The following is a 72,089-nucleotide window of genomic DNA, read 5'->3' as shown; positions in this document are numbered from 1 at the left end:
AGAAACTCCCCTATTAATTGGTTTGTGTTTCTGTTAAATGGTTTTTTTCCTTGTCTGCGAATTAGGCTGAGAAAAAGACTGGGCATTGTGAAGATCATGAGATACGTTAGAACCAAAAGAGAAATACTGCAGATGTTACACTGGGCAGATGATTTTTAAAATGCATTCCATTGTTTGGTTTTCTCTATATTTCCTTACAGCTGGCATTTCTGCTTTGAAGCTTGTATAAAAAATAAGTTTGAGCATAAATGTACCAGCAACATAGAAAACAGGGCTCAGATTTTGGGAACTAACACGGCACAAATGCGTCCACATTGAGTTTAAATAGGCAATTGGTGACATTATACATGCTAGAACAGTAACTTGTGTGATCAAATTGCGTATTTATATATTATAGTGTTCTCGTGCACAGATAATTTTAAAAATACGGCTTCAGAGATTGTTTACAAGGAAAGAGACTCGGCTTTCAGAGCACAGCGACATTTAACATTGTAGGTAACTTCTAATTTCTGTGTTTAGATAGTGTATCTGTGTTACAAATACACTTCTCTCTGCGAAGGAACTGTTCCCTTCTATTTTATTCTAGGAAAACTACTACTACGCCACAAAGGCTATCAGGAATTTCACACTAACCATTAAGGACAAACTGTATTTTCATGCATTCTTCATCACTGGCTGTGGCAGTTTGAAGGTTCACTATGTTTCATTTGTAATTCACTTTGTAATGCAAAGAAACTATACGAGCTGTTCCTTCTAGCTCACTGAAGACAACATTTCCAGGCAGCAGAATTCACTCTTTGTCATAAGTTTTTTTCTTTATAGTGATGCTCTTCTCCATTGTCATGACACAAATTCTTGTTAATTCTGGGCGTTTGACCCAAATTTGTCAGGCCTTCCTATCATGTCAGCAAAGTGACAAAAACTCCACCTTACAGAAAGCACCTGGCTTCATTTGAACACTTTTCACCTCTTGGTTTTTACAATTCTACTGAAATGGTAAAACATCTTAGATTACCTGTTTCCTTTGAACACACCAACAGGAGATGTATTGAATAAATAGACAGCAGCGTGACTGAAATCAAAAGCAGCCTACGAAAGAATGGAAAATAAAGCTTACCATAAGAGATGAAGTCTAACATTTCAATATTTCATGTCAGGTCATATTCCTATTGACTCCAAGACAATTTTTTTATTCTTCTGACCATGCAAAAAGCCCTAAAATACATGTGATTCACATGCTGTTTGCAGTTCCACCATGGAGGTAGAAGACCCCACATGTAGAGGGATTCAACCAAATAAAACTTAGCGGAGCCACAGAGTGCAGCTGAGTTACACCTCCCCATACTGAAAAAAGCAAGAGTAAAGATCTCTTATCAGACAGAAATGAAGATTTAATCAGAGCACAAGTGAGTCAGGTATGTCGTTCAACATGCACTCTAAACTTTTTTATTTTGGAAGCAGAGTAAAAATTGAGGAAAGACCCATATTTAAGGACTCCCATAACAAATGGAAACATCTTTTCCCAGGACACATTTCATATGTTACCTCCAAAGGGTAACATGCACAAATTGTTTTTTATGTGCCTCACAGTGCCCAAGGAGAGGGAAGTTAAGGCTTGACTGCCCTCCCTTGGGAATAAAGGCAGCAACCAAAGGCTTTACTTTGTCCAGGTGGGGGCTATTGTTCCCTCACTGATGTCAGTCCTGGTCTGACATGATCCATAATTTAACTTCACATAGAAGAATTGCAGGAAGTAGTGACCAAACTGTTTGTGTAGGGAACTTGCTGCCACAAATGATAATTAGTCAGTGCTGGGGGCTAAGTGCATAAAAGCACATTTTCTCATTGCTCAATGTCTTTAAGTCAAACACCATGTGTGCCTTCCCCTCCAACACTGACACACAAAGACCTGATGATGTTTTCATGATGTGTGTGAAAAGCATTCTGACAATCTGCTGGCAATTCCTCTCTTTATTATGACAACTACCCTCCGGACACTGAGGAAAACAAGACTAAAATTTAACAGAAAACAAGCTGCTGCCATAGATAGGCAGCAACAGATCTTTTTCATATGAATATATAGAAAGAACAGGATGAGAAGCCTCCTCCCGTCACTTTTTTATTAGTTTAGACTGGAAATACTTTAGTGCCAAATAATGACCCACAAGTTCCTTGGGGCCAGAGGAGCAGGGAGAAACATAAAGAGGTGATAGAAGGAACTGCTCTTTTGCCAAGAAAGAATGATGGTTGACAATAACAACGCATTCTTTGTACAGCCCCAAGGCTGTTTCTCCTTGAGAAGGTGGAGAAGGGAAGGGAGATTGTACTGGTTGAGATCACTCTGCTCCATTTTTTACAGATTTGCTAAGCCCTCCTCCTGCCTGGGTTCCCTGCTGAGCTGTTCCGCCCCTGTCTGCCTGCAGACACTGCGCTCAGCCCCTGTGCTCAGCTGCTGGGGCTGACTCAATCCCAGCCTCAAATGGCTCCAGCTCTGCATGCCAGCATCCAGTCTGTCTTAATATTAAAAGCTCCTGTTTTTCAAGCACTGAGTTCACAGAGCCTTTGCAGCGGAAAAAATAACACTCCCAAGCAGCCAGGTATTTATCTGATCTGTTGTCCTTAGCTCCCCATAGGGTTCTTACAGACACTTGGCATTTTCATTAGCACTGTATGAAAAACTTGTTTGTGTTAGGACTGTGGTATGGACAGGAATATTTGTGCCAGAACCACCCCTTGGAAAGGAATGAAAATGTCCATGCCACTCACTCTGCACAAATTCAAAACAGAAACAGGGAACTTGCACTACAGTCCCAAAAGCACTCCCCTACTCTTTGTTTTGCCTGCTTTTAAAGAAGTGCTGGTAGCTGTGCAAGCAAACGGCAGATGCAAAAATCACTTCCCTGCAAAAGAATAAACAGTTTAGGCCAGAGGATTGATACAGTGTTGGGAAGAACAAACCGTTCCTGTGATGCCACTGCTGTTTTCTCCCAGATACCACATTTACCAGGTCAGCTGAATTCTACGCTGCCTCCAGCCTGCTGTGAAGTCCCAGGTTTTGGGGCTAGAAAAGCTGTGAGGCTCATGAAGTCACCTGAATTATTTCACAGAGCAGTTCTGAACCCTCATAAGGTACTGGGTGCAGAGGAAAAAAGAGCATGGGGTTTGCTACCCTACAGCCTCCTAGAGGGCTGGTCTGCCAGCTGCCCTAAACTTCTGGAGGAGTTAGGCTGCAGCTTCATGAGTCCTTTCAGCCAAAACTAGCAGAATCGGCTGCAGGAAGCAGTGTGAAACTTCAGCTGTAGTCTCAATCTATACCTCTTCTAACAAGCTCCTCTGCCTCAGCAGGGTTTTTCCGATCATATGCAGTGCTGGACTAAATGCAGGCTGAAGGCACCTTGTGCATGGCTGGCCTACATGTCTCAGCAACATGATCCATCACTCTTGGACCTGGCTCTCCAGGATGAAACCACAAGCAGCAACAACTGCTCTTGCAATTCCTAGGTGGCCTGGCTCATCTCTAATTTCTGAAACTTTTTGTGCCATCTTTTGGCAGCAAAGTTTTCTCTTCTTTGGCATACAGGAAATTATGTTCTCTTTTGGTCTAGGCTGTAGTAATCACCAATGCTGGGATTAAGCTCCTCTGAGTTCCTACCTCAGTAGTTTTGCCTAGACACTATGATGCTTTGTTATGGCACTAAGTTCTGCAAACAGGACATAAACATTGCCATGTTTATTTTGCATGTCTTATGCTAAGGATATAAGATATGAAGTGATCCAGGTGTTCATGGCAGTGTGCACTTCATACTGCGAGAGCCCAAAAGCTGTGAGAATGGAAATCAGGGTGGGTCTGCTTTGTCAGTGCTGAAAATTCTCCCTTAATTTTTCTGCCTCTGCTTTCTACTTTTCAGGGATGGTGCATGCCAATATGGGATAGACTTTCCAGAACTGTGCTACTCAAACGCAGTGAATTTAAGTGCTTTCTCATGTGCAAAAAGCAGTGAAAGCAGAAATGATCTACCTGTGACAGCAACAGCAGAACTATACACTTATAGGAAAAATGTATGGGATGAGAGTGTAAGAAAAAATCTAACACTAATAGACTAGGTTTAACTCTAAGATTATTGTAAGATAAAAGAACATTTAAAGCAGTTCAACTTTCAAGCATAACTACAGACACCATGTTAGGATCCTGCATCTTCAGGCTTCAAAGGGGAAAGCTCTGCTAGCCTGCTCAGTTGGGTCCTGCTAGCTTCCTTACCTGTGATCTCAGTTGGCTGCTATATCTCAAAGTCAACAGATCTAAAGGCATTATAAAGCTAACAAAAACAACTATCCACTTTTGAACACACACAGTTAATTCCACAGAGAGTAATGCTGTTATTTACTCTATGAAATCTCTACATTCAGTTTGGCAGTTTTTTGCACAGTGTGTTGGTACAGATCTACATACTCACTACTCGGGTCGAGCTCAGTCACCATCACACATTGTTAGAAGTTTCTCTGGTGTTCACATCACTGGTCTGATCTACTTCACTTAAAAGAAACTGCCTTTTTACATCCTTTAGAACAACACATTTCACTTTACTCTCATGAAAAACTGCTGAAAGAATGAGAAGAAGATGAGCTTATAGAAAACTAAAGCAGTAAGGAGAAATTGAGACTGCTCCTTGGCTGAGACACTATTATCACAGAAGAGGTAACAAGGCTGAAAAGACATAACTTTTCTTTTCTCTCCTTACAGCAGTTTTTGCAACCACCAGTTTGTACCCACAGAGATGTGCTTATCAGAGCATGGGTGGACTATCACATATGGATTGGAGTACTGGGTAAAAAATGCAGCAAAAATAAAATAAACTGAGTCACTCTGCTAAAGAAAGATGTAAATTACAATCCAGATATTTTACAGCCTAGCTTAGTGACAACACAATTATGAGACTTCATACATTCTTAATGTAAATGGATTAACTCCTTGGATTATTTCTAGATTTTACCCAACCACAGCAAATTGTAAGCTAGCATCATGGATCTAAGCTATTCTGGCACAAAATCCCAGAGCAGATGGCAATACATACCACTTTGGCTATCTACACTACTTTCTACAGGGCTCACATTATATACTAAGAAATGACAAAAGTTCTATATTTTTAGATTCGACATTCAAGAAATGACACCTCTTTAGAGCAATCTGTAAACTCAGTAACCCTGTTGAATAGTTCTCAAATATTGTAAATTATTGTATTTCTTCCCTCATTGAACATTTATCATTGAAATCTGCACACAATTCCCAACTGATTTCTTAACAATCACTTTTCACAATGAAACGTCTCATACTGAGATCCAAAATAAGTGTCTTAGCCATTCAAGGCACTGTTTCATTTTTAAACTATTTAATTCTCCTTTATAAAAAGCCTTTTTTTTTTGCCAGTTAAGTATTCTGCCTCAACTCTTTTCTATACCAAAATCTTGGCTATATTTATGTTGGCTCTCAAGTACTCACCTAAAAAAAATGAAGAAACTGTGTGAGTGAGATGAAAATACTGTATGTAACTTATAAAGGAATATAAATATTCTTGTTTTTTAAAAGAGTGTTTATTGCACCGCACTCTGAAGAAAGCTCTGGAGATCGTGTGACATAAGTAAGAACAAGGTACTAACCCACTGCAGCTATTACTACTGAATATTTCTGATGTATGCATAGCTTGCGGAGCACAGGAAAAATCCCCATCTAGGTCTGTAGTAAATAATATGGAGTTAATTTTCCCTAGCATTACAAGTAATGGCTTTTTCCTCAAAAATATTTGACTGAAAAAAAAATGTCTGAAACTTGTAGCTAATATTTTCAGGTTTGAATGCTGTACTTCATTACAGATGGACTATAAATCCCTCCGCTTGCTGACAGTGCACACATTCTTTAAACACAGTGAAACTCCACAGAGATCAGCTATTCATCACGTGAATACTTACAGAAAAAGGACAATTCCCGTATTGGCCAAGGCAAAAGCAAGACCCAAAATCCCACTGCCCATAATTGCATTGCTAAGGTTGAAGACAGACATCCCCAGTGAAGTAGTTCCTGGGATCTGGAGAAGTAAAGACAGATGTGTCAGCAACAGCTTGGAACAGAGCAGGGAAATGCACCTCTGCTTCAAACTCCATGTTTTGTGATGTATCAGATGTAAGTAACAACTCCTATGGAAACTACTTAATAAAAATTGGTTTGAAAGAGGAAAAAGCATTGCTGAACCCTGTCAGAGCTACATTCTCATTGCTGCCCAATAGATTTTGTAAACTGACGTAAATGCTATAGGCAATACACAACTCATACACAATTTCAGTTTTAAACTCCATCTTTCACTATGCCTGTGAAACATTTTAGGCACATAATTTATATACGGTAAAGCCATAAGGAACCACCACAACTTCCTGTCCAACACAGGCCAGAGGGATTCCCTTGCCTCAACCCAACCAAAATGCTTGGGGGTTTGTTTTGGGGTTTTATTTAAGTGCTGCTCCCAGGCACTGAAACTTGAATACAGTTACAATTGTGTGTGCCCAGCACTTTTGAAGATGATATCTAAAGGCCCTTCATATACACAACACGCAGTTCCTTTTGACAGGGAACAGAACAGTGAGAGAGACTTACATATTCATCACATTTCTTCTTCTCCAGGTGGCTGTTTGTGAGACTTCTTCTGCTTTCTCGATCTGAAATAAACTTGCTGAAAGAAGTCAGAGGATTTATTTCCAGCAAGTGCTTAGAAAATGTGAACACATTAATTCCATGAGCAGCATGTGATTACAAAATAAGCAATGTATAAAAACTGTGTGAAAAGAGGTCAAACTCATAACAGATTATGCCCCACTAATACAGTGTACATTGGACATCAGTAAAGGTAACACCAGCACAAGATCAGAATAAATGTATATATATATTCTGTATATATATATATATATATATACAGAAGGGTCTTTTAGGCAATTTTGTAAAGTAGCAGCAACAATTTTGTGGATGGGAAAGCAATTTGTTTGCACAGATGCTAAGAGGAAATGCTTCTCCAGGTATCCTGCAGAGATGCTTATGAGGAGCACCCACTGCTCCCAGCCCTGTTCATGGGGTTAGCATAACTAACACTACTCTGTAAGGCAAGCAGCCATTCTCTGTGACCAAACATGTCATGTATTCATTCCTTTCTCCCATTATCACACCCTGAAGGTCCTGTGAAGCAAGCAGACAAACCAATCAGATTTCTTCTTCCCCTCCCTATCGACCTCAAGACGCCTGGGCGCCAACTCGATTACTTCCTTCCTTGCCAGCCTGGCAGGTCCCAGGCACCGAGCCCACCAGGAAGTGGTGATGACCCCTTCACAGAAGAGGGGAAGCACATCACCCCTAGCTGACTCTAAAATCAAGCAGTTACAGGGCCTAAGTGGGGAACTTGAGACTGCAGCTGCCGCTGGCCAGGAACACCCCTCTGTCCTCTGCATCCTCCAAGGAATAAGGGAGTGACTTATATTCTTCTATATGATTTTTATGCCTAGATTATGATTGTACATTGATAAAACAAATCATGTATTAAGATTTGCCCCATCTGCTGAGGGTCCAGGTGATTATAAATCTTAAGTTATACTATAAATTCTGTATTATAATACTTATAAATTGCACTACATTGATTCAGTTTGTTGAAGTCCTGTGCCATTCAAATATTAAATTCTGTGCTACACTAATCATAATACCCCGCTAAAAAAAAAAAAAGTTTTAATTGTAACTATAATTTACTGCTATCATCATTCTGCCAAGGACCCCTCAAAGACTCCTCCTGTCCCCTCACTGTCCGGTGACACTGTAAAACCCTACATTGCCACTGAAACCCTAAATTGCCACATAGTGTTGGTACGTCTGAAGTTAAGAACAGGAGGATGTGCCACACATAGTCAGCACTGCCTAGACCATCCTGAACCAGGCAACCTGCACTGTTCTGGGCTACTAGATTTTCAACTGAGTGTCTTTCAAAACTCATTACTGAATTCATCATACTGCAAAATTCAACACTTCTGTGCAGGGAAACATGGAACAAACGGCTTTTCTTTCTCTTTACCCTTTACTTGTTTTGTGTCCTTGATGTATCCACATTTAGGAACTTACTGTCCTCCTGTGGTTGTGGTGGCATCCTTGGGATTTACAACACTTTTGATTTAGATGAGCTGTTATTTTCTCGCAGATCTTCTCTTCAGCAAACTTTTTAGTTTGTATAAAGCATTCTTTCAGCTTTTCATCTTTTGAAGGTTTATGCACCATTAAGTCCCTGGCATCTTTGTTAATCCACAGATGGTTCTTAGTCTGCACTGGCTAATGCATCAGCCATTGTACATGTCACATACCTAACTAGGGGCTGTCACCAAGTGTCAGAGGCTGTTTTAGCTGAAGGAACATTAAGCTGACTCTTCTTAGATTAAAACAGACAAACAACACCGGACACAAACAGCAGCACTGCTGGTCCTTTCCCACAGCTGGGAACATCTACTGGCTGGGGATGTATAATTCAAACTGTGACTTGAGACTGCACATCCTCTGAGTACATCCAGTGGTATTCAGGTGAACTCGTAAAGACAGAGCTCTATCAAACTTCCCTACTACCTCAGCTGTGGCCTAATTACTACTGATATATGCTAGCACAGCTATGGCAAAATCATGCAGTTATAATGCTGCTGACTTGGTTTCCACACCTGACACACTTGGACTTAGCGTCTTTAACATTTTGTGTTTATCCCTTAAATCCGGGCATAGCTGGCAAAATGTATGTAGTATTTTTTCCTGGATTTGTTGCAATTTTGACTCCTACTCACTGGTCTGCTTTGATTTCCTTTATGTCAATAAAAAACAACTATAGGCTTCTCCTGTATTTTTTGAATACTAACTTCAGCAACTAATTTGCTGCAAAATATAGACATCATGTCAGATTTACCAGTGCTAACACAGTTGGAATAGATGGTTGAACCCCCCCCCACTGTTTTAAGAAGTGAAAAGCAACCTCTTCTAAAATAAACTGATCAAAATTAACTTTCCAAAGCTCACCTTGTAGGTATTTCATCCTCATGGAATAAAATCTCAACTTGATTCAGAGCATGTGCTTTTCTTTTTCATGTCTGTTTAAAGCTCATCTCTTGAACGCAGGCAGCAGAGTGTGAACGGTTTGAAAAAGACATTCCAGCTCTCTCTTGAAACACCCTGCAGGCAATTTGTACAGGCAGGAGCACAGAGAAGAGCTTTATCTCTTTTGGATTTGTAACTGCTGCTGGGAACATCTGTGGACTTTGCCTTCTTCTGTCATTTATGGAGATCATGTGTCATTTTAGATTTTGTCAAGAGTTATGACAGAAGTCATTAGTCTGATCTCCCCACTTCTGCTCATCCCCCTGCAGCCAATCCCCCCTTAATAATTACAAAAATAACAAATTTGTAGATACTGTTATTATTGCTGTCTGGTATTAGAGTTCCATGAAAATTATTGTTAAAAAACTAATACACGATAAAGACAACACTTGAGAAATATTGCTTGAATATAAAAACTACCGTGGGACTTTCCATTAGAATATTTCTGACAAAGTAAACAGCTTCTGCAAAACCGTCTTCTGTGGCCAACAAACATGTTATTTCCTTCCGGATGGGACTTTGAGAAAACTAGCCTGATTTGATAAATTGATCCAAAGTACTTTCTTTTGAGTTAGCTCTACATTAGAAATGGAGCGGGCTTGTTGTCCAGCCTCTCATCTCCTATTACAAGCTGGGCTCCTCATCCACCCCATGTTTACCAAATCACACTGCACATTTTGCTCCACTTATACTGTGTGATGTGTACAGGAGGGCAAATTCAGACGTGGAAATGTGGCTACTGTGCTCCCAAACCATGAACTACACAGCACTGAGCCCAGCTTCTTTATGGGGTGCTTCCTAGGCCATCTTCCAGCCCCAGGATTGCTTTCCCAGAAAGTTCATCAGTGATGTAGTGTGTGGGGATGTGGGGTCTGCCTGTGCTGCATTTGCTGTTGCAGGCAATTTAACCTGCAAGTCCAGACAAGAAGATTGCTTTGGCACAATGTTTGGCACAATGCTTGGGAGGTGGTACAGCCATACCATATAACAGACAAATTTTCCATAAAAGGAAAGTATTACTGATCTTAAATTAAATAAAAATAAAATTTAAAAAAAAAAGTGTAAGGGGGAAGGTATTTTAATGAATTCAACAGAAACAAATTTTCCCAAGATACTGCTTTCTGTAAACATTTTTTTTTCATTTCAGGGTGGTTTTTTTCCCCTATAGCATATGAAAGGAAACATATGTTGAAATACTGGAATTTCTAGTTAAACTGTGCCATGCATCTGCTCTGCTTAATAGATGTGCTTAGACAACAAGCCATTCATTGTCACAGAATGTTGTATATTTGACCTTTAAAAATATGACACAAATTAAGTGAAACGCCTGTTTATGCCAGCCTCTCCCAGCCCTCTCAAGGACCAAAGGCCACTGTGAGAGGTGCTGTGGCAATGAGCTGCAGGACCGCCTGTGCCATCAAAGCCTGACAAGCATGAAATCCATTTGTGCTGTTTGTTGTCTTCATTTCAAATGCTTTACTCATCATTAAAAGACATAACCTGTTCTTAAATGTTTCTGCTTTCCTGTTGTGTTTCCTGTATCACAGCTGAGTATGAACAGATTATACAAAACTTTTCAGGTACATAAATGAAATATCCTGGCCAAGATATAATGAGCTCATCCTTGCAATGCATGAAGCCTCACAGTTGGTTTGGAAAGAATATCTTAATCTAATTATTTTCCTGGATTGATTTAGTGCAAAGCAGAAACTTAATATTATTGATAAAGTGATTTTAAAAGGATGATCTTAAACTATGGTTTCCAAATTTAATTTATTAAAGGACTTCAATGAAAAATGTTTGGTTAAGGTGATATCTCCAACCTAATCATTTTGGCTAAGCAGAGTTAGCCAGAAACCATTTAGCTATCTTGGATATGTTTAAACATAATTAAATTAAAATGATATTTGATGATACCTTAAACATTTGTTAGGAAAAGCTAGTTCTGCTAAGATGATAGAACTTTATCCTTAGGCAGCTTCTTAAACTGCATGCTAACTTGAGCAGTGGCAAAGATCTCCAGGGCAGGCCGGAACAAGAAATGCAGAAGAAAGCTTGGTCTGACTTACACTATGAAACTTGGACCAGATCTTGGTATACCTACTAACAACCTTGTTAACAAAACAAGGGGTGCTGATGACTTACTAGTAGCTGTAAACCAAGACAGGCATTCAGATATCCGCTTCCTGAAAGTATTGTATTGTCATAGTTATAGATAAGAAATAAGTCATCTAAATACCGATTTACAGTTATGTGAAGAGATGGCAAAGTTTTATAGCCAGGAGACATGGTTAAAAATCACCAAATCCATGTCTGAATTTGATGCAAATCTCTAGACTGGCATTTCCATTCAACATCTGCATACAAAAAAACCACCCTCTCGGTAAAGCCTCTTCAAAACAATATCCCCTCCCTACATACAACAGTATATTTAGGCCTGGAAAAGGCTGGAAATCCAAAAGAAACTAGAGAATTCTTTTCCAAGATCAAGAACTATTTGGAGTTTACAATCAGACTTGGAATCAGCTTCTGCCTGGTATACCTTCTCCAAAAGACCCTTAAAACTCTGTTCTATATTTAGCTTGAACAATTATGCAGTGGGAGAAAAAATGTTCAAAATGAAATACAGTATGCAAAATCAAACAGGTTGAAACAACAAAAAAAGCAAGCTAGTTGAAAATTACAGATCTAATCTAAAGCTCAAGTGAAATCAACAAAAAAAGTCCCACTGATTTTGATGCATTTTGGAGTTTCACAAGGCCTCACACCATGTGCCAGGCAGCACAAAATGTGTTATTCCCTATGCCTGTTAACCTCTTATTCCATGGAAAAACAGTGTTTCCCAAGATAGTTATAGAAAGGGAATAACTACATCCTTTCAGGATGCATTCAGCATGGGGTGTGGAGCAGGATATGTCCCCCTGCTCATCATACATGGGGATGCCCACAGGGCTGCACTGGTGCCAACATGCTGCTGCACTGGAAGCTGTGGTCAGCACAAGCTGCCTTGAAACTTGTTTTAGACATGGAGTGGAATATGAACAAACCAGGATATATAGACCAAAATTCTCACGTGTGGGATGTAAGTAGCTGTCCTGTGAGAGCCCTGGCAGTGGGATAATAGAGAACTATAATGGGCTATATCCTACAACCAAATGATTGTCTGCAGAAGAAAAAAGTTATCCAGAAAGGAATAGAAAATTGTGGAATATGTTCATATGCCCTAAGAGCCAGAGCATTAATCAGAAATTCTGCTTCTGAGTTTCTGATCCTCTTTCCTTCACCCCACTTTTCTTCTTCCTTTTGCAGGCAGTCTGAATTCAACTCAGTTCTTGTCATGCTTACTACGTCTTAACTCCACAAAGCACATTGTGACTGCAGAGAATCAGGCACATATGGCACACTCCTTCCCCACCCTCCATAAACATTCACTGAAAGATGAAGTGCCAACAGGGTTTTCCCCCATAACAGTTACTGGTGACACCAGCCAAAGCGCTGGGGAGGTGCAGCCAGCCTGGTACAGCCACTCCTTCTCTCAAGGATATAAATTCTCAGCAGGCTAAACGGAGCAAATTTACTACTGTCAGCCCATGAGCTCCTCTCCTTACAACGTGAACCAGCAGGAAAGCAAGCAGGTTCATACTGGAACTGTGTTGTTTTGGCAAAGTTGGAGTGGTTTCGTGTCGTGCTCTTCCCTTTCTTTTTTTTTTTTTTTTTTTTTTTTTTTTTAACAGAAGTGGTTTGCATTTCGTTTTGGCACTTTCCATCAAAGCAGTTGCATCAGAAAATTCCTGACCAGCTCTAATCTTCATCAGCGCAGCTGTTGTGGTCACACCACCACACGCCCTGCTGGCTACGTCCCCAGGACTTCCCCAGGGCGGGCGATGGGGGGAGGCTGCCACCCTCCTGCTGGGGGCTCACCCACACCACCAGCCAGGGCCCCCTGCTCCATCCCACAGTATGGCTGTCTGGTTTTGCTACGTGAATGGTATGGCCAGCGCTGACTGCTTATTCCCATACCTGTCACCAAGCTCCCTGTCCCCCCACACAATTGTGAGAGTCACATGACTCTACCCTCACTTGGGAAAAAACAGCTCTAAGTTTTGTTTCAACAGTAGAAAGTGAGTTTCCCAGATAACCAGAGAAGATGCTGCCAAAAGGAAGAAAGGGCAAGAGAAGATTTTAAAGGGCTGGATCCCCATGCAGTTACTAGCTGGCTAATGTGCTCCACCTTGGTTTGCAATATTTGAAAAGGAAGTTTGATCAAAAAAGAGCTTCCTGTTTTACAGCTCACAAAACGCAAACAGAGTCTGTCAGCAGGTCTTTGCTACAAACTGGTTGGCTCAGCACCTGTTCGAGTCTGACAGGAAGGGCTGGAGAACTACTCTCTGGTGGAAAAGGCAGCTCTTTGGAAATGACTACTGCTTATAGAAAAAGCCAACAGCCTCATAATTGTAACTAGCAATTTTCGCCAGTATTCATGCATTGTTTGAAACTTGATATGACTTAGGCGTAAGACTCTGTTTTACCATCTCCTTGCCACCCCTGCCTGAAGGGAGCAAACTGCTGCCCAGTTTATCTTGCCAAATTGCAAACGTGGACTGGGACTACACTTGCTGCCAACCACACCAGCTGTAAATCTCCAGGAGCTTGGATGCATGGATGTGGCCAGACAGGTTAAAATTGTCATATCAGGGATCAAAGGCCAACAAGAAGATTTGCCCCGAATTCTGCCACTGTATTAATTGTTATTACTTCCTTGCTGTGTGCAAGCAGATATTTCAAAATGTTGGCTTTTTGCTACATTATATGTTTGTGAATTTTATTAGACTAATTTGAAAGATTCAAAACGATGAATAAATTGCCACTCTGCTTGCTTTATCTCCTATTGCAGCCTATGCCCAACAGATGTTACGTATGAAATTCAAATTACATCTTCAAATGAAGCATGACTTGGTAATGAATAATTCAAGACATATACTGAAAATTAGAATGCTGTTTTTAAACAGTGTGTTTCTTAGTAGAGGAAACGTCAGTGGAAAAATACTCACCTATTTATCTGGCCATTTTCCACCTCTGTGAAATCATTTGAATCATTGCTGATGTTATCATCTTCAGGGACAGTCATATTCTGCAATTCAGTCAGTTCTAATCCAGCTTTGAAAGGCATGCTGGGTGAGGAACTGTGCCTATCCAAGTGGTTCTTCAAATACTAGTGTTTGGTTGGTATCTTGTGAATAAACTGCAACCACAGTGTCAGCAACCTAAATAAAACACAAGAAAAAAACCTAAGATGTATACCACCAACAGCAGGAAATATCACCAGAAGAAACCAGTGAAACCTGCAAGGAGGGACCATCCTTACCATGCAATTTTGTATTGTTAGATGGACCTCAGGTTATAACCTCAGTGCATTGCAGAACAGTAATAATCTTATATGCCTTAATGAGATAAACCTTACAAATTTACCCTGTCCTCCAACCAACTGCTGAAGACAGTACTTTATTTACAAACTTGTGAGTAAACCAAGCCTGTTTGTTTCAGGAAAAAGAGATGAACTGCCTATAAAATAAGGAATAAAAATTATTTGCTTATCCAAGTCACATTTTGATATTTGGTGTTTGTCTTCTGTATGTTCTCCATTCTTAATTAAAAATATAAACACATTGTGTCCATGCTGATGCTAAGTGGAAAGAGGGAGCAAGTTGTCCCAGTACCCCATTCTACTAATACATATATTGTGACACACTTTTGGTAAAATGGATGTGTAGATGATGCTTTGTGTATGGTTAAACTTATAATGAACAAGGACAGAAGCAGACAAAACCAAATCCCTGAACTCATGCGTCATGGGAGAAAGAGTAATGTATACCTTGTGTCAAGCAGTTACTGTCTAGATGATCAGGTGAACTCTCCTTTGATAGATGTGTTACATAAAAGCACTGAGAATAACACCAAAGGCAGATCAGAGAAGTCTGCTACAATTACATATTTCCTTATCAGCAACGCAAATCAACTGAAAGACCAATATTTTCTGGAGTCCAACCACTCTAAGCTGAGCTACAACTCCAGCGTGGTAGTGAGGCAACAGTATGCTATTCACAAACAAGTTCCTACACCACAACTCTCTCAATTCCCATTTTGTGAATGAATTTCCTGCAGTACTGCCAAACAACTATTCACCTTGGGGTATGTGGTGAACACTCAGACGCCAGATTTATCTGGGAATATTTTTAAATTTCTCAGGGCTACCTCAAAGCCATCGAACTGCTTGCATGCAACCAAAGAGACACGAGCATACCCAGCTCTTGCAGGGTGAGACAGGAGGATGTAGTTCACTTGTTCCATTATGACAGCTGCCTGTTTCAAATTAAGTTTACAGAAGCCAATACTTCTGTTTTATACCACATCTCCACCACGCAGAAGAGAAGTTTGCAAATGAGCAGTTTCTTCCCTGTAAATACTTTCTCATAAATGCAGTTTTAAAATGTACATGCGCTCCTAACAATTCCTCAAGGGTCCACCCTGTCTAAACTTCAGGTGCAAAGTTTAAAGGCCAGTCTCAAAGCTAACAGTAGAGCAAGATCTGTTCTTTTCCACTGAAAGAGTAACTAAGCACATAGTTATGGTGGCTGACAGGGCCTGGTACAGCCTGTTGTGAGGACAGAGGTTGGGGCATGTTAGTTGAGTCCTTTTTAACTCCTCTACAGAAGAGATTTCCACCACAGATACCAGGAGAAAACTGCTCGGGTATTAAAATGTTAGCACAATAAAATATTTTTAAAACCATTGATTTAGGCTGCTGATAAACAAATGCAGACTGGCAAGCAGAGGGTAGTTTTAGCAGTGACATTCTGGAACAGTCTTCAGGAGACTGCAGGGATAAAATAGTCTACCTATTTTGGAAGAGAAGCACGATCTTTTTATAAAAGGATAAAGCCACAGGAGATGGCAACTGCTGAGATGGCAAGGATCAAGCCCACTGAATCCTCAAGCTTCTTGTGACCATGAATTCCTAAAATAAAATATTCTTTAAGAGACTTTACAACCTCTATACCAGGATCTGTATCCCCTGGCATTTACAAACCTGTGCAATGTTCATCTGAGATTCAAGCAGAGAAGCTTCTCCTCTGGGCACCGTTTTGCATCATGGTGCCCCAGGAGGATTTTCAGAACTGCCTTGACATTGCCTGTGCTTAATAAATTCTCCATGAAGTGTTTCAAAAGCAGGTGCTGAAATTAGCACTCATGTGAGGTAAACAGCACACTGGAGAGCTGGCTGTACAGCTCACTGACGTGCGGCTCCGGCTTCAGGAGCTGCTGCTCTGGCTCTCTGTCACTGAAACACTGCAGGGCCAGAGTGGCAGGAGCACAGCTCACTCCTTTATTCGTAAGGAGTGACAAGCTTTGTCTGTTTTAACCAAAACTCTGCTTCTACAGAAAATTAATTGAATGAAGTCTTCCGCAAAGGCACGTAATGATAGGACAAGGGGGAATGGCTTTAAACTGAAAGACAGTGGGTTTAGGTTAGATATTATGAAGAAATGCTTTACTGTGAGGATGGTGAGGCACTGGCACAAGTAGCCCAGAGAAGACATGGTGCCCCATCCCTGGAATTGTTCAAGGCCAGGTTGGATGGGGCTTTGAGCAACCTGGTGTAGTGGAAGGTGTCCTTGCCCATGGCAGGGGGGTTGCAACAAGATCATCTTCAAGGTCCCTTCCAAACCATTCTACGATTCTATAAGATGGAGTGAAATCTTAGTACAAGCTGAAGCATCAGTAATCATTTCAGTCGATTCCAGCTTTTAGGCAGACAAGTTGTTCCTGAAGCAGCATGACAGTCATCTTTGAATCTGCCTCAGGTTCTTGCTAGGGTGATTTACTAAAAAAACACCAAAATAAAACCATGAAAGAAAAAAAAAATTGAGTGAAATAATGCATTGCACTTCCAAGTATGAGAAAACCTCATCTCAGTGCCAAAACACAAGGAGGGTGAGAAGAGAGTGGTGGGGCTGGGGACCGAAATTTTCATTGTCATGGCATGAACTCATCACAGATCTTTGGCAAAGAAAAACTAACATGTCCTTAACATCTCCATCTGTAAAATTAAGATGATAATAGCGACAATAACACTCAGTTTGTGAAGTCCTTGAAGATTCAGAGAGAAAGGGTGATAAATGTGATACCTGGAATAAAGCACTATGCAAGTCACAAAATTTTTGCAAAGATACAGTTATCTTGGAGATATACAGAGAAAACCTGTTGTCATTGCTAATCACTCTGGGCACCCTCCACAGTCAATGGAGTACAGGTGGTCATATAACTTTCCTCCCCATTTTAAACTTCAAATTCACCCATGTGACAAACCACAGAGCCTTAATAAAATCTACAGTTCCAAATGATAGCGTTCACATCAACCAGCTTCATTCCCTACAAGTCAAGTGTCCGCTCCAGGCTTGTCACTTGGCCTCTACAGCGGAGCCTGGCACTGCTGAAGGACAACTTACCCTGACCCACAGGAGTGGTCTGAAGTCTCACTGAGCTGTTCCCTACAATTGCAATAGCTTTGCTCCCCAAGGGAGATTCAATGCTGGGATAGCTGAGCTAAGCAAGTTGCCACCTCAGGTGTAGGTGCCACTAATGCCGTGGGAAGAAAAACCCAAATTGCTTCAACTAATAAAAATTCACTATATGTTGATACTGAGCTATACTGGAAGCAGCATGGTAATATTTATACTTTTACAGCCTTTTCATTCAAGAAATGTCATAAAAGAAATGCAAATAAAAATGCTATGTTGGCAAGAGTTCCTTAACTGAGCTTTATTCCTAATTCACGTTGAAAGGCAGTAAATAATCATGTGAAGAGTGACTGCAGAAATCCCAATCACTTCAGTCACTGTGCCTAACACTCTGTCCATCCTTAAACCTTCCAAAAAGAGAACCTCTCTCTCCAGACACACACAAAGTAAATCATGAAGAAGAAATTAGAATTTTGCTCTTATTTCAAACTCTTATACTCAGATGGGCAATCACTGCTCCTTGAAGCAGGAATCACCCTAAGAGAAAACCAGGAAAGAGTTAATGACCCTTCAAAAGGAACCTCAAGGGCCTTTGTTTGGTAGCTGACCCAGCCCCCCCTTTAGTAGAAAAAGCAGTGCTCTGACCTAGGAGCTTGGCTTTCTCTTTAAATGTTCCATGATATGTCTTGTAAAACCCTTTATGGATAATTTATTTGTTGTGTGCTCCTTGCAGAACATGGGAAAGATGACAACTGGTCACAGAATTCAGGAGGACTATGTGATGACACAAGAAGATAAAATGAAAGTGTTTTTTGTTTCAAGGACACTGAGACCTTCACAAGCCTTTAAAGCACATTTCAAGAACTGTAGTGATTTTCTCTGTTGCCTTCTGAAACATAAAAAAAAAAATATCCCTGCAACTCCAGTTTTCTGGACTGTTAAATTCCACAAGAGCAGTAATGGGATCGAAATCCTTGTATTTGAAAAAAAATGTTATACAGATGGTATATCCTTATTTCTTCTGCTGGTTCAAGCATGAATCGTTTCTGGGCCATACCTGGAAGAGGTGTATTCTCAGAAAACACTTTGCTGGAAGCTGTGTTTTTAACAGTAACATCAACACTCTAGGTGGTAATGGTGATGGCTTAATTCACATGACTTTTTTTTATTTCATGTCCCGTAAATGACATCATTCAAAAAGTGTCACCTTAAAGCACATGACTGCCCAAAAGCTGAGCCAGTATGCAAGAGGCATTTGGGTAATTGGTCGAGTTGGACACCATCTAGCCCATCTCCGGATATGGTTTTTGCAATGTGCCCTTGCACACCCAGGGGGGAGCTTCATTCACTGTGTGCTTCTCACAGTCAGTCTTGGGATTTGTAAATATCCAAGACACACTAAGCACTTTTAACTACAAAATTCAAGCTAATTCACTCAAAAGATGAAACACGACTCAATTTCCTTCACAAAGGGAGTTTTGCCAAGAACTCCTCTTGGTTGGTTACAAGTCATCAGAATCCAGCACTTGATTTTCACACCAGCTGGTTTTAGTCCTGCAAAGCCCAAGATGTGATACGTCTTTGCTCATACTTTTGAAACTTCTTTCAAAGTAGACCAATATGACAGTAAGATATCATGGATATAAACAATGAAACACTGAGCCTGAAACTCTGTGCATGGACTATTCACTTAAATGACAAAAAGCAAAAATAAGCTTTATACGAAACAGTATCACGTTGGGAGGCGGGGAAGCAACTATCTCCTTTTCGTTCCACATTAGTGACACCTGACATGAGGAACATAAAGCTCCAGATTTACTCCTCATCTACAGGAAGGACAAAATGGAGAGATTAGAGAAGAGCCACTGAGATAAAAAGAGCTTGGAAATTAAAGACTGACTCACATCCACTGAGCAAACAGCTGCAGTGCTTGAAATGTCATTGCCTCCAGCTCCTCAGCTCTGCCCCTCTGCAGCAGGCTGCAGCCACAGGAGCAGTGGAAGGAAGCGGGTTCACTTCGGTCCCACGGGCAGCCCAGCCCCAGCTGGGCTCAGGGAGCCACAGAGAACCGACAAGGTACCAGCACACAGCCGTCCTGCCCATCGGACACAGTGCCAGGATGAAAGCCATGCAGCGGCCGGAAGGACTTCGAGCTGCTGCAGCTGCTTCTTTGGTGGCTGTAAACCACCACCTTTCATTTTCAGGCTTCTTCTCTCTCACACAGCTTCCACAGCACGCAGGATGGAAACAGTTAAAAGATAAGATGGGGAGGGGGGAAAGGAGTGACAGAAGACTTAAGAAGGAAGCGGAAGGAAGCTCAGAAAAGGATGCTATATATCACTCAGAAGCGATGAGCACAAATGTGGATTGTTGACCTTTCTCTTGGTAGTGCATGACCTTGCGCTGCAACAGGAAAATGTTCCTGCTTTGCCCCATCACTCTCCACACTGCCCTTCCATGCTGCCATAAAGAAAGAGAACACAGTCCCAAATTAAGTCTCGACAGGCTACTCAGCTGATCAAAAGCAGGCAAATAAGAAACCATAAAATCTCAGTCTGATTCACCCAGTGATTCATTACTTTAAGCAAAACACTTAAAGATGAACCATAAAGGAAAATGGGTTTAAGTACATTTTTGTTTTGAGCCCTTCCCAGTCAATTTAGGAAAGGCATTTGGCAGAGGAATATAGTCACATTTTTTCCTAATTATATTTCTCTGTGAAATCCTCTCAACAGTCTCGGTTTTGAAAAGAGATCCCAGAACGCACTGCCACAAATAAACTCTTGTCTTCCATAGAAAGTGGAAATGCTGTATGAGTGGGGCTTTATGGGGCACTGCAACAAAACAGACTACCCAGATGTATTTGTAAGGGTTAAACAGCAGCTCTGAAATTCCTATTTCAATAAATTTTGTACTACAGAAGGAAGAACCCTTTGTATAAGTTCATATGTAACTCACTTGCTTTCTGCCCCAGTTTACAAGTAATTTCTCTACCTCAGTTTTGACTCTAAGAGACTCAGAGTGATATTTATCTGATAAGCTTAGACAAATATTATGAGAGTTGACTGCAAAACATGAAAAAGCTGCCATTTTTCCCAAGAGCAGCCGCTCAAACTTCTTGGATTGGATTAAGGTCACAGCAGTAAATACCTACCAGAAAGGAAACTGAATTCAGGCTTAAAATATTTAAATATTCCCACAACATTTCATTTGTCCTTACAATACAAACTTTTAAAGCTGTGGTTATTGTCATGCTACATGCTACATGGATTCGTACAGAAATGAGCAGGCTGATAAAAAGACAGAGGAGAGCACAGAGGGAAGGAAAGTCCCATTTCTGCTCAGTCACCACTCTTCTCCTGCTAAAAAAAAAACAAACTCCCAAACCAGGAAAACACAGACAAAATGTAGGACAGAGACCCAGGACAAGCAGCCTGCAAGCAGGAAGGCTGAGAGAGCCCTGCCTCACCTTCCATCCTCTAAAACCTTTGTAAAAAGCGAGATTTGGTCATGAAGGACAGTTGATCCTCTGTGTTTTACAGCAGTCTTCAAAAAGCTTCAAACAACTCAGAGGATAATCCTCTGCACAGGTGTATGTGGAGTGTGGTGCTCACCGCCAACAACTGTCCTCACCTGAGCTAGAAAGCCCAGTTGGTCCAACTACAGCATAAACAGCCTCAAGTGACAAGCCAGAGGATGCTGCAGTGTGCTTCAGAGAAGTGCTCTCTCTATGGTGCCTCTTAAAAAGAAAAAAAAAAACTTCTGAAAAGGCAAAGTCAAATAGGAGGCATTCAGTACGACTGTGAAGCAGATCCCATTTTAGTCAGTGAATTTCCATCAAGCCTCAGCAGAAGGCCTCTGCTTACCAGCAATATGGCAGTTCCTAGATTTCAGGCAGGTTTTGCAAGCAGATTTCAATGCCACTTCGGCAGGGGCTCCTAACCTGAAAAGGGCAGCTATTGATATCTATATCCTTCAGCAACAGATGGAATTTCCTTTTAGAACTTTTAAAACAAAGTTGGTATTTTGGTAGCAAATGACGTAAATGTTAGATGGAAGGATGCTGTTTCTTTCTCTCCCTGTAGCTGTTTTTACTTCTGATCTAAGAATGTTGGACTCAGAAAGTCACTTTCTTGGTTTTTATTTTTATTCCCAGAATGTATTTTATCAACTAAAAAGTATCTTTTTCTAACACTTTACTTTTAGAACAATGGCTCTTCTATGTTCTTTTGCCTTTCAAGCACGTGTAAAAGCCAAACAAACCCGAAGGTGAATGAAGCACCACAAAAACACAAGTTCCTATCTATAATTTGAACTAGAGGTTGGTAGAAATGTCCCACAGCAGTCTGGGACGCTGAATAGCCTAAGAACATGCAGTGAGTTCGGCTGGTGGCACAAGCATACTATAGCTTCAACTTCCATAAAACCAGTTGCCAGATCCGGGGTTTATTTCAGTCCTTCCAATGTCACATAAACAAAGCACGGGTTTACACACCTCCTCGTCTCCTCTTTCACGAGGAGATAGACACATCCTAGCTACAGGTTGCATTACGAACTCTGCAAAACAATGGAACAAGCTCCCTGTCACAAGAGCGACCTGGACGTACACACCTCTGAGTCAATGCACACCCGGGCGTTCACACCGGCCCCTTTTTGTTGTCGCCTTTGCTCATTAAAACGGACTACTTCAGCTGTTACTATGTATTTACGGGCCACCACGCACACGCGTACGCGCCTGCATTTTCCGAATACCGTAAAACTTGCACTGACCCCATCGCAGCGCTGGGTTTAAGGGAAAGGCAAGAACGTTCCACAGCCGGGCAGGGCTGCACCGCGGCCGCGCACCGTGCGGGGGCTGCGGCACCCGCGGCCCGGCCGTCACCTGGGGCAAACTCATTTATTATTACTATTACTTTTTTTTTTTTTCCCGCTGCAAGCGGAAGCTCGTAGTTGCCGACTACCAGGTTTTTGTTTTATTTCTGCTGGGCTTTTGGTTTTTTTTTTCCATGCCCGCCTCAGCAGCCGGCTAGGGCAGCACCGCCCCCCCGCCTCCGGCCCGGCAACGCGCCCCAGCCGCGGGGATATGCCGCATGGCCGGCCCCAGCCCCGGCCCCCCGGCCCCTCCCGCCCCGCCGGGCTCCCCCAGCCCCTCCCCGGCTCGCTGCGCGCATTTTTAGGGTTTGGAATGCGCAGCACTCCGGGGTGAGGAGGCACGTTTTGGGGGCGCGGAGAGGGATGCGCAGACGGCGGGGACAAAGCGCGGCGAGCTCAGGGATCCGGGCTCCGGCCCGCGCGGCGCGGAGACAAAGGGTGCGCGGGGAGCCGCGGCCCCATCCCCGCGATTGCATCAGCTGCTGCCTACCTTCCCCAGGAGCTGCGGGGATCCCACGAAAAGCGATCCACCCTATCCGCCGGGAGCCGGCTGGAGCACCGCGACAAATAATTACAGGGATAACAAGAAATTTAAAATAAAAAAAAAAAAAGGGAGGAAGAAAAAGAGGCGAGGATGCAAGGGGAATTAAATTGGCGAAACGAAGACGGCGAGGAAGATGCCGCTCCTCCTCCCGCCGCGGGTGTGTGCATGTGGAGGTGGGCGGGCTGGCGGGAGCGCGCCGGGCGCGCCGCCGCGCCGGGCCAGGGGCCGGGGCTGGGGCCGGGGCCGCGTCACCAGGTGCTGTGGGACGCGGAGCCCCGGCCGTGCCGTCCCCGCGGGGCAGAGGGTCGCACGTGGTCCGGGCAGGGGACCCACGGCGCTCTCCGACACCCGCAGCTCTCCGGCCCCATGGATGTTCAGCACCTTTCTTTTTAAAAAAAAAATTTTTTTTTTACTCTTTTTTACAATAACAGACAATAATTTTTCTCCACGCCACGGTTGCCCACAAGAGAACCCCTCCTGGCAGGCAGGTCGGATTTTTGTAGCGTGAAATGGCTACGGGAGATCTGGCATTATCTTGTAACCCGATTTCCTGTTTCGTCATGCAAAATGTGTATGTTGAAAATGCTGCCATGCGTTCGAGAGGTCAGAGCATTTCCAGCTGGGGCAAGACACCTTTTGCAAATACAAGGGGGGATTTGATGCACAGGTGATTTGCTGTAGCTTGTTATTTCCATACTAATCTCTAGAAAGCACTGTGAGCTTTTTGACTTGGAAAAAACTCTTTAAGAACAAACCTGAAGCAAGACGGCATTGCAGCTGTCCTCAGTTTCATTCCACACAACACATGACTCGCATGGGATGTCACAAGGCAAAGAGTGAAAGGATGCTGGATGGTGTAGGTTTTGGGGCCAGTTTGCCTGGCTGCCCACAGTGGGGGAGAATGGCTGCTGGGAAGCTCTCGTGGTAACTCTTCCAGAAGTTTCTTGAGGTGTTTGCTCTGGAATTTCCACTAAATGTTGTAAAGGGGTCTTCTAAATGTCAGGCCAAAAAGGCAGATGACACACATTAAGAACTGTGGTTTTCAAATCACTGGCTTTGCATATACAAATTGCATTCCCATTTTGGCGCTTCTGCCACGTCTTTTTTTTCAATAGGACAGTTCATAGAATAGTTTGTGTTGGAAGGACCTTTAAAGTTCAACGAACAGTGAGCAATCATCAGGGACATCTTCAATTCGATCAGGTTGCTCGGAACCCTGTCCAACCTGACTCTGAATGTTTTCAGGGGTGGAGCATCCACCACCTCTCTGGGCAACCTATTCCAGTGTTTCTTTCACCACCCTCTTTGTAATGTAAGAATAAGGGAAAAAATATTTTTCCTTATATCTGACCTAAATTGACTCTCAGTTTAGAACCATCACCCCTTGTTCTATTGCAATAGGCCATGCAAAAAAGTTTGTCACTATCTTTCTTATAGCCCCCCTTTAGGTACTGAAAGACCTAAAAGGTCTCCTTGGACCCTTCTCTTCTCCAGGCTGAACAACAGCAACTCTTGCAGCCTTTTCTCGTAGAAACATGCTCCAGCCACCTGATGGCCCTCCTCTGGACCCACTCCAACAGCGGCTTTCCTGTGCTGAGGACCCCAGAGTTCTTTGAATGTGAAGCACTGTGCAAACAGTAATTAACACCCATCCCATTGCACCTTGCTAGGACAAGAGCTATATCATCCCAGCAATGAGAGTGAAGCCCAAGGAAAAGCTAGCTGCCCAAGGGCGTTAAACCAAGGGCTGCTCTTGCAACACTTCCTCATGTGAATAAACCTCTTGGGGCTCACACCAGAATCATATGCAATCCCAGAGAAATTTCAGACTGACAAAAGATGTGGAATTGGATTCCAAATTAGAGGCTTGACTGCCCATCCAGCCCTACATGCAAGGCATCATGCCTGAAAGCAGATAAGAATGTATTTGCAATTTAGACTCAATTAGATTATATATCTTGAACTGAAAAATCAACCTCTCCCCCAGATTACTGAATAAAAGCGTGTGTTATATAGTGGACGTGGTCAGGCAGTGTTGCTGTAGAGAATAAGAGGAAACTAAACTTTGTTTCTTTAAAACAGAACATTATCAGGCTATGAATGATCATTGATTTGATGTGTTCTGCTACCAGCTTTCATTTTATAGCTGTAAAGACAGGCTACTTGATTCTTACCTTGTCATGCACATTCTTAGAATCAAGGTACTTAATTTTTTATAGAATTTGAAAAAAAAAATCTTTTTAACATACCTTAATACAGCTCCACAAAATTCTTAGCACTTCTAAGAAATGGAAACTATTTTACTTTGCACTTCTAGTATTTCAAATTTCTCCACTCTCCCTCTCAATATCTCTCTGTTTTTTTATCACTGTTGGTTCTGTTTGCCTTGATATGCTGTGAAACCTTGATGCTTGTGGCAAGCATCTTCTAGTTCTTATGGTTTCTTGTAAGTTTTTTTCAACAGATTTTTGTACCATTCACTTCTTATTGACCTTATTCATTCCTTCTGGGTCTTTATCCTTTTCAGTCTTAAATCATTCCCATATCTGGTTTCAGATATACCAAAAAGATTCAGGAATTTACCTTTATATTTGAGGCACATAATTTTTTTTCTCTTGCCCATCTTGAACTGGCAGTTCTCTTCTCGAATGCCTTTTAATGCACTTTTATCTAGTCAAAATAGATCCTCTTTTCTTTCCTCTGAAATAGCCCTGAGCCTTTCTCTGTTCTGTTCAGACCTACAGCTTCCAAATATTCTTTAGACTATATTTTGCCAGCCTAAAATGAATCAACAGCCATATTCATTTTCAGAACTACCCTCTGAAGTGCAATGTTCTTACAGAGTCTGGAAAATTCCCTTCTGAACTGTCCTTCAAAAATTTATACTTATTGACTAACTTTTACTGCCTAATGGAAACTGCTAGTATGTAACAAAAAATATAACTACATAGTAAAAATGAGCTAAAATCAAAAGACACCAAATACTTCTTTGGTTTACTATATTATCACACATGTGAGCATTTAGCAATTTTCTCCATGCAGTTTCAGAATGCTGTTTGATTTGGGGTGCATTTCATTGAAAGTGGGACTTGGCTGACTTCTTTGTTGTCTTTTGCTTCCAAATTGCAGCAAAGCCTACCAGACATTCCAAGCACAATTCTTGCACCTGGCACAAAGCTGAGGACAGAGCGTCATTAATTTTGTATGATTACCCATTTCAACTATTTTACCCTCTGGCAAATACATGGCTACAGCCCAGGGGAATGGAATTGCTGGGGTTGGAGGTGGCTGTGCCTGGGGTGGGGGATTCACAGCTGATGTGATAAGCCTGACAGGTGGAGCTGGAGGTGCTTACAGAGTTCTTTTCACCTCTTAGTACATCTGTCAGTGGCATGCTTGAACTTACATGCTAGTGCTTGTGTGAAAGAGAGAATAAAAGAGAACAGACCAGAAGTGAAAAGCCACCTTAAGGAGAAAAATCCTGTGTTTTGCAGTGAGGGTGCTTGCTGCCAGAAAGTGACCTTGAACATCTTTGAAGTCTCTGACTACCTTTCAAGAATGGTCAAGAGTGATGAGGAAGCACAGGGTGTAGGCAGTAGCTATTTTTGCACCTCAGTCTACATCTAAATCAAGTTGAACTAAAATGCACATAGAATTTTGGGGCTGTTTTTTTTTATTGGTTTTGTTTTTTGGAAAGAAGAATTTGTGTCCATTTGCTGCAGAGCCTGTGAGCTCAGGTTTGATAAGGCGGCATCTGAGCCATGGGGTGCTCACAGGAGGTGGTAGTACCGGTCCTCTTAATGGGAGTAATTAGACAGGGAGAGCCTTTTTCCACCAAGGCTTCCCTGAGACTGTGGGCTCAAAAAGTGTTGCAGATGTTCTGCAAGGATGAACAAAGTACTGGTACCTACCTGGGCTGGGAGTGCCTCAAGCCCAAACATGCCATGGGGTGTGCTGAGGTGGATGTAATCTTTCTGGGTGGTACAGCAAGCTATTGCACTGCACAGTGCAAATTTCTTCTTTGAAATAAAGTAATAATTCAAAAAATATCTATGGTTTCTGTAGTCTGCCATTCCAGGATTTGCTAGCAAACAAAAAGAAAGGTTTCTTGGAAATCTATGGCCATGTTAAAAGCCTTCTGCTGCTAGCAGGGTCCCGATGTTGAATCTGTGACATTAGCAGAGGAGGATATTTTGCCTGGCAGCTGAGCAAGGGAGAACATCACTGACTACGATGCATAATGTACGATATGTACATGACTGGTCTTGCGCGATACTCTGAAAAGAACTGCCCACACTTGTCACAGATTTAGTGAACGTTGATAGCATCAACTGTGTTTAAACATGTGTTCAGCTGCCTCCAACTCTGCGTGTTGAGACAGTCAGTTTTCCAGGGCTCCGAAATCTTGCATGCATGGCAGTGACTCTGTGACCATGATATGTTATCATTTGTTAGTTTTCTGACCAAAGTATGGTATACAACTATGATGAGTAATCCTGGTTTAATAGGAGTTGTCCTCTGCTCTTCCTCTTTAGATTCAGGAATTCATGCAACAAACCAGGTAGTTGTGCTTTTTCTTCTTACCTCCTGATCCTCTGCTCTAACTCTTTTCTTTGGTGAGAACAAGTGTTTTATTGGGATACAAAGGTTTCAAACTTCTTGCATGAGGTTAAGGAAATAGCAGTGACTAAACCAAAGAGATTTGCAATATGATAGGTCCCTGTAGCCATAGTAAAAGTGTCATTCAAACACACTTTAAAAGTAGGTGTAACAATGTCAATTTACAGTGCTATAGACCAAGTCATATGGTCTGAGTAGACCATAAAACTTTGATCTTTCTGAAATGAGTAAACTTAGACTTTGTGGTGACCAAGATGATGAGTTGTGTTTCCATACAAAAATGAGATCCTCTCTCCTTTTCCCCAGAAAAGGATATTTTTTGCAATTCCATTTGTATAGAGTAACTTCAAAGGCTTGCCAGCATTTTGAGGGACAGTACCTGTTATGGCATATTGCCAGAAATTTTCCACGCAAATTGCAACTCCTAGTCCAAGCATAAAAGGCATATCTATGGAGGATGGGATAGAAACACAAAATAATTGATAATTGTTGTGAATTAAATTATTCTAAGAATACTTAGTTATGTATTGTATTAAATTATACTAAAGTTAATTTATTTAATCTGGGACCAGCCTTCTAGTGCAGAGCCCAGTAAAGATAGATATACATATATATATATATAAAAAAAAAGAAAACAAGCTTGATTCAGAGTTTGAGTGCCAAATATTATATATCTAAATCCATAACATTAATTTAAAGCTTTCAGAGTGGCTGAGCATGTCTCACTGCGGCTTAAATCTATAGGAGTTAAGAGAACTCAGTATCTTCAGAAATCAGTGCTCATTTCCCTGACTATATATGATATTAGATGCTGACCTGTTAGTATCCAGGTTGTATGTACTGATCTTAGTGTAATCCAGCAATAATGTGTCCTGCAGAAGTTATGGGCTCATGAAAAATCATTAAATGGGTGAATTTGGAAAAAAGGAGTGACTTTTTTTTGACAATTCCCATCTAAGAAGATGACAAGCTTTTCAGGATGGTGGAAAAATGATGAACTCTTTAAATCACCACAGTAAACAACCAATTAATAAATCTTAGCTTTACACACGAGAAATTAATACTCAGGGAGTAGAGGACTGGGTTAAAATGAAGTCCTTTAAAACATTTTGATGGCTAATATTTTTTAAAAGAATAAACCAAAATAATGCTGTTGACACACCCGAGGGCATGTCAGAAAGTATGGCTGAAGTCCAGCAGAAATAGTCAGTTTATTTAAAATCTGATGTTGTTAATGCGGCGGTAAAACCAGACAGGTGCCTCATGTGGTGCCCAGTACCCATCCCATACTTCCCCTAGCGTTTACATTAGCTTTTGCAATTCTTTAAAATGCAAACAAATTCCATTTTCATTAAAACTAGATTAAATAAGTGAAAGCAAAATTTAATCCATAATTTACAAGGCATTGGGTGTTGTGTATTCCTGCAAGTCCTTCCCTAGAGATTGTGACAGTGCTATAGGCCAAGGCACTGCTCTGTGCATGTGTGTTCAGTGGTTATTAAATGTGCATGCCTTTAACAATGTGTTACCTTTAACCATGTGTTTATGGAGGAGTTAAGTTCTGTAGAAAGAACGTTAAACTGATAAACTATATTTATAACATGGAACCTCATGTTCAAAATATAGCAAAACTTCCTGATCCGCTCGAGACAGGGAAGTCTCAAGCCCTGCTGGTGTTCCTGCTTCCCCTGAGTCTCCCGTGCGGCATGGAGCTGCTCAACACCAGTTGCACATCACTGACAGGCTATTGAGCTCAAGCTGCAAATAAGGGAAAAAGGCAAATGGCAGACAAAAATGTCAAGGTATGCAGTTCTGTTAGCAGTCATGCTTAAACACATTCTGAGGTACCTGTGCGGTAAACCATTTCTCTGTCTGGTTTTGGGCTTCATATAGCAGCTGCCATTACATTAATGAAGTGATTAGATCTGCTCTGTTGCCTAATTACAGGACTAGAAATGGCATGCATTCCTGCAATCTAGTTAAGTACTCCATATCTGAATCCTCTGATTTCAAGGATAGTGTTTGGGAAATTATCTTTAGAGTACATAATTTTTTTTTTAAGGGCACTTACTGAAGTGAGAAGTCTATCATATTGTAGAATTATTGATTACAGTAAGTATTTTGAACTTACACAGTGTTTTTCATTTCAGCATCTCCCAGTATTTTGCTTACAAGTGGCAAGTGTTATTAGCCCCACTGCAGATTGAAAACTTGGGAAAAAAGGAGAATAATTATTTATTTAGGATTCCTATCAAATGTTAGGGCAAGACTAGTTAGTTCAAGATTAAATGCCCTTTCCTTTGATGTCCTCGAAAGGATCCTATAAGCAAAAGACCTTTTGTTGCATTTCTTTTGGATGAAAGAGTCTTCCATGCAGGTCCTGGTGCTATAGATTTTTGGTACAAAATGAGACTGCTCATACATCCAGTTGGATACAGCACCTGCAAATTTTATTTCCCAGAACAAATCCCTACTGTTTGTACAATTCTGTATGGTCATATTAATTGTAGGAGCACGATATTACAATAGAAAATATTTCAGGTGTCTGCCTTAAGTATCAGTATTTACTTCCGTAGAGGTAGGTCTGCCTTCATGCCAGCTCCTGGCATCTTTGGAGGTGGAAAACTGAACCTGCTTCTTACCAACATCTGTTTTATTGTCTTCCAGCAGCTATATACTTGCCAACCTAAAATGTGTTTCAGCACTGTGGACTTATATTCCTCTCCTATCTGGGCTTACATCCCTTACTGTCCTATCTGGGACACTTGCTGCGACCAGGAGTTGAACATCTAAGTGAAGACTACCTGCCTTGTCCTACAGCCTCTTCTGACAAGCAAATTAGCAGAAGATGCTGTTAACTTAGCAATGCATACAACTAATTATGTACCTTCTTACAGCAAACAAGATAATGATTATCACTGGAACATATGCAAGTCAAACATTAGCAGAGGCTCTTCACACCAGAGAAGGGATTCAGTAGTTTTGATTCCCACTGCTTTCACTCATCTAGAGGTCCCTCCTGTTTTACCATGTTTCACGTTGCTTACTCAGAAGATGAAGAAAACAGGTAACATTTTAATAAGACTGTGTCAGAGGTAAAGTGCAATAAAATTTCTAAGACCCATGTAAAATTCTAGAAGTTGGTTTAAAAGACTTTATCCTGAGGTAAGTGATAGGAGAAAAAATTTTTACAAGATCATGCTTTACCAGTAGACCTGGTGTATAAAACTCTGAATAACTAGAAAGCAGAAGATATATTACAATATATAGGATATAGAAATTTGTATTAATACTTTATAGTTAAAATTTACAGATATGTATTGTATATTATGTATTAGTTGATGCTACTATAGCTCTAATAATAAATAAATTTTAAAAAATTCCTGCAAATAGGCTTAGAACTTGTATTTCATGCAAGAACTTGATTGCAGTTTGTTAAGTGTGTGCTTAGTCCACAATGTCCATTTGAAAATGCTGTCTTTCTAAAACCTTGCCTTGGCAGCAAACCATAGCCTGATCCTGCAAATTTTGTGCACTGAGGTACTGAAGTCACATAGGAAATATTATTATGGACTAGTGTATGTAGCCCAGTGTGTTTTTAGTATTACTCACGGCCTAATGCAGATGTAAAAGTAAGGAGTGACTGCATTTTGTAAAGGTGTTCTGAAATATTCATGTTCATTGCAAATGCTACCTGGTTCAGATTCTGGATGCCTTTCTAAAAGATTGTCATCTAATATTGCTGTTTTCAGAAAGAGTTGTGGTGCTGGTTTTGCAGAGTCCATCACCTCTCCATGTGCGTGCAGGGGGGCTGTGGAAAGTTGCCTCTTTGGCAATCTCAGCCAGCATTAGGGCTGACCGGAAGCTTCCTGAAGTCAATGAAGGCAGAGAGATACATAAAACATACTCTGTGCTGAAGCACTTTCTGAAATTTGGCCTGTAATGGTGAGTCCAGGATGTAATGATGTAAATAATTGCTTGGAATTACAAGGGTCTAGAGGGAAGGAGGATTCTGGGGAGGAGCATGCCTCCCTAGTAGGCTGTAGTTGCACAGATATCTCATTTGCTTTAAGCCAGGCTGGGGCACACATCCAGGTTAGGAACAACACTATTCCAAACCTTGAGCTCAGGTCAGTTCCCAGAATGGCCACGGTCAGGCAGAAACAGGCAGGTGGTGCACAAGCAGCTTTGCTTCTCTGAATCCTGAGTTAGTATTTTTAATCTACAGCAGTTTTCTACAAGAACTTGTCTGGTACCTGAGTTCCCACTCCTGGACAAGGGATTTTTTTTTCTCCCACACCTTCATGTTCCCTTTCCAGACTGGGTATTCAAGAGTCCCCACTGCACTGCTGTTTCAATTCTCTAGAGCAGGACCCTTCCTGGGACCCAGGAAGCCTCGGTAAGGGCACACCAGTGTGAGCTGACAGGGGCAGCATTGGGGTGATTGGGACCAGAGCAGGGTCACAGCATTGTCAGACCTGGTGAGGGCTGCCTCATAACACAGAGGAGGGGGCTGGTCATGCAAACCTCTGGTAAGTCTCAGAGAGGATGCTCTATATGCCAGGCTGGAGGGAGCATGGTAGCTCATTCCAACTCCCTGCAGCAGTGACCGCAGTCATACAGGAGCTGTACAGATCTCTGGGTTATAAAACTGCATTTATTCCTGCATCCCAGGGGAGTGGAACTCTTCAATTTTCCTTGAGTTTTGCACTTCTTGGGTTTTTCACTAAAGTCTGCGGTTTATTGAAGAGGTGAGAGGAAAAATCTGGGTGTCAAGTGGCAGATTGGCAGCAGACAAAAAGTAGCCGAGCTCAGCCACAGACTCCCCTCCTCTATTCTTGGTTGAGACAGAAGAAATCCAGCCTCTCAATTTCCCCCAAGCCACGTAATGCTTGGAGCATGCCTGGCATAGGAAATGTCAAGATTTTGACTGTGGTCTTAAGAAACCCAAATCAGGACCTTAAATGAAACAGGGATCAAACTTTGGAGCATGCCCACTGCCACAAAAAACCCCAGCAGTCTGTGTTACAGGGAACCAGGAGATTAAAAATATGGTATATCAAAACTTGATTCACTTGCATAATTCTGTTTGAACATGTTCTGGATTTAACCAGGGGAGTGACTGATAGCCAATTCCCGGGAACCTCCCCCCACGTACAGTATATATTCAGCAAGCAGAGAGGCAGCCTCCATAAATGATCGAGAAGCTCTTGAAGCTCACAGCACTATACAATTATTACAGTCTGAACATTTTTTAAGCAGAGCAAATATTTGCTTTCAATTTCATGGCTAGTTGTTGCCAGCGATGCATGCAGCCTCTATGGGCACAAGCATTCACTGGGTCCTTGTTTGCCTTTTGGTTTTCATGCAGGAGAAGGGTTCAGTGCCAGTGTGTACTATTACAAATATAAAACTATTTGCTTTTCTCTGATGTTCAGCTGGTTTGAAATGGCTACTGATGCTTTTCATTTAATTTCTCTTGTGGATTAAACAAACACGTGCCACTCACAACAAACACTGCTGCTCATGACTCATTAAGTTGTGCTTCCTAACCAGGTAATCAATTGCCTGAAAATGTTACAACAACAGAGTTGATGAGCTGTGTAATGTGAAGAGGATGGTAACATAACCAAAGGCCACCTTCTTCTGGCCTTTTGCACACAACAGTGCTGGGTTGGGACTTCTAAAAATGGAGACAGTTTTTCCTCATCATTTTAATCTCATGCTTGGCACATTTTTGGATTGAAATTTATGTTATTTCCCCTGCCTCTTTCCTTACCTTGTTTCCTTTTATTTAGGCTAAGTTACATCATAGATAACATTAAATCACATTACATCATGGGAAAGGTGGAGTGCCAATGTCATTAGTTAGACAGACAAAACTTTCTTTTTTTACTACCTTCAGGGCAGAACACTTTGCTAATTAAAACACCCCACTGCCAGCTCACCTGCATTGCCCAGTATGTTGATCCAGACCTCATACCAGTATGCTCTATGGACACAGGGACAGCAAGCACACCCTGTACTCTCCCTCATGTTGGTGATAAAATGCAAAATCTAGATGGTCCCTCTGGGGCTGTTTGAGTATTTGGAAATTTGCTTGCATGCTCTCAGAATTTTGGAGTTCACAGTGCACATTTGAAGAGTGAAATAAAACTTTTAAAAATAACTTTTCAATCTAGTGTTGAACTGCTCTTGGAAAATATCCAGCTACTGACAAAAATGACTCTCACCCCCCTGCATTTATCCAGTCTAAAAATACTGTGTCATACAGAATTCTCTCCTATTTCATTCACAAGTCTGTAATTTTCTCTGAGAATTTATTTCTTACTATGGAAGTGTTTATTTTCTCTTATGCTGATGCTAATTCTTGAAATGTTTCTATCATTGTCATGCTGCTGCAGTAAAACTTGCCCTTTGATTTCTAGGCATCTGTATTATTCTGTGTTAGCACATCATGAGAGATGGCAACAAAACAGGACACAATTCATGGAGATGAGGTGCACTAACACCTGTTGGCAAGCTGAGGTTTGTACGCTGAGTAAAGCAAACTATTGAGCGCACATGGCCTTCTCCAGGCAAGATGTAGAAGCAAACTGGCAGAAGTGGGGGTAAGCTGCTCTAAGCCAAATTAGGTGTGTGTAAATTAGGCCACCCAGAAGAAAAGGTAGCTGGTACTTGCTCAGCAAAGTGGAGAGATTTGATAATTTTATCCCCTGAAGTGTGGGGAGGCATATCACCTGCCTGATGTGACAATAGGAAAGGAACAGACTGTGATGTGCTATGAAATGTAGTTTCATAGCAAACTTTGGTTTGCTGCTTCTATTTCAGACCTGTATAAGAGCTTGTGAAGGAGACAATGTGTTTGTGTGACAAAGTTTATGGAGGGAAGTAACAAAATTAAATTGTGATTCCCATGACTTTATAATGGACTTCTCTGAGAATATGTGTTCCTCTGCTGTGTTGCAGTTTTTTCCACAGTCATGTTTAACATGTACGGAAAGATTTCAGTGTTAGTTCTTTGACATCTAAATTGAAAATTCTTTAGTTTATTTCTGTTTTCCCCATCAGTTTTGGTATGCACTTGGTTTTGGATATACTGCTTTGTCTCTTTTCCTTTTTGCTCTTCCAGGAGATAGACGTACACCTTTCAGACAAGTGGGAAGTGCTTTATCTTTGATAGAAATGTGTTATGACATATAATACTCTTATTGATCTATCATGGTATTGTCCTTAGATATGCTTTCCTTGCAGAGCTGTTTCCTGAGTTAAAGAAATGAGCACCTGAAGCTCTGACAATCCCAAGCTAAATCTGAATCACTCTCATAAGTTTAAATATAAAACTAATACTGAGATGTGATCAGGGTTTGCATATGTCAGCTTCCTTTGCAAAATCAAATTCTGACAGGAAATGGAAAACAAGAAAGTCATCCTCAAGAGGATCCTAATAATTCTGAAATTTGAATATTTTTATTCTTTTTTTTGTTTGATCCTCTTTAAGGATTGATACAGCATGTCAGGATGGTGTTTCCTACACAAGAAACCTAACAGATAGAAAATAATGTTAAAAGGTCTTATATCCCAGCAGAATGAAGAAATGTTTGTAAAAAGAGGAGAATGAGAAGTAAATTTAAAGGAAATGGTTACTTTTTCATTACTTAGCTACTTAGCAGCAACAGGCAGGAATTTTCCTAATTTTCTCTGAACTATCAAATTGGTAACTAATTAGTCAATGGTAAGGAAACACAGCAATATTGTTCTGTGTGCTGTCATATGACTTTGCCTAGAGGATAATGGTGGCTTTGCCGGTCCGCGTGAGGGGCCCAGGGAAGCTCCGGCGCGCAGCGTGGCTGCTGCCCTCTCTCCCAGCAGCCATCCTGTGTGCCCAAGCAGCAAGGTGGTGGCTGCAGGGGGACACCTGTGTTCAGGTAAAACATTCACACAGCAGCCATGTTGAGTCAGCTCTCTTCATCTTCCTAATTCTCCTGCTGAGAAGTCTCCTTCCGAAAGTGGCCGTGTCTTCCCTGAAATACCTTCATGTCCAGTAACTGAGAAGTTCCTTGAAACATTTACTGTGAAAGGGCATCTGTGAGAAATCCTTTGACTGGTGCAGCTGGATGAACATCTGGCAATATTTGTAAGAGTCCACAAAGCTGAAAAGATGGTGTATTCAAAGGCTAAATACCTGGCAAATGCATCCCAGAAGCACAACTTGTTTTGCCACCCTTGGCCTTCCTGGCTATGCTGATGCCATGCCCTCTCTTACGGGTGCTCTGCCTGATGCTGTGAAACACATGCAGTTATTTAGGCCTGGGAAATGTAATGAGAACAGTTTTGGTAATGATCCAGCGTGGTTTGTAATAGGATTAGGTATCTGCAGCAGGCCTGGGAGTTGGGGTAATTCTTCTCCTGCCGCAGAGCTTCTCCTTGTCACCTTCTTCAGCTCATGCCCCAGTTACTTGCTTGTTTTGGTGCAAAGTTTGAGTTCCATTTTCTTTCTTCATTTTCCAAATTAATTCTGTATAGGAGGTCTTGATTAAAAAAAAAACCAACTTGTTTTAGGTTTGATTCCAAAGCTACTTTAAAAGAAACATCAGTTAGTGGGACCATTCAAGGTGCTTAAAGCATGTAATTAATTTGTATCCTCAGAGCCCCAAGCACCATTCAGGGAAAGCCAACTTAAGTTGTCTTTAAGTTCTGGCAAGGCTGGACAAAGTGCTGCTCATCTCCTCCAGCAACATCATTGCTCTAGGAGTACAGCTACTTATGTTTCAGCAATAAAAGCAACCCTGGGACTATAATAATGATGCTGTCAGGTTTGAAGTTGGTTTTAATAATCCTCAGATATTCTTTGTGGAAAATTTGATTAGATGATGAGTGAGCACCTTCACTGGGTTTTGGAGGGGATTTGCAGCTCTTTTTCTGTTAGTGCTTCAATTAATCCTTGTTAACTTTATGGTAGGTTTAAAAAAAGTAAAGGTAAATATATGACAGCTAGTACCAAAATCACGTAAGATCACCATTGTTAAGACTATAAATCTCTTCAAAGCAAAGAATTTATCAATTTTCGTGTCTTCCAAATAAGTGAACAACTTGACAACAGTAACATGATCCAAATTAATTATTCAAAATCTAAACTTCTCTCATTTTCTGTGTTGCTATGCTCTTCAAAATAATTCACCACTGTCATTTGCCTTTGGTGCAGCCAGCTACAAAGAAAAACGAAAATGACCTCACATTCCATTAACATACTTCTTCACTTCGTTATTCTTTTCAATAGGCAAAGTTATCCTTCCTCAAAACACAGGCATAGTTCAGGCCATCTATTTTGTTCCACGGAGGCTGTTTTTAAATCCCCAAGAACAAAGATATTTCCTATGAGTCAAGGCAAATTCCTCCCTTCAAATGTGAATATCACCATCAATCTTTTGGCCAGAAAAAAATACTTACTTTCTTTTCCTTCCTATCTGGTTCCTGGAAAATTGCATCAATCATACCGTTTTATGTTGATTTATTTATGTTGCACTTCAGGAAGTGCAGTTACTAGCTCAAGGTCAGAAGCTTGTTTATGACTTGGCAATTTTTACGAGATTCATGTGATTCAGGATATTGTAACTGACTGTGAGTAGAAAACCTCCAGCATCACTGATATGTTTTGGTATAGAGTGGCAATCCTAGGGTCCCTCAAAGCTGTGTATCAGGCTCCCTATTTCCCTAGGGAATAAGAAAGATTTACATTTTATATTTGTAGTACCAAAACACATCACTGCAAAAGCTTTCCATAAAGTAAGAGAATGTTTTTCTGGAGAGAGGCACATACATGCCTGTGTATTTGCTCTGTGGCTGCTTAGGAGAAGGAGGAATGATCTGCCTGCAGTTTGCCTGTAAGGGCTGTTGTGGGACTGCACTGGCTGCAATGGGGCATGGCTGCTGCACCAGCTGTTGCTGCCCACCACTTCTTGGCTGCCAGGAATGAGCACTTCTTTATTTTCCAGGATGAGTTTCCTCATTGTCAGCTTGAAAACCAGGACAAGAAAGGGTTTATATATCTTTGCTCAAGAGTAAGAAACAGATGAAGTCTGAAAAAACTTAGTCATCCCTTTTTGGCTTATTTGTAATGGTTATCCACTCTAAAATCCACGTTTAAATGGTGATGTGGACCTCCATGCTACTCTGACAAGCTACCCCCTTGATTTCACTGAGCATTTCCTGCAGGAAAGATTCTGACTTAGAGTGATTTATTTTATTACTTATGTTAATGTGCCAGTGGGATAGAAGATAGCCTTGTGGGCATTAAGTAACAAGAGTTAAGTAATGACTCAGGTTTCCCTTGGAGACTGTCAACATGTAGAGTTTTCTCCAGTATTTTTTCCACATGATTTCAAAATAATTCCAAAAGATTCTGAATATTTATTAATTGAGCAGCTTTGAAGGCTGGGCTGGCTGATGTTCAGTTCTTCACACATTCTGCTTTATGTACCTTATCCAGGAGTATTTTCACCAAATCCTTTCTCCCTTCCTGTTCAAGGAAGGCAAGGAGGCAAACAAATAACCACAAAATCACTTTGGGATTTCTTATGTTTTGCACAGATGTTCTCATCTCCCTTCTCATTTACCACTTTCTCTCTTCTTCACAGTCATGAAATCATTCTCCTTTTCTGCTCTTCTGTGGGCCTTTTCCCTCCTGTGTTTCTTCTGGCTTGCTTTCCTCTCCTGTGACTGGTGCTTCAGTGAGTTCCAGTGCCAACTACAAAAATGCAATTGTTGTCTACGTTTTCACTCCTGCCTGTTGGAGCCCTCAGGGAAGCTGACCTGCTTGCAAGCAGGGGCCAGCAGACCCCCTTTTGATGGGTGCTTGGCCAGCAGTGGCAGCTCCTTTCCCTGGGCAGGATAACTGGCTGCTGGCAGCTCTCATTCCCAACCTTTAGGCACCACGAAGCAGAAGCCTTTGATCAAGCATCCCTTTTGTTAGCACACACCTGAGTTTTTGTCTTGGACACCTATCCCTTTTGGGCAGCAGCCCACTTCTTCGCCTCAGCATCTGCCAGCTTTCCATATCCACCAGCTCCTTGGAAGGCTGCAGGGAGAGTGGGCTCATGGATAAAGGAAACACTGGCTAATGAAGCAAAGCACAAACCCTGAGGCTTTGCAAGCCGGGTCACTGTGCAGGGCAGCAAGTAAACATGGCCGAGCTGCAGCAGGAAGATGAAGAGAAAACTTTGTGCTGTTAATTTTCAGCTTTCCAGCATCGAAGGCAATCTATAGTTTAGTTTAGTAACATTAATGCATCAGTTGGCTGCCATACTCATTACCATGATATTGCAATATTTCTCACAGTTTCTTTATCACTTAGTCTTCCAAATATTTCCTCTCTTTTATACTTCTATAAAATATTGCAGTCAATTTGTTAGACTAGGCAAAAAGGCCTTATGTACTTCCACTTTGAAATCTGGTCATCTTTACAGTCTCTGAAAAGATCATGTCGGAAACTACTAAGCAAATGAAAAGCAAAGACATTTATTTGTGAGAAAAAAAGGAAGTGCTAAGAGTTTTCAAAACCTTGTGAGAATTAGCAAAGTGAATGGTCTTGGGTGTCTGTAGTGGAGGGAGAAGGTAAAGCTACAATACATTAGTCTGAAGAAGAGTGAGAGAAATGAAAGCAGGAAAGATTCTGCGGAGAAACTTCTGTTTTATATCTATGTTATTGGACTATGTGCACTCATTGTGCACAGACAGGGAAAGCACCATTCTAGTCACTTCAGCACAGGAAAGGCTGAATCACACGGGCAGCTTTACTCAGATAACAGCAGAACTGACAGAAATAAAATAAACTGTAAGAATACTTTAGATTCCATGTGTTTAAGTTTACTCAGTATTTATAAAAATAAGAAGGCAATTAAGTAGTTACTCTAAGTAGTTGTTGATGCCTTTTTCAGAAGGATTTCATGGTTCTCTAAAGTTTCTGGATGACAAAGATTGTATCTGATTCTTTCACACGCTTATCCATATTCAAGTAAAAAAGGAAATACTTCAGAGGTTTAGTTTTGGTGAAGCTGCTGCTAGAAAATGCAGAAGAGAAGACTGATGTTCCCTGCCAAACTAAAATTTGCAGGGGAGGACAGATGGATATTCCAGCAGTTAGCCATGCTCAGACATAATAACCGTCATAGGACTTCTCCACTGGGACTTGGGAGATAAGCAGTGTGTTGATCCAAGATACCGATTGTTTAAATGCGTTGAGAAATTTAAACACAAGATGGTAACTGCCTCTGTTAAGTGCTGGAGTAGTGAAGTGCTGCATTTGATGTACCACAATGGGTGGAAATCTGTGGCAGCAAAAAACCAAAAACATTTGTTTTATGTTAAACTACAAACTCAGTTTTGAAATACACTGTGACCTGGCTGGTAGTTTATAAAAGCTCACTGCAGAGCTTAGGGCTGGGTCCTGGGGGGAAAAAAAGGCTGTTGCTCGTATGTCTCATAATCAATTTGGTATTCACATCAACTGTATAAGATCTGAAGGAACCAGGATATGAAATACAGCATACCTGAAATGAATGTTCTCACAGAAGAAATGAAGATTAAGAACCAGCTTGCAGTGGCTGTTAGAGTGAGCATGGGCTTCCAAAGTACAATGTGTGAGAGGAATTTGAGAGTCATGGATCTTTCTGGGACCAAGAAAAGCAATATAGGTGTGGAAATCAGTATTGGCTCTTGTCTGGTTTGCTGAAAGAGGAACTTGTTTTCTTCACTTCTCCATTTGAATTTTTACTGTCTTTCCACGTAAGTGGAAATATATCGAAAGAGCCCCTGTGCCTTCTATTCCCAGTGTGTACATCCAGACACAGACACACACAGTGTCACCCCAAACCACGATTGTTGTAGCAAGCAGGACTTCAAAATATTTCCTGGGACATCCATGTCCGAGTTTAGAAGAATGTAAGTCTTGTTTGTGCTTGGAAACATCATCTTTGCAGTAAGGCAAGAGACCTTTGGGATCTGATTTTTGGGAAGAGAGCAAGTGTCAAAACCTGGCACAAGCAGAAAGCATGCAGCCCCTCTGAGCTGTGTGACGGCAACAGGCTACAGACAGTCCCCGTGGGCACTCGATCCGTGTTAGTGCAGATTTCATAATTTCCTGCACTCAAGACATTTTGGCTCAATTTCTGCAGGCAGGCCAGTGCATGCAGCAGGCTTGCTGCTCCTGGCACTGTTCCTCATCAGGAAATACCTGCACCCAGCCCCAGCCCATGTAACTTCGGCAGCTTCTTGTGACAGCTCGGTTTCCTGCAGCTGCTGTTCTTAGGAACTTCCTCACTTGTTTCCCCGAAAAACACATCCCTTGTATGCCATTTTCATTTGAAGCCCACCAGTCCTCACAGAGCAACAGTTTCAGAGTGGATGCCTCCCCAGTTGTGTCAGAAAAGCAAGCACAACTGCAAATAATTTAGGGGCAGCTGCTTCAAAACAATCTTCTAATTGGTTGCCACTGTTTTCTGATGGACAAAGAGGGAAACTGCTCATGGTCTACATGGCTGCTCTTCACGTTTCCACAAAGTCGAGGCTCTGCTGTGCCTGTTCTGATCCCCATCTTAACATTTTCCTCAGTGTTTTCCTCAGCCATGATGCTGGGGCACACTCCCCATGTCTTGCCCACAGTGGAAGTGCCTGCCAGTTTTATTCATTGCCCAAGTCCTCGGTGGGGATTCAAGTGGAGCCTCCAGTGCCTGTGCTGCAGGCAGGGTGAGGTGCCTGGGGGCAGTCTGTGCCATGTCTCATGAGATCCGTCTGTCTGTCTGTTATGTGTAGTCACCTTGGCTCCAGCCCTGAGCTACCACCCACCAGTGCACTGAGTCATTTTACTGAAGAGAGCAGGAAGGAGCAATATTGGAGGTTCACAAACTGATATTTATTTTAACAAAAAGTACATGTGTCATTGATCATGTTAGTCCCAGCCCAATAACTCCTGAGCATTTGGGAATACCCACAGCACCTCACTTGGCTCCATTTAATTTTGCTGGAATATGAGCTGTTTGGCAATGATGTGAAGAAGACTTTTAAAGATCATGAAAAAGCTAATTATATGAGCTAAACTTCCTTTCCAAGACCCATACTGATTTCTGCATTATCGTTAGTACCTATCCAACATATATTACCTATCAGTTTATGTTCTGCAAATGGAAACCCTTTTTTTTTCCTCCTTTTTAGTATATGTAAATAATAATGACAATTAAAAATAGCACTTATTTCTCATCTAAATAACATTTTCAAACAAGACAGATTATGCCACCTGTTACTGGGATTAAATGACTCTTCTCTCACTGGAGTATGTTTTTGTTCTTTTAAATGGTACCTAGCTTCAGATTCTTCTCCTGACATTTTCCATCATGTGTAACTGCAGCAGGGCGGTGTTTTTGTGCATCTGTGTGAAAAAACAGTCAGAGTAAATGATTTGGCCTCTATGAGAATAAAATCAGGGAAAAGAGGACATAAAAAATAATGAATCATTTTTCTTGGAAAAGATGTCCCTCTCATCCTCTACAGCAGGGCTTTGTGCTCGGCCAAAGGCTTGAGGGGCAAGAGATGCCTGAACTGAGTGTGGAAGTGGACTTCTCTGGGCTCCTGAAGTAGCCCCTGTGGGACTGCAGGAGAGCCGTGACTGGAGAGACGACCAGAAAATAAGAAAATAAGGCTTGTATTTAGAGTCGTGGCCATAAGGAGACCAGCTAGGAACAGACTAGGAAAATCAAAGGAATATATTTCTGGCTGTGCCTGGGTACAGTAAATGTGTAAGGATTGAGCAGGCACATAAGAAAGTAGTGAGATGAAGAAAGGTGGCTGGCAGGAGGAGCTTCAAGAGGTGGTGTTACTGGGGAGCTGGCAAACTGGGACTAGGCTGCAAGCAAGAGTGACAGAGTTGACAGACTCACTTTATGACGGCTCAAAGCAGTTGTGCAAGAACACAGAAGGAAATGTGTGTGAAAGCAGGTGGTGTCTAGACTGTCACACTCAAGAGACTAAAAGCAGAAAGGCCAAGAAAGACACTGCTGGGCACATCTGCACTGGAAATGGGATGGCACATCCACATTCCTTGAAGGACAGGATTGGAGGCTCCCTCATGGCATCTTGGTTTCTTCTGGCACTGAAATGTGGGCATACAGTGGCCACGCTCTGCTCTGTTTTTCCAGAAAGGGAACCTGGGCACACAGACTGAATGGGAGCTGTGCTGCCCTGCAAACAGAGATATGAGCTAAGCCACAGGGGACCTTAGGGCACGACCTGACACAATCCAGCTGCTGCATGAACACTTGAGGGTCAAGTGCCTAGGCATGACCTGGGGACAGGACTGACTTGGTAAAGCCCGGGTGGAAGAAAGGAAAATTTCCAGGGAATCAGAAATAAAGATGCCACCTGTTACCTGCATAGACCTCAAGAGATTCACAAATCTCAGCATTGTGATTAAAGTCTAAGTGACAACCATCTTCTGAAGCAAAGACCTCATGGCAGGTAGATACGTTCAAAGCACAGGATTTTAGACTGTCACAATGGAATTTTGGTTTCTTTTTTTAAATCACTGCACTATCTCATTCACCTCACACGATGAGCCAGCTCTTGAGAGAAATAAGTGTGTAGAAAACACTGTTTCTCATGTTATTTAAATTGATGGAAATGCCTGATTACATAGAGGTGGGCTTAATTGTTCAGCTAGTCAAGCAGCGTTCTAGGGAAAGGGCTTCTCTGCTGCTATGAAGTTCCTTTGTGATAATGGGCAGCTTAAGAGAATGAGCCTTTCCAGACTTGATCACCCTTTCCAAATGGCTAACTTGATGCTTAGGGTTCTTGTTTCAAGAATGATGATCACGCCAAACCTGTTTAAAGTTATGGTTCAGATGGTTGTAAGCAAATGTTGAAATACAAAATAAGCAAGTCCACATTAAATTGTGGACTCAAATACATGGCTGCCTCACAGCACTGCCTCTCCATGCTCCAGGTCCCCAGAGCTGTATACTGATTAACACCTTCTTACAGGCCTGCAACGTTGTGCAAATGAATAATTTGTGTTTCACAAAGAAGACATTAAAATGAGAACTAGGGAGAAATGAGGACATTCATCCCCCATCAGGACTTTGCACAAATACATAAACACCGTGAACAGAAAGCATCATAGAAAATAAAATAATGAACAGCTATGAAGCGAGGATTCCAGGAAAAAATACTATGCTATCATGTAATTAATACAACCTTAATTGAGGCATTTCCTAATTTCAGGGTACTTAACTATACCTCTTTAACATTCCTTTCCTATACTGTTTTGCTGAATACATGACACACTGTTACAACTCCAGTGTCTCTCACACCTGATTCTTAATATTTGGGACAGGTATTCATATAAATTGATAGAGATTTTTTGAGAATTAAGACTAGATACACTGCATTTAGTCTGTACTCAGTTTCTAAAATGGAAGTGAAACAGACATGCCAGTTTTGAAAATTTTACCTAAGCAGTTATTCTTCTCTTGGAGATTCAAATGAAGGAAAGTGGCATAGGATTTCAGCAAAACTCACTCATTTTTTACACTTACACAAGATCTAACACATCGAGTCTTGTCTCCAGCTATGCCTGTTCTAAAAAAAAAAAAAAAATAAATAAAAATGACATAATGCAGGTTCCTTGCAGAATTTAATCTCCTGTTTTAATGCCCAGTCTTGTTCTGTTTACCCTTGTAGTGTCATAAATCATAGATGTAGTTGTACGACATTTTTTCTTCCCGGCCTGTTTTCCTAAAGAGTGCTCAGTAAGTTAAATATGCATGAAATTAAAGGTACATTTTTAATATCATCTTCAAAGAAAATCCTCCAAATGCCTCCCCCCAAGAAAACACCACACCATTACTTAGGATTATCTATTTATTTATTTCAGTTAAAACAAACATACAATGTTTCATTGAAACTGTGCTGTTGGCCAGCAGTCTAGCCAACAACTGCAGCTGTACTGCTGGCCTCTACCAATACGGTGGGTATTTACATATGTACACAGATGTACCGCAGGATGCCCGAATTTGGCAGCCTAACAAATGGTTAGATCGCAAAGGTTGTTAACTTGCTGCATTCAGGAAATCGTAACATCCATGGTAAATCTTAGAGGAAAAGCATACACGAATCTGAACAATGCTTTCTATGGACCCAAGTGATTCCTGTGTTTATTGCAACATATACATTTGTAGTAAATACAGTCTTAGTGTTTTATTACACACCTTTGGTGTAACACACTTCTTCCATTTCTGTAAGCATTATACTTTGTTGTAAAAGGTTCTTTCCTTTGACAGTTGTTATACAGATGTACAACATGAACAACTCCTTGAAATGATGTTACAATCAGTAATGAGAGAGGAATATATACATAAATCCTGGATTCCAAAGCTACATTATATACATTATACTTACAGTATATACACACATACAATTTAATTTATGTACATAGACTATCATAAATATTGAAAAATAGGTTTAGTTTTAATGGATTAATGTTTTATAAATAACATGTTACATTTATGACTGAAATATCATGGAAGACAGTAATGTCTAACTGAGGTGACAAAACAGTGGTTTAATACTGAAGCTGCTCTTTTAGGTGGTTTGTAATGTATGTAACTTTAAACAGACAGGTTTGGAAAAAATAATAATTAAAAAAATCATATGTTGGAAATCAACCCAGCCAAGTGGAACTCAACTGTTGCAGGTGGAGAGTCAGTTATCAAATAATACGACACACAATGTATAATCTGGAAATTGCTACATTCAGAAAATTAATGACATGTACAATACCTTATGAGGTGTCATCACAAAAATCTTCCTCCTTTCTGGTTGTTGAGAAGGACTTTGTAGTAGCTTCTCATTTACAACTCCTTCCTTTTCTATGGTTACTGTGAGAAAGGAGGCTATTTCTCACTTTCTCTCCTCCTTTTTGAATGCTAGCAAGGGAAACACTTCATCCCTTATGTGCTACAAATTGCTCAAAGGCAGACAACATTTTAATCCTCTTCCACCTTTGCACATTTGTGGAGGAAGAAGAAAAGCTGCCAAAGTACTGAGGAGGCATGTGCTCAGCACTTCTGTGGAGATCAGGTAACATGGGATAGTTAGCCATGGATGTACAGTACCTGAGGCAGAGAAGTACCTAAGGAGTGTTAGTCAGTGCTGACTCCAGGATTGTTAATTGCCAGTTGAGTACCACCAAACTAATAATACGAATAACACATGAGAAATCTAACTTCTCATTACAGTTTTACACTATAGACTTAAGTGACCAGTACTTACAGTCATGCAGAAGTATCAATACAAAATACCTGCAGTTGTTTTTCATAGATTTTTAAATGGCTGGGCAGAGATTGACATTATTTGCCAAACACTATTGTTTAGGTTTGTTTGATTAATTCTATAAGAGCAAAAAAGTCTCAGGCACTGTTTAATCAATGGATTACAGGCCCTTAGTTATTCCCTCTGACACAAAGACTGAGCAGACCTTTGTAAATAATTTTTTAAAACATTGTGTCAGATGAAGATAGTTGACCACATTGCCATGATTATTTCATTAATAATCTCTCTCTAGGCTTTTGTACCCAATATTGCTGTGTTTGAGAACCTCTTATAAGCCAAGTACGCTGTTATACAAGTGTTATCTCTCTTCAACCTGGGATAAGAATGAAAGAGTAAACATGCACTAGAAACAAAATAGCTCATCACAACCATACAGCACCTGTTTCGTCAGCTAAGGCTCATAAGAAACCTATCTATCTCTGAAGCAAACAAGTATGAGATGACTATCCGGCCTATGAGGTTATCTTTAATACTACTATACAGTATAAATTGGAAGAGGAATCCCAGTTATGTGTGTGAAGAGAGTTTGTACCAAGCATGAAATATTGGTGCAGTTATTTTGTGGATTTGACTCAGAAACAGAATAGTCAAGTAATTCAAAATCCAATAATGGATGAGGAATTTGAGAAATACTGTACAGTTTTTGAATATTATACAAGTAGTAGACTAATTAAGGACCTTTTTTTTCCCTACAGTGTTTCAAGATATATTGGACAGAAAAAACCCTAACGGACATTGCTACAACTGAAAATGGACCTTATTAATAAAGGGAATTTGAGGAGGGAGTTTTGTATTAATGGCATCCTATGTTCCAGTGCCATTCAGTTTATATCTACAATAGGAAAAAAACCACAAAAAACAAAAAAGCAAAAATCCCAAACCCTGTTTGACTCAATTGCACTACTGAGTACCTCAAGAAGGGAAATGCCAATGCCATCTTTACAATTTTTAGATTACCTAAGCTTTTCTCAAATGTACCCATTTCTAAAAGGTGGGGTTTTTTAAAGCTTGAAAATTAGGGTTTCCACACCATTTTTGGGTAATAAGGTAACTGTAATTACTTAAGTAAGCTGACAAATGATTTTCAGGATTATTTTCACTCTAATTTGAACTAGGTGAATTTCATGGGAAGCATTTATTATCAGAGAGTTTTGACCTGTTTTGGTCAAAACAGGTCAGAAGCATTTTAAAAACAAAATTTCTTCTTATTATGCCTCTACAGAATCATAAAATATACTGAATTGCAAGAGACCCATCAGGATCACTGAGTCCAACTCCTTGCCCTGCACAGGACAGCCCAAGAATCACACCATGTGTCCAATAGCATTGTCCAAACGCTTCTTGAACTCTGTCAGGCTTGGTGCTCTGACCACTTCCCTGGGGAGCCTGTTCCAGTGCTCAACCACCTTCTGGGTTAAAAACCTTTTCCCGATATCCAATCTAAACTTCCCCTGACTCAGTTTCATGCTGTATCCTTGAGTCCTGTCATTGGTCATGAGAGTGAAGAGATCGAGAAAGTCAAACTATATTTAATAATTTAATTTAGGACACTGATTAAATATTCTTAATGAGCTTTTCTATGTTATTCTTTCCTTCTTTTTAGAAAAGTGTTTCTTACAGTCAAAATAGTGCTTTTGAGGTCCATAAGAATTTTTGGTACAAAAAATAAGTGTTTTTCTCTCTCTCCCTCTCTCTCTTTCTCTCTCTCATTGGTTATTTAAACACTTTGCTTTAAATTAAAGAGTTCTTTCTCACATCAAATGGTTCCATTAGGCACATTCAAGTAAAATAACAAAATATCCAAGTAACAATGACGAAAGCCAAACATGGCTTGATAAAAGTCTACAGAGAGTTCTGTCCATTCTCTGGAATGGAATAAAGTTGTCACTTCTGTCAGCCAGACACTCACATGGTTTGATGTTAATATCCACTTCCATCATGCAGAATAGTTTCTTAAAGACAGAGTTCAGATATTCTACAGTCAGAAGAACCATCAACAAAGAATCTGCCTTTCAAAGGAAGCTGAGTAGCTCATTTTCGTTCTCAGGAGGTATCTGAGTGAACACTGGCATCTGAAGTGGAGTGCTAGAGATTAAACCAGGGCAGTTAATGGCCATCAGATGTAACATTCTGGGTCCAGTCTAGAACAATCAGTGTCATACACCCAGTCATCACAATTATTCCACTTAGAAAGAAGAATGAAGCCTGAAAAAAAGCAAACATAAAAGAAGTACTTCAGATTCTGCTATGATACTGTTGGTTAAGCCATGATATACACCTATAAAGTCATGCCTATATATAACAAAAACGCCATTGCTCATGAAGGACAAAGAGACAAGAGATCAAGTCAATGATAAGGAGCTACCTTTCTCATACTTGGGGTCATTTTTCAAATCAAAAAGTACTTTTTTTCAATATAGCAGACCTCACCCTCAACTAAGGAAAGTTAATGTAGTTGCTGATACCAGCCAGGCTATGCCACTGTGCTGACTTAACTCAGTACGTCTAAGATTTGATTCTGAGTCAGTATGTCTACGATCAGTAAGAGCACCAAGAACAGTCGGGATAAACCCAAGAGAGGTCAGCTTTTATGGGTTAAATGATGTACATAAGTCTTAAAAGACTATTTAAAGATTGTTAAGCCTTTTTTAGTATAGCTGTTAAGGGTATTCTGTTGAAATCTGGTTCTTATCAGCAACGGAATGACCCAACTATTGTTGAGACTGGGGGCCAAGGGCTGAGAGAAGTCACTGAAGTGAACTGAGCCTTGTGATGGCCAGCCCCTCAGCTTCTTAATTCCTATGCAGCTCCCACATTTTAAATTAAGATAACATTAAATACCAATTTACTGACTACCTTCACCAGGACTTTGAAATTCTTAAATCATGAAGCAGAAAATCAAATTTTTTTTCTCTGAATTAGTAAGCAAGTGTAATTACATATCTGTCTATACATACCCCAATCTTTTGCACTGATTTCATTGGTTCCTTCTTCACTAATTTGATATAGAAGGCAGAAGGAAGTATAAAGATCAGCATGGCAGCTGCAGAAGCACCTGTATAGAAAAAGCACAGAAAGAAATATTCATAAACAGGTAAACATACTTAAATTACATAGAAATTGCCTTTTCTAAAATGTGAAAGACTGCTTGAACTGACAAGGGAATGCTTACCAATGAATCCAAAGATGTCTCGAATAGTAGGGACAAAGATAACAAGCACATTGGTAAATGCCAGAAGAGCAATTGTAATGGAACAATGACGCCACCATTTGAACTCCTTCCCTGCCCACAACAGCTGCGTAATGGAACTGCGGATCTTTTGAAGGGGGAGAAAAAAAAAAGACAGTTTAGTCTTTATTGTGGAAGACAGTGACTGTCACCTGAGTTAGACCTTCCTTCTGAAAGTATTTTAATGTTATTTTCCTGAACACTTCATATTTTATTAGAACTCAAAATATGAAAGAATTTTTTTTTAGATATTTACTTTCTGCACTTGAGAGGCAGCTCTGTGTTTCTGGGTTTTTTTCCCTCTTTTCAGTGATTCAGATTTTCAAAGCGCAGTCAGTAACAGAAAAAAAAACCAAAGAAAAACACCTGTCTTGAATAAAAATAAATTCCAGGGAATTTTGTAACATCTATGGATGCTGCTCAACAATACACACCTAAATGGTCTGATTGTGTCCACAATGTATGTACAAAAACACGCTGACTTTTGTAAGCTGATAACACAACAGTGTAAATACTCTATATAAAGGGCCAGTCTGTTTCATTTTCCCAATTGACTTAATCATACCAGGAAAACAATATAACCGAATGTATTTGTACCTGCTGCTTAGTAAATGTTGCATATTTATTTAAATTAACAGTATAGCTATATTTCATCAAGCTTATTGGAATGAATTTCTGTTTTCAGTTAAGAGAAAAACTCTCTCAACTAATAAACAGGAGTACCCAAATCAGTAAATGACTGTAGGGAGGAAAATAAAAACTGGTAGTAAGACATAAAAAAAAAAAATTACTTACTGGGAAAATAACTACAGGTACAGTGAGGGTTACAGCCATAAGAACAGCGAGACGCACAATAAGAAGGAGAACATCAGCACCCAGATAAGCAGAGTAGGTATGAAGCAGTTCTGGTTCGACTTTTCCTATAAAGAAAATAGTATTTTAATTAGATGTAGTTGATATACTTTTCAAACAACTGCTTCTGCTCTAAATTCTAAGCAAATTTTACAGTCACATCAATATGAATTGAAAGCCTTAAGAGCTCCTGTAAGCATGTCTCCATTTTACACAGGAAAGACTTGGAGGCATGGAATCTGTTTTAATCCAGTTTTAATCCTGTGTCTCGGACCTAAGTCTACCACTGATCTCCTTTTGGGTGTGCCCTTACAGAAGCACTAAAAACACCCCCAACAAACAGTGTGTACTTAAAACCCATAGTAAATGCTTTCTTGTTCTATCTTTAAAATAATACTGTGGTTTTGCAGAACCTAAGTAATTTAACAGAAAGCAGAGTAGGCAATATTCACCATAAAATGTCAGGTATCCAAAGAGAGCAGCCAATAAATACATGAGGAACATGGCAAAAAAAGATACATAGGATACATTCATCATTCTTTTACGGCTTCGGCTGCAAGGAAAAGAAACATTGTTAGTTGTGAGAACATACTGTTTCATACTACTTTGTTTAGTGGAATTATAGATATATCTCTAACATTTACCTTTTCAGTTCTTCATAAATAGGAAGAATTGCAGGATGGCAGACAAAAGAAAATGTTAGGATTGGGACAGCATAGACAGTCTGAAAAAAAAAGTATATTTTGTAAGTATCTCAACAGACACTAAAAAATTAAGTTTAGAAATAATCATTTGTAGATTCTTCAGTTTTGACTTAGGCATTAGTTTATTTTTTGAAGAAGACTAGCTATTCTTTACATCAGAAACTTTAGAATAAATTAAAACAAGTTTGTGTTTTCTTAAACCCAGACCCTGAGGACCAAATCATCTCAAATGTCACTGAAGTCCATGCTGATCTGACTGTATCTGCATTCAAAATTATGTTCTGTAACTCACAGGCTTAAGCCACTAGAGCCTGATCTTGGTATTAGGTATTACACATACTTCTCCATGTGTGGACATTCACCACTGCAATTGAGAGCATTCATGACTCAAGAATTTGTGACTGGGAACAAGTCTAACCCAAACCCTGGCAAACACTTCCTATTTGCATGCTTTTACGATTTTATTTCCTTCATCTTCTTCTGCAATCAACTTTTTAAAATGCTTCACTAGCTTACTCGACTAAGGTTGAGAAATGCCGTGCTGAAGAATGAAAGATGTATTTTTTGCCACTCAAACAGGCACATCAAGCTCTGCTAATTTCTCTGTATTTGGAATGTGGAAACACCCAGTCCACATGAGGTAAACAGTGCCCAAGTCTACTGGAACAGAAAGTCTTAACACATCCCAAGTTTAGAACTGGGCAAATACTTGAAAGAAAAATGACCTAATTTATCTGCTATGTATTTCGTCTCAGTTATTTTCGACAGAGCGTTTGATTTCAGTCAGTTACCTGTGAATTGAAGATGAAATATTTTGGCTTGCACATATCATTTGTTATGTTTTCATTTACCAAAGGTGCTAGTGTTCCATTTAATAATGTCGCATTCATAATGTCACTGTCCATAGGACAAGGAATCTGAAACATCTTCCAAATTACCTAGAAATAAAGCCATGCATTTATTATTAGTTTGACTAATGCAAGATGTGAAAATTTTCAGAAACTGTGTTTAATTTCACTTTGAAACACAGTTTTACAAGCACTGGATCTCAACAAGATTATACTTACAACAATCAGAAAGAAGACCATGCAAAGTAAGGAAAAGCCGCTGGTATAGCCCAAATACCCTGTGACCAAGAAAGATAAAAAAAAAAATCTAAGGTACAATAAACAGAAACACCATTCAAGTCAAAACATCATGACAAAATATATTCTATCAGTGATAGTTTTAGATTGTGATTTTCTTAGCGTTACACACAGAACTACTTAATTATTCATTGACTTTCCGCTAATCTCAACCCAGATCTGAAAATTCTGAAAGACATATTAGGGTCTGTACATACAGTGAGTCTGTAGTATTAAACTTTTTAACTTATAAGAAAAAAAATGCGAACCAAAAAAACCCACAGCAACAACTATATGAATTGTTTATTGTATAAGAATAATGATTATACAGTTAATTCTTATAGCATGTGCTACTAGATAACTTAGCCTTTTCCCTTCTGTTTTCATTGATTTACTTAATTTCTAGAAATAGTAACTTGATAAATAAATTTGAGACACTCGATTATTAAGGTTCTACTACAAGATTCTCTGTACAAATAAGCGTGTTAACTGAATTATTCACATATATAACTGAATTACAGCCATTTCAGAGAAAGCATCTGGTATGAATATTCTGCTGATGCTTGGGATCCAAAATGAAAAGACACTGCAAAGGCAATTTAACTGCCCAGGGTCATCCCTATTCTTTGGAGACTCTTATAGGACAGCTAATAACAATATTATGTTATTTCACTATTGACCAAAAGAGGTCAAACTTTGTAATAAGAACAGAAAGTTACTGCTGACCTTGTTCTAAAGCCACCTATTTACTGTTCTTTCATTTTCCAAAAACATATCTGTAATTTAGGATACTTGTATTGATTAATTTTTTTCTTTTTTTCAAGTAGACATAGCAATTACCTATACACTAATTACTCCCAAGAAACGAGTTTGGAAACAGTTGTTACTTCACATAGCATGAAGACTCAAACATTGTATCAATCCACTTCCCCAAAGTATTTTCAATGTTTTTTTAATTTCGATTGCACTCTCCTGCTTACCTAAATTTTTCAGTAAGGACAGGGGAAGAATGAGGATGACAGACACCAGCAGCACTAAATAGTCACCATTGAGATACCATTCTCTGTAGAAAAAAAAAATATTTTTAAGTAATCAAGTATTTAAAAACTACATTTTCAGTTTAGTCTTCACTCATCTTCTATAACATATGGCTCCTTAAAAATATGCACTACCTGATGTCACAAAGGATTAGTGTTCAATTTCTTTTATGGGCCTAATGCTCTACAATAGCTTCTTATCTCACCCCAAACCTGCATTGTGCCTTTCCTTTAGTGTCCTTTTATAAAAATAATGTGTATCTGGAAGTCAGAAGACAGAAAATTAAATGACTGGTTAGAAAAAAAGTCAACTGGGATCAATCATGGAAAAACCAGTAATTTTTTTAAGTGTTGTCTCCCAACTCTCCAGATGTATTAGAATATTGCAGAGCCCCAACAGGGTTTCCACTTTAAATGGAAATAAAATTCTGTTGGGTGCCCTGTGGGAGTTAAAGAAAAACAGGTGAGGGCTGAAGGTAAGGCAGTAGCTCAAGCCCACTGGCTGAGAAAACTCCAACAAGCACTGGGAGTCTCTTGGAGGCACATTTAGTCCCTTTCAGTAGGGAAAGCATGGTAAGAACCCCAGAATTTTTTTCCTTCGGAACATTTTTGCCACTTATTCCATAAGAAGCAGCAGCTATTTTTTGACAAAACATTTTGGAGCATTAGGAGATTAACATATTTTTTGAAACACAGAAAAACAAAGTTCTATAGGGTCATCCTATACGCTTTAAGCACTTAAAGTAATATTAAGCATTTATTCCCAAATATTAATATTTTACATCCTCTTATGGTGTCATCTAACAGTATTTATTTTAAAATGCAATGTATACTATTGAGTTAAAAGAAAAATTATTTAATTGGAAAACTGTATATGCAAACATAATTGCTGAGATATAACCTTTTACATGGTAGTGGAAATACGAAATAATTAACTGACTTGCTCTGGATTTATGATGTAAATGCAAAAACAATTTGGTCATCTCTTTACTCAGTTTTATCTGGCATAAGTAGATGTAGAAAGGACTATTTTAGAAACTTCGAATGTATAGGACATTAACATCATACACTTTTTTTAAAATGTAGTAGTCTTGTGGTAAATTTAAAAGAAAGCACAGCACAGAGACTTTGCATTTGAATGTGAATGTCATAAGAATGTGCACTGTTATTGTGCATACCTCATAAAGAGGCTATCAGGACTTTCAGATCAAGGACTTCAAAGATTTTCTGTGTTAAAGAGTAAGAATGGGATTGTGCAACTTTAAATACAGCTAAGTATTTTAAAAGTTGCTAAACAAATTTTAATAATGGAGCTAGTATCTATGATATTGTCTCAGAATTTTCAGATCTTTTACAGTAAGCATTATTTTGGGACATTTAAACAGGTAAGTGCTTACATTTTAGGCACCAGGCTGCCAGAGTGGAATCCATGCCAATGGTAGCCACCCAGACTCCCCTAAGCAATGCATGGAGAGAGTCAGTTAAACGGGGTTCACAATTGCCAGAGCACTGAGAAAATATTTACTTTCAATCTGTGTACAGCTACCTAGTGCCAGCCAACAAGAAAACATTTAAAATACAGATCTTGATTTCTTAATTTTCTCTGCCAGATTTGCAAAGCAGCAGCTGTATCCAGTGAGATTCACAGCCTTTAACTTTCCTTCTTGAACAATTTTGAATTCTTTACTGAAGATGGGACAGTTAAAAGTATTTGCCTCCAAGCCCCCTTCTAAGTACTGGTTACTCCAGGGACTTTCTTAAGAATTAAAAAATAAGGACTTGAATTCAGCCAAAGGAGAGAAATGAACCTTCCCAGCAAAGAATTTGTAAATATAACACTACTAAGTAGATGGGGTAGGTGCAGCATTTGAGTACATTAAAAAAAAAAAAAAAAAAAAAAAAAGATGGCTAGCATTGTTATAACAGTATCTATCAGCAAGCTGTTCGAACACCACCAAATGGCTTGAACACCCCTTGGGGAACACAGGCAGAAAAATGCCTACCTTCTGAACTCAGGCTTAGGTGTAAGTTGGAGTCTTGAGCTGCTCAGCCCTCTCAAGACTGGGACACTTCAGGACAAGGCACAGAAGTACAACTCTGAAGAGTGAGATTTATAGCACTTAACTCTATCCATCTGAACTCAGGCATCTTGTTTTTACACACCCTCTCAATACAGAGTGATATGATTAACTGTTCTGTGGAGATGCCCAAAACAAGTGTCTAAGACAGGTGCGCTGAACTGACCACTACAGAGGATCACCCTTCTCCACTGATTATACAATGACCAGAGTAATGATGAGCTCAAAATCTAACTTTCAGAGGGTATGATTAGATAAAATTAACCTTATCTGAGGCACCTATATTTAAAGCCAAGGATGAAAGCCACTCTGGAGTTAAGGTGTCTCCAGGGCTAGATGGCAAGGCATCCACCAGTTTAGTCTTGGGCATGGAAACTCTGGTTTAGGTCCCAGATTTAGTCCCCCTATCTTTTTGAGAACTTTTTTGTTGCTTAAGACATTCATTGCAAACTGCACCTCAATCTTATATTTAAACACTTCCCAAAATATTAACACTAGAAAACCAAATTAATCAGACCAAACCAGTTAGATGCAGTAAGAAAAAAAACAACAAAACAAAACCAAAACAAAAAAGCCAACCATAACCACATTTATCTTTCCTTAGAGTATGTACTGACTGGTACATACATTAACACTTACCTGATATTCTTTAGAGAACAGCTTTCTATAATATGATGCGATACCTGTATTTTTCTACCCTTTTCCCAGGTCAGGCTGCATCTAAATGAAGTGAAGCACTCAGGGGAAGGGAAAACTTACTGTATCTCTGTCTGAGTAAGAAGCTACCCTATGGTGTACCGAACGTGGTCTTCACATAAAAATATATACAGTCTCCGTATTTGTTTCTCCTAATAGTTTCTCTGATGAGGAGTTCTAACACCTACCCTGTAGTCTCTTCGATGTTCATAAATGTCTTGATGACCAATGGTAACTCATATTTCACTATGAAGAGGTAGCTTGACATAGCTGTAGGTGAATAACATCATAGATCATTACAAATATAGAATATGCCACACGATGCAAGAATCACATAACATGTTTCATAACTTCACTTGAACACAAGCGGTTAATGAACACATGTTGCGTGAAAGTAAGTCTCCAAGAATAAGTAGGGAACAATTACTATTGACAGTACAGACATTTTAAGATCTTGTCCTCACCTCCAATGTTCTGCATTGTAATTGATCCAGAAGCAGCAAGTTTTCCAGCCATACCAAAAGCCTTCATTCCCAACTGTTCATACAATAAAGATCCTAAAAGAAAACAGAATATTTCATTGGAAGGGTGTGTTTCACCAAGATACCATATGAAACAAATACCATGCCTGTAATATAGTAATTTGCCATACCTCCTTCGTTGGCAGTCTTCAAAAGAAGATGCACTGAATACAAAGAAAATATTGAGACAAACAGCAGGAGTATCCTGGGGAGAGAAAAACATGCAAATTTGTAATAGACATAAATGATTTATTGTAGCCCTATTAAATAAAGATGTATCAAACATAAGCATTATTCATATTAAAATATTACCTCAGAAAAAAATGTAAATTCTAAGGTCAGCTAAAAGCATTTTGAAAACCTAATTAATGCCTCATTTAGAAAGGATTTTATACTAAATTGCATTTCAGAAGCATACAAAGAAATTCTAGTGCAAGATTAAACAATGCTTCTATTTAGTGTAAAGTGGCATTAGCATCGCCAAGCTGTCAGGCTATTATAGTTGGCTACATTTGATATAAATAACAAAGTATCAATGGGACTAGTGGTTGGGGGGATTGTATCCTTGTAAGACACTGTATTTCTCCTGTCCTCCTATCCTTGTTCAACAGTGTGTTATGCACCCATTGAATACGGTTGTGACTAACTGCAAGTGAAGATTATCTCTTGTTCTTAAAAGAAATCAGCTTTAACCTATTTTATGTCTTTTTTAATGTAAAGATGAAACTGCAAAAGCCTTAAAGAACTGACTGAAAATTCAGACACATTGAGAGCTGTGTTTTCAAATGGAAATATGTATCTATTGTCACTAACAAAAAAAAATAAATTAAAAATTCTTTCCTCAAAAGTTAACTCTTCAGGTGTGCTTACATGGGAATTGCTAGTGTTTATCTTTCCCACAGCTTTTACAGGGAATGCATGTTATTTCCAGAAGCACGTGTGAATCACCTAAAATGCAGATCTCTCAACAAGTCTCTCCCTCAACAAATGCACCTTCTGGAGTGGCACGCTAGGGGGGACTTCTCAGCTGCTGAAGAACACAGTGGAAAATTACAATACATTCAAAAAACCCTCTGGTCCTTCTTACACCAGTACAAGCATTCTGCTTTACAAAAAACCTAAGAATCAGCATATCTGCTTAAAAATGGCAAGCTGCATTTAGCGCTCCCAGAATACCCTTTACATTTCCTTTTGTGACATTTTTAATGTTGGTGAAATTAGTAAATGCAGCACAAAGAACCAGAACCCAGAAGATTTGAGAAAAACTTCGCAGATCTGTACAGGGGATTCAGGAAACTTGTCTTACGGTGCTAATTCAAGACCAACACATGCACACAAATAAACCTATTTCTGACAGATAGAGGTTAACTAGGATTTTACTCAGCCATCAACTAGGAACAGCACAGCTGAGATGTGCTGTTACTTAATGTTACTTTAATGTGCTTTTACATTACTTTAAAACAGCAGAGATCCTGGACCCCTCAGTCCTAACCTGGAATGGCTGCCTACAGTGTTGACAAGATCAGTCAGCAAATTCATCCTGAAGCTCACTCTGATTCTGGCTTCCAGACCATACTATTTATTTATTTAGTGCTGACACAAGTGACAAGTCACAGCACCGACACAAGTGATTCCGCAGTCTTCGAAGAATTTACCGCCTTAATCAACTGCATCTGGATCTGAATCTATAACCTAGTTATTAAAGCATGCCTGTAATGCCCTCACTGTCATCATAAATCCTCAGTATCATCAGTGATTAACTGCTTTCCTGCCACAGGACTATACAAACTATACTAATTTTTAAAAGGTAACAAGGTAGTTTGTCTTTGAAACAGTCCTAATGTAAGTAAATCTGAATGCAGTACCTGGACATGAAAGGCAACTGACGTCAGCACTCAATTGCTAAATTGACAGTTTTGAACATTTTTTCTGTAGAAAAAAAGGACCCATCAAGTCTGTTCAAATACCTTAAATTCTTTTTTTTTCCTCTCCTCAGAGACATTCTAATGTGCATTAGGCTGATTACATGTGCTGCAGAACATCTTTAGAACATGAAACTGATGTGTTGAAATATGCAGTATCTATCTCCTGAATTCATGCTAAGTTGTTCATTCAGTTTATCATCATCTAAGTAAGTGAAAATCTTCATAAAAGATCAACAAATCACCATATACTTTAAATAAAACCCTTCAGATGAGAACTTTATACCTTAGTATACCTTAGTTTCCTCAGAAAATTTGAATCCCACCCTGATACACTCTGAAACATCTGGAAGTAAATCTAACCTACTTTCTAGAAATCTGGCAACAGTCAAGAGAAATTTTGAACTAAACATTATTCTTCACATGTTCTTCAACATTCAGCACATTTATCCATTTCCAGGATAAAAGCACGAAGTTCCTTTAAACATATCCATGGATACTCATTTGCAGCCAAACCACTGACGTTACATGTCATGTGTGCTGAACTGCCTTCAATACACGAAAAATGTAGTTTCCCAAGATGACTGAAAGCACTGTACATAATTTGTACAGTTTTCTCATGTAATTTCCAACTACATTACTACAGTCTGTCTTACACCTGAAAGCTTTTGCCAATGTAGATGTATCAATAAAGATATGATGGTTATTCCACATTCCTCCCTGGCAGGCAGACAGTAATTGTTTGGTGTAACTGAAACCAGTTCCCTGAGTTGAGTAAAAGCATAGCAATAAAAAGGATTTCTTTATTGGTGTAAGTACATTGTAAGTCTGCAGGCACAATGATATCGGTTGAGAAGAAGGATTTTACGTCCCTGACTGGGACTTGGATAACAGAACTTTCAAGGGAATTCTATCAGTTTTTCATGAAAAAACTACAATTAGGTAAAGTACTGTAAAATATTTCTGTGGGTTGCAGAACTTGCAATGAAGCTGTTTAATTTTTGCAAATCCTTCTGAATGTATCACAGTCTTTAAATTTAAAACAAGCCATAAATCCTAAAATACAATTCTGCACCTATGGAAACGACTGGATGTTTTCTAGAGCTCATATTCTTACACCAAGTATTTTTCCATTAGGAAGTACACAGCAGAAAGACTTTTTTTTTTCTGATGAACCAAAAGATACTTACACAAAAAGAGCAATTCCAGTGTTAGCCATGGCAAAAGAAAGACCAAGGATGCCACTACCCACAATAGCATTGCTCAGATTAAATACTGACATTCCGAAGGAAGTAGTACCCGGATGCTGAGAAAAGGGAGACAGGTAATAATTAATAGAAAGTTATTACTCATCTCAGAATTAAAACAAATATAATTTTGGCAATACATTTCTGTTTATTTATTTGAAACGTCATTGCTTATATACTTACATACTGAGTTTCATATTTCTTCTTTCCAAGATTGGAGTCGAGCAGGAAATTTTGATTTTCTGGATCAATATCTGCATAGTGGCTGCAAAACAACATTGCATCGTTAGTGACTGTCACGGGCAACTGGCATATTCACTTCCAATACATTTCAAAGGAAACGAGCAAACCGACGAACAGCCCCAAAAGAACCACCCCACCTGCCGCTCTGCCAGCGCACGGAGCGTCGCGCCCGTCTCCGCCCGCAGTCATTCCCGTGTTCCCGGGTGCCCGCCTGGGTGCCGCCCGTGGCCGGTGCCGCGGAGCCCGCTCACCTCTTCATGGCGGCCGGCTTGGTGGGGTACGGGTAGCTGAAGTCGTTGCTGTTGGAGCTGTAGCTGGAGCTGTCCTCGTCGGGGGAGATGTTGAACTTGCCCATCTCGGCGCTGCTCATGCTGGCGGGGCCGCTCTTTTGTCCTTGCCGGCGGGACTCGCCGCGCCTGCGGAGGGGGCGGGAGGCGACGTCAGTGCCGCAGCGGGCGCGCGCCCGTCACGTGGCCGCGCGGCCCCCGCCCGCCGCCGAGTGGAAAAGTACCAGGCGCGCGGGGCGGGGGGCGCGCGGACAAAGGTGAGCGCGCGCGGGCGGGGGCGGCGCGGCCGGACCGCGCTGGGACCGGCCCGGGCAGCGGCACCGCCGCGCTGTCCTCCTGCCCTCCCCGGCACCCCCGCCTCCCGCCCCGATAGCGGGGCGCAGACTGATGCAACACCGACGGCCGATTGTCACATAGGCTGCCGGAGCCTCCCGCCCCGCGGCCGTCCCTGTGTTTACCTCCCTCCTCCCCGCGGCGACACCGCGCATCCCGGCGTTTTCAATGGAAAAACGCAAAGCGGTCGCGGGACTGCGTCGCGCCGCAGTCGCTCTGCGGGTTTGCCACCTTTCCGGGATGCAGCGGCAGCGCGTCCCTATACTCGTCCCGGCGGAGCCCGGCGGGGTCTTGGCGACAAGCCGGGGCGCTGCCGCCGTACATGGCGCGAAGGACGAGCCGCGCTCCGTCTGGAAAGTCCCCCCGTTCCTCCTGGCGGCCCGGTAACAGCCGGCCCCTGCCGTACCTTCTGCGCAAGAGCTTGAAAGCGAGTTTTTTCTCCCGAAGCCTCGAAATAAGGAGATGCTCCTCTCTCTGCTGCTGCTTCTTGCAAGGGAAAAAAGCCCTTAACTATAAAACGTCAGCGAAAACAAACCCTAAATAAACAAAGGTAGAAAAAAATCACGTAAAAAACCCCAGCGGTATCAAATGGAAAGAAAATATTGCGTCCGTGGGGCTCCGACGTCTCTCACGATCTGACGGCCCCCTCGGGGCGCCGCCGCTCTTCACGCAGGAATGTGGGCGCGTCATCCGAGGGGCGCGGCGTCCGCCCGCCGCCGCACCGCCCCCGCCCTGCCCGACTGACCCCCTGCCGCCGCCCGGGCAGGGGCTGGGGGGGCATCCGCGGCGGGGCGGGCGCCTCCGACTGAGGGGTGGGAGCCGGTCGCCGGTGTGTGCCCGGCGGGGGTCGGGAGCGGGGTCGTAGCACAGCTCTCCCGTGTTTACACTGGGGGCACTGGTTTACACGGCGGAGACAGGACGCTGCGGTGCTTGTCAAGAGCGCCCTGCCTGAGAGGTGCTTCCACCGGCCCGGTGCAGCATCCGCAGCGTTACTGCAGCACCGGGTGGGTACCGGCTTCACCCAGGGCTGCCTCTCCATTTCCACCCCGCGCCTGCCTCTGGCGCGCTGCCGAGCTCCGGCGCTGGCGTTTCCCAGTGGCTGGGTGCGTGGCAGGAGACGAGGTGCTACCGACCCATCATAGTTCCTCGCTGCAGTCACTCCCTATTTTTAACACATGAGCAAGCAGGGGTGCATGTGCAAGCCTAGACCCCGGTGGCAGCCGACAGGCTTCCTGAACGTTTCCTCCGGGGAATGACAGCCTCCCCCCGGTGATGCGATTTACGATATACCCCACTGTAGGGAAGAGAGGGGGTAACAACATCCTGCTTCCTCTTCCTCGGGTAACCGCTCCAGAAAACTTGGAGTGCTTTGCTACTTGGTCCTCCGTGGAAGTGGGCGGCGGCTCTTTACTGTCCGCCCCAGCCTCTCACACAGACGCTGCAAGGCCACAGCTCCGGAGGAGTCTCGGCGCGGATAGTGGGGGCCCATTTGGCTGCCGTCTCTAGAGGAGCCAGGAGTTGCAAGGTAGCCTCTCCCCTCCCCAGGTCCTGACTCCCCGGCAGCAACGCACTCCTACGCCAATCTGGTGCTGCCAGCCTCGAGCGTGTAGGATGCCCAGCCACTGAGTTGTTTGGCCCCTCTAGGTTATCGCCCTCCCTCCCTCCTTCGCTGCGAGAGCACGTGGAAGTTGCGTGCGGCGCTTCCTGGCTGCTGTCCCGGCGGCGGGGCGGCCGCACGGACACGGGATCAGCTCACACCTTCGAGGGGCAGCGAGCCCTCACCACCCCTACCCGCTCCTGGCCCCACTGCAGTGCCTGCGGCTCTGCCGGGGGACGGGGCTGCCCTGGGATGGGACAGGCGGGACCACCGGTGGCTCTGCCGCGGCCCGAGGCGGCGACACCCGCCCGTAACAGCCGCAGAACGTTCTGGAGCGCCCCCGCCGCCGCTGGGATGGGGGGCGGGCGGTGGAAGCGAGGAAGGGGCGGGGACCGGCGAGGGCACGCGCAGGAGATGCAGAAGCCGAAAATTTTCCATCACTGCAGTGGTACCCCCGCCCCCATCCGGCGCGGCGCGTCATGCTCCCCCCCCGCTGCAGCCCGGCGGGGCGGAGCAGGAGCGGGCGGGATGCTCTGCGGCGCCTTCCCGCGCAGCCCCGGGGCGCGGAGGGGCGGCGGGGTCGCACCTGCTTCCGCGGTTGTCGGGGTTTGAAATGACCTCGGAGCGCAGCTCGGGGCTTTCTGGGGCTGAGCTGCCTCCCGCCCTGCCCACCTGTCCTCGCAGGGCGTCCGTCTTTGCCCCGTGTGCGGGCGCGGCGGACCACGGCTTGGGGTGCCTGTGACCGTGACGGGTGGTGAAGGCGCCCCAGGAGTGCCAGGACACGGCGTTTTCGACCCTCTGAAAATCCGACTGCACAACGGGCAATTTGCCAAGGCTTCAGCACCCTGACGGGTTAAGGCGAAGGGCTGTGCCGCTACCCTTTCGCAACGCAATCACAGTGATATGTAAATAGCGCTGCTGCGGGGAAGGCAGGGCACGCTCCTTTTCCAAGGGGAACGGTGGCTTTTGCAGTCGGTCCCATTCTCCGGATGTCAGCAGTTCTGTGAAATTACAGTTTACGTGACAGAGGTCAAGGTGACCTGTTTGTTGTGGGTTTTGCCAGTGTAGCAACAACCGGATGACGTATTCTTAACGTTTTAAGGACTGTATCATCCTTTTCAGGGCGAACACAGAGATTGGGTGCATAGTAAAGTGTCCCACATGCGTCTGATAAATACAGCAACCATCTTCATAGATGTGGTCTGGTTGCCGTAGACGGTACAGCTTTTAAAAAAAGTTAAAACTAGATTTTTTTAGCAAAAGAAAAGTTTTATTCTACAAGTGCTTGTTTTTTTTTTTTTTCTAGAACTGTCCTCATTTTATATGGAAAAAGATGATGAGGCTTTGTTCATCGTTTATGAGAAGAAAAATTGGTGAAATGCATTCAGGAAGAAAAATTGCTATTTTTCTAATGGCCCCATTATTGGAAGGTTCACTCTGCAACATGCTAGTGCAATCTGCACTGCTCCAGAACAGGGAGTCTCTAAAATTTTACCCATGCAGTCTGTTTGCTGGTTCAAATGATCTGCTTTTTCAAGTGGTTTTAAGTAATGCCTCGCTGATTGAATTATAATTTTCCTGACTTCGCAACTGCCAAGAATGTCCTTGGCAAAACATACATACAATGTGTTTCATCCAATTTTGAAATGTATTTTGTAATCGAAATAATAAAAGTTAATATTCATCAGTTCCTCCCACCATAGTTTCAACGATTCATCTGTTTTCATTGTCATGCTTTTCTTTCTTTTTTTAGTGTTCTTGTGTTCTTTTTTCCTTTCCTTTGTTTTCATCCTCCTTATCCCTAAGTCACCCTCATTTTTATACCTTCCATTTGTTTGCTTTTTATTTTGTTCTTTCGTGTGCCTTTACTTTTTGGAAGCTTCCTTACAAAGTTTGAGCATTTAGGATAGTTAAGAATTAACTTTTTTACTTTTAATCTGGAGATTCTGTTTCTGCTTCATATGCTCATAAGATACCCCAGTACAGTTCTGGACACTAAAGACTGCTAAAGATTATTTTTTTTAATACTGAAAAACAGGTTTCTGTGTTTTCTTTAATATATAGCTGTGGGTGATGTCTTGTTCTTAGTCAAGTTTCCCTTGCTGAAAGACTTTCTAATCATTTAGGGGGGCTTTATGCTTTCACAAGAAAACAAAACCAGACAAACAAAAAAAAAAAGTTATGCTGTTCTAAGGCTGTCATAAAACTATAAGTTAGTTGTTAGGTGTTGTAAAAATGGAGTTGTGTTCAGTTACACAGGTAGAAATTAACTAGTTTTCAATATATTACATGGGAAGGTAATGGGTTTCTTGTAGCTGCAGAACTGTCTTCTGAGTGCTTCTAAAGGTTGGTTTGGTTGGTTTGCAGCAAAGACTGCACTGTAGATTCACCCCTCCTGTAACATTGCCTGCCATTTTTCAGCCTGTGAATGGTTTCTTTTAAAATTTGATTAGTTGTTTTTATGTTTAGAAAAAGAAGAAGTACCTGGCAAGTGCCCATGTTTTTTCTTTGCTCATGTTTTAACAAATAAAGGTCTTTATAATATGGGAGGTTCTTGTTTCATGCTATTTCTTCCAGCATACATAAACAAACCTTGTGGGATACCATAAAACTATCTGTAGCATATGCCCAGTAGAGCCATTTATGTTTATGGTATGCATGGAAAAGTTTTGTGTGCAGTAATACTGTCAAAGTCAAGTCCATCCACATGTTTTTTAGATGATACTTTCTAAATTGCCCAAAGGATATCTAATGAAATATGTAATATCTTATGTCAAAGCACTCTGTACTAATAGCTACATAACATTCATTTTGTCTGTGCCTAGTATGAATAATATAAAAATCCCAGCAGAGTAAGAATCTGCATCAGATGAAATCATCAGTACTGTCAAGAGTCTGGGGAAAGATGGTAATGTACACCTGAGAACTGTATTGTGTCCTGAATCAAACCTCTGCACAGTGATCTCCTCTGCATGACAGATGTGGTCTGTCACGAGGAAGAGCTGGAAGTGTGGATGAGTGGGAAAAATGAGGATTCATGGTTTTGCTGTGTAGACTCAGTGGTCCACAAAGATGCAGGCAGGGCTAATGGGTTCTACCATTCTTCCAACCAGTTTGGTTCATGATTCTTACCTCACATGGACTGCCTGTGGCATGCAATTAATGAAATCATGGGTACTGATTATATGCTTTCTTAAACAAAACTTCCACTGAAGCCAAGAAGTATTACAAGTGCATAAGGAATGAAGGATTGCATATCCTGCCTCTTGGGCTTTGTGATGGTGCGTTGGAGTTACATATTAAACTTGGTTTAAGCCTTAATTTTTTCCCTCTGTGTTTATCCTAGTCTAGTTTCAGTTTTGCAATGTGAAAGCAACAAAATCACTCTGTAAGAATATAGGCAGCAGCATTCTATCAAAAAATATTACATTCGATATAATTATAACTTGGATTTAAGGCAAAAATACGGAGAGATTTTGAGTCTGAGTTTTAAAGCCATCTGATTATGCTGTTATACTGCAATAAACTCAAAACAGTGGGAGCTGCATGAGATATATAGTACTAATCATTTGCAAGAAATTGTCAGCCTTAAATGGACATTGTCAGCTGCTATAAAAATAACTTTTACTTTATATTTTGAACTCTGTAACATTTTTAGGGGTTTTAAAAATAGCATTTCTCACTAATCTCGGTTCATCTTTTCCACTCAACAAACACTGATTTTTTTTTCTCCTGTGTGAAAGTCTTTAAGGCTGGGTTTTGGTTATTTTTTTTTAATAATACAAATCTAGAAAAGCTTTGGAAATGGTATTTGTTAATTAGCTGAAACTCTTGTAGTTTTCTATAAGCCCTCCCACATATTTTTGTTTAGATCCTTACAGGAATAAGAACGATTATTTTTGTTCTTTTACCATTTGCTAGTGGCACAGAGTACAATTTAAGCTATGCATTTGGATTTCCAGAGATGTTATTGCCATAATTACAGCAGTCTGTACATCAGTATCACTTATTATGTCAGCAGATCTTTGAGGATATTGTTTGTCAACTAAACTTTGAAAAGTTGCTTGCATTTTTGTGGCTCCCTTAAAAATTGTGTAAGTTTAAGAAATTAGGCTAAGTTCCCTAGGCAAGTCTCTATGCAAGAGCTATATTCAAAAAGGGAATGAAACTGGAATAATTGTGTAGTTACCACGAGGTTTCTGTGCTTTACCAGTTAAAATAAGTGTGTGATGGGGCAAAAAGGGGCAAATTAGGGCAGGAGATCAACAAGCACTATACTTTGGTGGAAAACAAAGCCTCAGTGAACCAAGAAGATCAGCTCCTCACTAAGTATTTCTTACCAAAAAATATCATGAAAACAGGTAGCAATAAAAATGTATTATAATTGGATCTCCATCTGTACATTTCTGGGTGTAAGTTAGTACACATTATCCATTTTTTGGTAAAATTGTTGATATTCCTAAGCATTTTGAGGACTGGAAGACTTAAAGACTGGATCCCATTTTGTGGTAGACAACCATTATCTGCTGAACTTAAAATTCTACTTTTCATCTCCAGTACATAAAGCACAAGAATAGCTGTCTACAGTATCACAATGATCTGATACTTTGACAGTGGCCAATAGACGATTCCTCTGTGGTAAAGGATGGGGAAGAGCATAGGACCATGTATGTTTTATGTAATTGTATGTTCGAGCAATCTGATGTTTAGGATTTAGGATTTACAGAACCAAAGGTTGTATCCATATGTATGTGTTTAATAGTTTCTGGTACTCATCTGCATGAAATTGTTGAATCGCTTCTGAACCTGTGTTTTATCATAAGCAGTGACAAAGCTTACTGAGGCTTTTACAGAACCTTCTTCCATTGGTTAATTTTTTCCCCCAGACTTCTTTCTGATCAGTTTGAGATCTCTATATTTTACACATCTTTTATTATACATTGTATAGTTATCTTTGTTGAAGCCAAGGAGACCTAGTCAATCTGATAGAAGTTTTTTCATATCTTTGGTTCCCCTGGATTCCTATACTAGAGAAAATGGAGACTGTTCAAGACGTTCGTTATAGGTGCTTTCTCCTTTGCAAGACAATGAAATTTAGACCTGGAGTCTCTCATAAAGTGGCAGCAAGCAGATTTTACCTTGATATTTTTTGCTGTTGTTCTGTATTCAGGCTGATCTATGTTTATCTGCATGTTCTGAGGAAGGACTTTTCCCTCAGCTCTTTGGATTGAGTGTTTGCTGTAGGTCTGAGTATTCTAAGTTGACTAGCGTCCAGTGTAGAAAACTTGTAGCCATTTATTTTTTGTTTTGGAAAGATGTTTTTTAGTTGTAAATAATTACGAGCCACATTTGTAAACTCATTGCTTGTGGGAAGAAAAATCACTCTCCTACTTTAGTGTGTATAGTTTTTAAGTGGACAAAATGGACATCTTTAATTTAGTCAGAGAAATCTGCATGAATCAATTCCTGGAAAAATGAAGAATGGTTAAATAACCCAGTTTATACAGTCTTCCTTGTATGCAAAGAGAAGATTTGAAATAAAATAGTGAAAAAAATATTACATAAATTCAGTATAGTGGTAAGGACATTTTTGTTTATATACATACCAGAGAATTTGTGTGCTTGTAAAGACATCGCCCCTCCTGTTTATCTCCTACGTGCAGAGTACTTTTACAGAATAAGCAGCTGCTGAGTCACACTTTCACTGAATGATTGACAACCCCTGTTTCTACTAAGAATTGGTAGACTTTCTCTCCTGCATATCAGGCGAGCAGTGTTACGCCCCTTACTTAGGAAATGAAAGCATGACAGAGCATTACAGCTGACTTCACTGAAAATGCTGTAAGCAGGGGAATGGAAATGTGTTTAGGCAGCCGTGTAAGGCAAATCAAAGTCTATCCACATTAAATTATTTATTGGCAGTAATGATTCGTTATTAAAGAAAATAATATAGTAGTGTTCATTTCAATGTGCTGAACTATCAGTTTTGCAGTGCAGTTATTCAGAGGAAATTTTACCTGAATATATGAGTAGTAATAGATCTGAGAGAGACATCAAACTCTCTGTTGGCATTGTTTCCTGAACAAAGAAAGATATGTACATAACCTAGATAATCCATAACTTATTATACCAATGTATAACCTATATTGAATAATTTGTGAGGCCAAAATAAATTATGAGAAGCTGTAAATGTTGCCTTCCTCTTCATAAATGTAGGAAGGTTTTATTATGGAACCATAAATATGTTCAATAAATCTATTTCCCCCTTGAATATGATATTTTAAATTGTTTTTTCCTTGAACATGTTAGTACATGCTTGGATTGTGACAAGCAGAATCCAGTTTACATTTACAGAAATATCTGCAGCTGTTTCTTTCTTTAGAATCCTCTAAGTAGTTAGTTTACATTGCTATTAGAACCATAATTATTCCATAAAGAGCACAGCTCTTCACATTCCATTTAGCTTTTTTTTTTGTTAAGTCTGTAGTTATAATCTTTGAACAGAGATAGAAATTTACCTTTGACCAATAAAGATTTTACTGTCATTTGTTGTGTAAATGCACATATTTTTGAAATTTGTTGTACTCCTGTGGTATTCCATAAAAAGGTTTGTCAGTGCATTCAGCAGGGAAAGAGTGAGTGTATTTATTTGGTTGTTACCGTGGAAGTGCTTATTACACCATTCTTCTGATGGCCTTTTTCAGATTGAAAAAAGATTATGGTATGAACTTCAGGTCATTTGGATTTTCTTGTAGCCCATGGGTACCTTGGTTGCCATAATACTGACTTCACTGTGTGGGAAAGTTACTAATCTGAATAGAGTCATATGGTCTTCATGTGCATGATTTTGTTCATGTACTTAAGCTTTTGCAGAACTGAATGTGATGGATTTCATGTCACTGTATTTTTGATGGAGTATATTGAAATAATGGCTCTGGAATTTGGTATGGGATTTTGTCATACCGTACTAAGAAACCTTATGCTCTTTGTGGTATGACATCAAAAAATGACTATAAATTGTACAACTTATCTGAAGAATTTTAAAATACAGACTGTTCTATAATTAACTAACATGTATAGAATACGTAATAATTTTTTTAGTTTAACTCATGATTGGCACCCGTGTGGAACAATATATATAACTCACAACTACCTCAGATTAAGAAACACGGAAATTCTCTGTCATAAACTCTCGTTTTTATTCGACATACTGACATAAACAGGTACGCTCACACATACAAGCTTAAGAAGGTGATATTGCCTACTGTTAATGAACAAGGAAGCAACAGGAAGGATAGGATCCCTTCACCAGAAATTTAACATAATTTAAAATACAATCAGGTTAAAAATTTTTAAGTAGATTCACTAATTAATGTTAAAATAGGTAATATATTTAAAAAGAGAAACATGGTTTTAATAGAACTTTAGAGTCAATTGTGGCTAATGAATGCTGTCATTATACACAATTTTTTCCTTTCTGTTCTGATTGCCAAGTTATTGTTACTGTCATGTTAGTTTACAGAACTCCTCAAGGTCATGATTTAGTTTGATATGATTTTCTAGTAAACAGTCTGAAATGGAAAAGTCTCACAGAGAAACAAAATTGTTGAGATAATAATATAAATTAAAATTTTGCTAGGGGATGAAGGAAACGTGGGCTAATTATTATGTCAGTGTACTAGACATACCTGTCATTTATACTTTTTCCCAAAACTTTACATTCTTTATTTTAATATTGTTGGAATTGTATGTAACAAACACCATTTATTGTCAGAGAGAAACTTGGTGACCTTGACTGTGGCCGAAGTGATCTTAGAAAGCATAACAATTTAGAAATTGTTTTTCCACTAACTGAAGATATATAGGACAGTCTCACAGTGAGAGAATAACTGACCTGGACAAAATCATGCAAACATGTAGAAAACTAATCAGAACTAATGGTGTTACTTTTCCACGCCTCTCCTTTTAGTTCCCCTAAGTGCTGGCAAGTCATCTTTTGTTCTATTTTTCTTTGTCTGCTTCACTTCTTTCTGCCTACCTCAGGTCCAGGACCCTTACTCCTCACATCAGATTGGCACATTGTAAAACCTCAGTGACACAGAAAAACTGCTCTGTAGTTTTTTATTTTTATGCAAAGTTTTGAAATGAACCTACAGGAAGGCTTGATAAAAAAAGTAAGAGAGAAGTGTAGGAAGGCTCATTAGGAGGAGTCATAAAGAGGCCAGAAACTCATCAAGAGACCAGTTCATTACTTTATTCACTAAATTTCCACAGAGATCTTGTCATGGCCCCTTACTGCAGTACTCCCTAGGTTGAGTTCTTTCCTGCATGTGTATAATTTTGTTGCCAGTCACTGATGAAAAATGATTCTACACCATGTTCCCAAACACTGAAGGACCATCGAGTGTAAGGATATCTATGACTAGCACAGATCCCCTTTGGGCTCATTTTTCATGTATTCCTAATGTCCCTAAAGGTCTTTAACAACCCATAATGGACCATGCCTCTGCATACCCCTTGTCCTGGCAGTCTTTCGCTGTTGTAACAAAATCCTTTCAAGCTATGGGAGGAAGCACAGGGTGGGCCCTGGGTACTGACTGGCTGTGAACTAGTTCCAGTGTTAGGATATTGACCCTTTGCTTGAGAATTGCTCTAAGAAACCTCCCTCTGTAGGTAAATGAATGGTGAAATCTGTATTTGTACAAGCTGTAGCTACTCTGTCCAGCCTCCCCAGACTCCCACCCACAACCTACCCATTTAAGCTCAGGTCTGGACATCCCGTTCTTGCTTGTGTGGTGGTGTAGTGAGCTGTGTACAGTTCTGTCTCTTGCAGTCTAGGTTTGCTGGCTGCCTTCCTGGCTGGCCCTTGAACCTACACTACAGATAACCTTGTATCCGGTCCTGTTCCCTGGATGGACCTTGAACTCACGTGGTGGTCAGCCTTGACGCTGGTGCTTTCTTGCAGGAACATCTGGCTGCACCTCCTGGATCGACCATGGACCTAGTTCAATATCCATGTCTGGGTTTGTTGGTGAACTGTGACCCTACCACCACCCTGACCCTGCTGGGCTGTGGGACTACCCTGTTGCTGGGAGTGCTGTTTGTCTCTCCCTGCCTGTCTTGGGGTTCACGTAGGCTTCTAGTTCATCCTCCCTCGTGGCAAAATGTATCTGTTTTGTTTCTTGGCACTACCTAACTTCACCAACCAGCTTGGTAAGAGCACACCTCAGACTCAGCTTCTATATACACCTTCATAGTATGCTAACATTTTTCACTCCTGGAAAGATGATACAACTTCATGCAATCTAGCTATATCTCTCACAATGACTTCAATACATGCAGCAGAAATAAATGTTTTTCCAAAATATTACAACTCTTCAAGATACCTTTTATTACTGTAGGGATTTTGTATTTACATAATATTATGTTGCTTGTAGTCGAAGACCTTCACTAAGGATTTGGCCCCAAACCCCATAGTTATTAACAGGAAGGTGTGGGAGTCTCTCTGTATAGAGTCACTACAAGCTTTTGTGGGTAAACAAAATACTTTCTTACTCAGTGCTACACCTAAAAAAAATAGTTCAAGTCTGAAACTCCAGCTGCTTATGGCAAAGATGATATGGTATTAGATTATAATGATCTATTTTTGAATGCATACCTTAGTTAATAGGTTTCTATGTGAGCATCTAAATCCAGCATTCAGGGAACAGCCATTGCATTTTAAAGTATAGCATTTTAAAGTATAGGTTCATTCCTAACCAATATAAATCTACAAGCTAAGAGTATTGAAGAATAGTAAGGTCTTACATTAGTTTATGGAGTGCAAAACATGTCAGTACATTTATTGTAACATCTTCTCTCAAGGCTTTTTATTCCTTATTATTGAATGAACTAAACAGGGAGAATTCAACCCCAAAGAATTAACAGGACTATGCAAATACTTGTATTTTTAAAGCCCATAGGGTTGTAGAACTTTACAACATTATCTTGTCGGGTTTCATGCTTCTGTACACACAAATACATACACAAACACTACCATACGTTGATGATCATTGCTGTATGAGACTGCATAATTATTAAAAAAAATATTCCAGTGGTAGAAGTTACAAATATTCTTGCTTTTATGTGCCTGTAA

The 72,089-nt window shown here is 40.7% G+C and overlaps 2 protein-coding genes across 2 annotated transcripts in view; both read right to left on the bottom strand.

Annotated features, from left to right (window-relative positions):
* SLC38A1 (solute carrier family 38 member 1) overlaps positions 1–23,270 on the bottom strand; it is a 41,321-nt gene extending 18,051 nt beyond the window's left edge. Inside the window, exons 1-5 of the mRNA XM_051795813.1 lie at positions 23,033–23,270; positions 14,203–14,415; positions 6,644–6,719; positions 5,965–6,080; positions 1,016–1,089 (exon numbers count right to left, since the gene is read on the bottom strand). Coding sequence (XP_051651773.1) covers positions 1,016–1,089; positions 5,965–6,080; positions 6,644–6,719; positions 14,203–14,321 — 385 coding nt within the window. The 5' untranslated portion in view covers positions 14,322–14,415; positions 23,033–23,270. The remainder of the gene's footprint in view (positions 1–1,015; positions 1,090–5,964; positions 6,081–6,643; positions 6,720–14,202; positions 14,416–23,032) is intronic.
* A 21,330-nt stretch (positions 23,271–44,600) lies between these two features.
* Positions 44,601–60,989, bottom strand: SLC38A2 (solute carrier family 38 member 2). Its single transcript, XM_051795812.1, has 16 exons — positions 60,764–60,989; positions 59,989–60,153; positions 59,678–59,759; positions 59,438–59,553; positions 56,457–56,530; positions 56,269–56,361; positions 55,993–56,074; positions 52,974–53,056; positions 51,937–51,995; positions 51,661–51,807; positions 50,810–50,889; positions 50,618–50,718; positions 50,109–50,233; positions 49,257–49,401; positions 49,042–49,139; positions 44,601–48,289 (listed from the first exon to the last, which is right to left on the bottom strand). Exons 2-16 carry the CDS (start codon positions 60,105–60,107, stop codon positions 48,191–48,193), a joined length of 1,503 nt encoding a protein of 500 aa, XP_051651772.1. The 5' UTR covers positions 60,108–60,153; positions 60,764–60,989; the 3' UTR covers positions 44,601–48,190.
* Positions 60,990–72,089: the final 11,100 nt, after the last annotated feature.

Source organism: Manacus candei, unplaced genomic scaffold (assembly GCF_025592945.1).
Source record: "Manacus candei isolate 608988 ecotype Guabito, Panama unplaced genomic scaffold, ASM2559294v1 h1tg000043l, whole genome shotgun sequence".
Lineage (NCBI taxonomy): Eukaryota > Metazoa > Chordata > Aves > Passeriformes > Pipridae > Manacus > Manacus candei.
The sequence above is the reverse complement of the archived record's forward strand: the minus strand, read 5'-3'. Positions and strand labels throughout refer to the sequence as shown.

Coding starts and splice junctions, on each gene's coding strand:
- SLC38A2 (XM_051795812.1), bottom strand. CDS start 60,107: ATGAGCAGCGCCGAGATGGGCAAGTTCAACATCTCCCCCGACGAGGAC. Junction 56,531..59,437: donor ACTGGAATTGCTCTTTTTGT/GTAAGTATCTTT, acceptor TTCTCTCCCCAG/GATACTCCTGCTGTTTGTCT. Junction 49,140..49,256: donor AGACATCTTTGGATTCATTG/GTAAGCATTCCC, acceptor TTTTCTATACAG/GTGCTTCTGCAGCTGCCATG.